The sequence below is a fragment of the Myotis myotis genome, unplaced genomic scaffold (assembly GCF_014108235.1).
Source record: "Myotis myotis isolate mMyoMyo1 unplaced genomic scaffold, mMyoMyo1.p scaffold_m19_p_7, whole genome shotgun sequence".
Lineage (NCBI taxonomy): Eukaryota > Metazoa > Chordata > Mammalia > Chiroptera > Vespertilionidae > Myotis > Myotis myotis.
In genome coordinates, this window is record NW_023416379.1 from 78,275,276 (window position 1) to 78,347,364 (window position 72,089).

Consider the following 72,089-nt stretch of genomic DNA (forward strand, 5'->3'; position numbering starts at 1 on the left):
TGCATGTTCCAATGTAGGTTAGCAGGGAGGCTCAGCTCACTGTACCCACTCAGGGATCCAGATTCTCTTACTATGCCATCATTTCCCCCAATGTTACCATAAATCCGAGGCAGGGGAGGAGAAGTCACGGAGAATGACAAATTAGATCGTTCTGCCTAGAAGTGAAATACTTCACTTCCACTCACATTTCTTTGGCCAAAGCAAATCCCATAGCGAGGAGGCAAAGAAGTGTCATCTTCAGTAGAGAAGCACAGTGATTTTTGTGATCATTGTTCCTACCATAGTCTACCCTTCTGTTCACCAAATACTTGGTTTACTCTCCTTGCCTACACAGTATCTTCACCCCCTCACTAAGGGAGAGCACCCCAAAGTCCCATCCTATCAGAGGTATAGCTCAACATCTTGATTTTGCAAATGGTATACTATAGTTCATTACATAAGGTCTGAATGTGTAGAATAGAGCAGGAAACTAGCAATATATACTTCCATTTAGAAAAAGAAAGAATGGTTTAGCCCAGTAGTTTGGTCTGTGGCAACTTGAAATCCTGCTTGGCTGATTATGGGGATGTCTTAGCCGGGGCATATGGAATGTTCTTTGATCAGACCCAGATTCTGCTTTTCAAAAGGTGCCCAACTCCTGGGGACTTTTTGTGGTCCCTGGCTCCAACCCCTGGCAGGAAATTTCCCTCCAGTAATCTCTTTGCCATGTCTGAAATGGTGTCGGCAAATAGACCTTCCTTGGTGCCTTAGTTCCTGCTCTGAAGAAACTAAGAGGAATGAGGGTTGGTTCATGATTAATTTCAAGAGCTCTCTCAAAAATTAGGAAACTTCTCACTTAAATTGGTTCTTATGGTGGCACAATTCCCAGAATATCTCTATTTCTAGCTTTTCATTTCCATGATATTCTCTCTCTCTCTCTCTCTCTCTCTCTCTCTCTCTCTCTCTCTCTCTCTCTCTCTCCTTGATGGTTGTTTACTAGAACTATACATTTACACTTTTTAAAAATATATGTATTTTATATAGAGGAAGGGAGAGGGATAGAGAGTTAGAAACACTGATGAGAGAGAAAAATTGATCAGCTGCCTCCTGCACACGCCATACTGGGGATGTGCCTGCAACCAAGGTACATGCCCTTGACCGGAATCAAACCTGGGACCCTTCAGTCCCCAGGCTGATGCTCTATCCAGTGAGCCAAACCGGGTAGGGCACATTTACACTTTTTATTCTGGGTCTTTTTATTCAATTAAAAAGGATGTACCAGCTGCTTCATTGTGATTTTTGCCCATAGGAAATGTATTTGGTTGAAAGATTTTACTGGGCATTTCTCCCTCAAAGGTTTTTTTAAATTTATCTTTCACTTTTGGGGGATATAAATTGTTGTTGTTTTAATCTTGCAAGCTCTGAATTTCTGGACTCTCTGCATTCTCTCCTTTTTGTTTGCAAACTTGCCAAATCTTTCCTGAGCTCAAGGTAATACAAGAAAGAGTATTATCTTGCCAAATCCAGACAATTGCATCCAGCACACACAGCTATCATTCTGTTTTCCAGTCTTTTCCTGTTGAGTTTCTGTACTGCTAGGTGCTATATCTACCTCTTAAGTTATTGCAGGCAATAATTTTACCAAATGTTTTGCTATTGCATAGTGTGGGTCATCATTTATCTAGTCTATAATTTCATTGTCATACACAGCCTGCCATATGACCTCTGTTGACAATGCTACTCTTTTAGCCTTTTGATATGGTAGCAACTCACTTCTAGTCATCAATTTCTGTATCTACATATACACTGTTAGGTTATGGCAGCATATCTTAATTAGATTCACCTTTTTTTAAGTGAACATAAAAATTCTTTTTATAAATTTATTTTTCAATTATAGTTTACATTTAATAGTATTTTGTATTAGTTTCAAGTGTACAACTTAGTGATTAGACACTCATATACTTTACAAAGTGATCCCTCTGATATTTCCAGTACCCATATGGTTTCATACATAGTCATCACAATATTATTGGCTATATTACCTATGCTGTGCTTTACTTCCCCATGACTATTTTGTAAGTACCAATTAGTACTTCTTAAAAAAAGAAAGAAAGAAAGAAAAATGTTTGCTGACCTGAAGTTAACTGAGATAAATTAACTTTCCACAGGTTATTTAAAATTACACACCACAGTAATCCATTTTGGTTAAAAAAAAAATCATCCTCAATCAGAGATAGCCAAGATAGTGGTTGTTTATATGTTGTATGAATAATGATTATTAAGTATCAGTAAGGGTTAAAATAGAATAAATTCAGGTTACCACAAAACTACCTGGGGATGTAATTTCAGAATCTCTCACTAATGTCACTCATTTCTTTGGTTTTATTTTCCCATTCATAAAATGGAACACAAGAGAGGCCTGCCATTTAATACCAGAGCTCCTCTGAGGGTGACTTATCTCCCACTTAAATCATGGTTCATATTGCATGACTGGAAAATAGAACATACGATGTGTGTCAACAATCCTTAGCTGTTAGTGGAAGACCATAGAAAGATCATGACAGCAGATTGCAACTTCGCTTGTCTATGTAGCAACTTAGTTAAGAATTTTGCTGTGATTTGAGGTAAATGGGGGTAGAAGAAAAGGAAGGTTTGGTCCTTTTTTCGTCATCCCTTTTGAGGATCCCCCTTTGATTCCCCTTCAGGAAGTGGAATAGGAAAAAAAACCCTACATTCGTCAGTCACTCTGGGGCAACCACGTCTTAAGATGGTAAGCGGGTCAACCTGATTGCTATAAAATCGACAGGTACTCTCATTGACACACACAGGCACACACAGGGCGTGCACAGAAGGAGCTTACTGCACAAAGCAGGCAACCAGAGCAAAAGGACAATGACCACCCGACATCCCGCAGCCATGGTGAGTAATAATAATGACTTTTGTTTAGGTAGAGTCATTCCCTAGGAATTCAGAAAAGCAGATGTCTCAGGAAGTAGGCTCAATTGGGGTTATTTCTTTTAAAAACAGAGCTGACTTTAATTCTGACCCACGTCTGGTGGAGAAAAAGAAAAAATAACTAGAAGTTATTATGGGGTGTAAGCTAGCTCTTCACCTGATGGTTTTTGTGTAGTTGGTGTTAGCTTGCCTAGCTCTTGGTCATGAACTACATTATCTTGCCTGTAGTCACCACTGTAGAGTTAAACTGGCTTAAAAATCTAATTTCATGCGGGAGCTTATCCAGCCCTTTAGCATCTATATGTTCTATATATCTTTTTTTTTATAGTGTTCATATTTTCTTTCTTTTTTTATTGCTTAAAGTATTACAAAGGGTATTACATATGTGTCCTTTTTTTCCCCCCCCCGCCCTTGACAATCCCCTGGCCTCCCCTACCTATATATCTTTATTAACCGAGGAAGTTGGCGTCCCAAGAGCTTAATGATCTCCCCAAGACTACAGGTAGAGAAGGAGTGCCCTGGATGGAGGAAGTGAACAACCCAGGGATGAACTTTGGACAGCTCCTAGAGGAGGGACATTTGCCATGTCTCTGATGGCTGATTATTTTTTGCATCTTCTCATTCCTCTTTGAGGAGAGAGAGATGTTAGTGTGATGGAAATTTACCTCCCCTGGGTCTAGACTCTTGCCTGGCAGCAGTCAGGTAAGACCTGGGGAAAGCATGAAAATAGGTCTTGGGAAATCATTCACCATGTTATTGGCTTAAATCATCTCTTTTGTTCTTTGTGTATAAGCCATGCAACTTAAAAAAGCTTGGGTTTCATAAAAACGGCATGGCATATGGTGATGATAATACTATAATATACTTACATGTTGGTTTAGAGATGACAAGAAATGCAGCAAAGTGCAGCATTGGGGGGTAGGCTCTGGAGTCAGACCGGGCTCCATCGGTTACTCAATGTGGGATTTGGGGTAAGTTTTTAATCACTTGTGCATTATTATTCTCTTTTCAGTATAGGGCAATAATAATGGCATCTTCCTCGTGGGATTTTTGGGGGGATTAATTGATATCATTGCAAATGACTAAAGCTATACTCTGAAATATCATATCTATGTATGCGTAGTTTTTTTTGTTTGTTTTTTTGTTGTTGTTGTTGTTTTTTAAAGATGCTGGGGAACATCAGGGATATAGCTTCTTTTTTTTAAAAAAAAATATATTTTATTGATTTTTTTACAGAAAGGAAGGGAGAGGGATAGAGAGTTAGAAACATTGATGAGAGAGAAACATCGACCAGCTGCCTCCTGCAGACCCCCTACTGGGGATGTGCCCACAACCAAGGTACATGCCCTTGACCGGAATCAAACCTGGGACCTTTCAGTCCGCAGGCCGATGCTCTATCCACTGAGACAAGCCGGTTAGGGCTGTATGCGTAATTTTTAGTTAACCTGGCCATTTTAAATGTAACAATCAATAAAGATAGAGAAAGCATTAAATAAGTGTTAATATTAATAATATTGCTTTTATCTCTGAGACTCTCATCGACCCAATGAAGTAAGTGGGGAACCACTTTTCCCGTTATACACGTGAACAATGGCTCAAGTTAAGTGATTTAACATCATGGAGTAATATACACACAAGAACTGGGACATGGATCTGGGTTTAATGGCTCCAAGTACACTATTCTTCTCTTTGAATGGTTCAGATGCAAGATTTTGAACCTCCTAAAGAAGTGTTGTAGACATCGTTTTTAAGAACCAGCAAGAGCCTGGTCAGAGCTCCTGCTCTTAACTGCATAACCACTAAAATATACAGTTTCAGAACCACAGCTTTGTGGAGCAAACTAGAGGGATTTGCAGACAGCATCTGATTTTCTGATAAAGGGCCACGTAACTTATAAATCTCATGTATTCCCGACACAGCTGTCACAGTGCTTAAACTGCTTGGCTACTTGGGTGGGACAAAGCTAAGATGAGATATGGTGAGTGGCTACGTGTTGGTGACAGTAATAAGGATCTTCAATAACAATAGCACGGGCCACTGACAGCTAGGGTTGAGTCCCCAGACTGGCATTGACAGGTGAACCTAACCAAGTTTATTTGTTGCTTCTCAGACACAACTCCTTCACCTGTCTAATGAGGATAATTAATACTAGCTCTACCGACCCCATAAGAAAGTTGTGAGAATCCAATGTTTAAAGAGATATAATAGTGTTTTCTAAAATACTCAAAGAATATAAGCAAATATAATAATGACTTATTAGAAGCATGGCAATTTTTGCTAAATCATATCACCTCAAGGAACAGTTATTTTAAAGCCCTGATAATTAGATGTAAAGGTGATTTAGTAAGTATGCTACAGAAGAAAAAACATAAAGGAGGAATTTATGTAATAAATCTAAGGAAGTTACTGATGGGCCTGAGAAGCAATCGAAGCGGGCATCCTTTTACTTTTTAAAATGTCATAATGTTACATTTAGAGGGAAGATGCGTGAGGACAAATTTCACATCTTTCCTGTCTACTGTGTATCATCAGCACAATGTCGACTTAACAATAGTCACCTGTGCTGAATATTTACATGTGCTGGCCGTGGTCGTCATGCCTTATATGGGCCATATCATTTAATCTTCACATTTTGTGGTGGAGGAAATTGAGTCATAGCTAGTAAGTGTCTAGGAACTGAGTTATGGGCCCAGGACATCTGATTCCAGAGCCCATGTCCTAAATCACCACACAATAGAGACAAAAAAAGTTGGCGAATGAATGAATGATTGTGGGAGATGAAAGTAAATGGCTGCTGGTTATCTGAAGGCAAATCAACCTCATTCGGGCTTATCTAGGTCAATCTCGCTTTCAACTTCTTCTTAGTATCAGTTACCTTGGTACAGCACGTTGGCACCATAACCTCTTTGTTTACTCTTATAATTTCTTGCCTCCACTACCTGCAAAATATAAAACGGAGGTCCTTCTAACTAACATGTCTGGTTGCCTTACCTACCTTAATTCATGGGAAGTGTGAGCCTGACAACACTGAACCCAGAGAATGAAAGCAACTGAACCTCAGCTCTTGTTCTACATCATGTTGAGAGTCAGTGATGGGCTTTGTCCATCCCCAGTAAGGGTCAGTGGTGATGGTGAGGTGAACAAAGCACGTTTGTGACAAAGGGAAGCTGGAGAGATTTTTAGTTCTTTTTTTAGTTAGGTCTTCACAGAGCACCCTCTTTCTTTGTACATTCCTGCAACACCAGATAAACCAATATTTCAATATAAAGGTTAAAAAGAAATAGTTTCCATAACTCTGTTGTTGGGCATCATTAGTGTCCCTGCTTCTTTCAAGTAGCATGGATACTTGAAACTTTGCTTTAGCATTTTTCTTATTTCATTGATTGTGGGAAATTAACTATATTGTTAACTTAACTGTATTCTTTTGTTTATCCATTCACTCACCCACTTTTTGTCCATCCAGAAAGTATTTATGGAACACCTGTTCTATGTATGACACGTTCTCCTGCAGGAATTTATAGTCTAACAGGCATAGATCTGACATGAACACAAACAGTACATTTTCATTCAGTAAAGAAATGCTGCTTGAGTGGTGTATGGTAAAAACTTCATGATTTAAGGATAATTAACATACTCCTAATTGAACTACTTCAGGGACAGTTTCTGGAGGAGACCATGCCCAAGTGAGGTCTTGATGAAAGGATAGGAATTGGAAAGATCGAGGTGGGCAATGTATTCTAGATGAAGGAATGGCTGGGAGGAAGGATGTTGTGGAAGGTTTATGGAAAGAAAAACTAGAGCTATCATTTAGTAAGCCTCTGTTTTTGTTAGATGGACAGGAGCTTTACATAGAACATTTCATTTAATCTTGTGAATACTATTATAAAGCCAGTGTTATAATCCAGTTGGAAAGGAGAGAAATCAGAGGCTCAATCAGAGGCTCAGGAGGAGACTGGGTCAAGATTTACACCCAGTCCCAAATCCTGTTGTCTCTCTGTCTCACACCGTGGAGGCTCAGTCACCAGGCTACCAAGTTTAGTTCTCAGTTGGTACCCTGATGTCTTCATGTATGACTGTTCCTATTTCTAGGTGAGGCTCTGAGGTTCAGAGAGAAGTCCTGATCTCATAGATCCGTGGTCGGCAAACCGTGGCTCTTTGAGTGTGGGACTTCCACAAAATACCGCCACACTCAAGGGGCCAAAAAGCCGCATGTGGCTCACGAGCTGCGGTTTGCCGAGCCGCAAGTTTGCCAACCACTATTAGATGATCATGAATGCTGAGTTCAGGTAAAGCATGGTATGTCTCTTGCTAGCAAGTGACACCACAGTCCCTAACCAACTGCAACCTCCTCTATTTTCCAGGTCAAGTGTCTGCTGCTGTTGATGTTGGGGCTCACTCTCCTGAGGGAGGGGGCAGCTCAGAAAAACCCCCAAACAGAGGATACTGCCCTTTGTCCTCCTCTGGAGGACAACAGTGTGAGGGTTGACATTCGCATCCTCAGTCAAAACCGGGCTGTTTCCATCTCACATGGCCTGCAGAACCGCTCGAGCTCCCCCTGGGATTACAAGTAAGTGCAAAGGAAATGGATCTTCACATGCTTTGGAACTATATGTGCATTTATTCTAATCAGAAAGTAGAAAATTTAGAAAAACTAAAGCCCTCACATATACTCTTAAAAAAACAGAAATCCCACTTTACCTGGGAGCACACAGTTTACTTGCTGTTTTGGTCTACTCTAAGTGATCCAAAGTCTTACAATTTTGTTTCCAACTTTTCATTGATTCTGCCCTTTCCTGCTTCATGGGGCCATAGATTGGACTTGACAAACTTTCTGCGTTGGAAGAGAGGTCTCTTTAAAGCAACCCACACAATGATCTCTGCATAGGAATAAGTGGGAACCAAAAAAGGTCAAGTTTCGAGAGATCCACTCAGATTAGACACTGGTTTTCAAGGAGTGGGGAAGAGAGCCCAGTGGAGGGGCAAAACCTTTTGGGAAGTGGGATCCTAGGCAGGATGTTCAGGGAAAGTCTTGTAACTTTGTCTGATGTGCAGGGCCCTACAATATCAAGCACTCCTCTATATTCTCCCATTATTAAGTATGAAAACCAGTTCCAGGGATAATGAGATGTGCGGCTGGGCTGCTTGTCTTGCTTCCACGTGAGGGAATGTACACAACTGGCAAGTTGGCTGCATTGGCTTGGCTGCCTTTATCTTCTTGTCTGAGGGGGCTGTTGAGGGAGAAATTGAGAGAAGCCATTGGGTTTACAAACCTCAGTGGCTTTGGTTTTCTTTTCCAAGCAGTAGGCTTTGTAGACCATATAGTGGGAGACCTACTGGTGGTTTTAGTCTCTAAGCAAAGGATGAATAATAATTATTATAATCACACTGTAAAGAAAAATAAACTAAAAGATCTAACATGTAGTGAATGCCAACATTTACAGTGTGCCATTTCCTATGCATTTGTATCACTGAATGTTCTCAACAATTCCATGAGAGAGAGATATGAGAATCCCCATTTCAAAGCTGAGGAAACTGAGGCTTTGGGAGTTAAGCACCTGCCAGAGGGCTGTGTATGAGTCCAGACTGTCTGACCCACAGCCTGTGCTGCAGCACAGAGTTACCCAGAACCACCTCCCTGCAGGTGCATGCAGGGCTGCAGGGCTCGCATCCTTTGTCCATGTCCCCTCCCTGTCTCACCACCTGCATCTGCCTGCTCCTCCTGCAGCATCACCAGAGACCCTCACCGGTTCCCCTCCGAGATTGCAGAGGCCCAGTGCAGGCACTCGGGCTGCATCAATGCCGAGGGGAAGGAAGACAGCTCTCTGAACTCCGTTCCCATCCAGCAAGAGGTCCTGGTCCTCCGGAGGGAGCCCCAGGGTTGCACTCATTCCTTCCGGCTGGAGAAGATGAGGGTGACTGTTGGCTGCACATGTGTCACCCCCATCGTCCGCCATGCACGTGGCCTGAGAGTTGCCCCTCAACTTAGCTGAAGAATCTGTAGAAGTGCCGCTCCTCCTCCTGCATCAAGTCCTGAGTGGTCCCCGATTCTCTCTTAGTGTGGTTTGCATGGAATTCTCAAAGCTTTGTATTAGATATAGTGTTAATTTTCTGCGATGCTTCCGAATGCTAATATTATCCTGAGATGTTCCAATGTCCCAAACCCCTGAAAATGAATGGCGAACGAAGGAGCCCTTGGTCCACTCTGTTCATGTGCTGGGATGACTACCACACAATCATGTGTGGTGACCAGCCATGCAGTTGCTGGGATGTGGCGCCATTCCCTGGGAGCTTTGTTGGTAAAATGGACCTCTGTTCCATGTGGATGAAAACGCAGAAAATATAGCTACAACATGAGAGTGTGGGAGGAGCTGTGCAGGCTGGGGTGGGTGGAAAGGATGGGGGTAAGGATCTAAGTTATGTATATTGAGCATTTGCTAAATATAGATGAGGTTGGCCTGATATTTATATTTGCAAGGAAATTGTTCATGTATTTATGATGTATTGATTATATAAACTTTTAGGAGAAAAATTAATATATCAAGTACTAATATAATAAAATATTAATGGTTTAAAAATACTTTTGGTGTTCATTTCACATTGTACTCATAGACCTTGTAGCCCTAAAAATGTTGAAATTCTATATACCTGTCATTTGTTTTTCATATTTTCTCATCAGAGCACTAGTGTTAGAATTATTTTATTATTATTATTTTGTGTGTGGAAGCTTGGTGATATTAGTTTTTTCAGCTTTATGGAGATATAATTGATAAATAACAGGATATAAGTTTGATGTGTACAATGTGATGATTTGATACACAAATATACTAGCATATGAAATGATTACCACAATAAGGTTAGTTAACACCTCCATTCCATCATAGAGTTACCTTTTTATCTGTAATAAGAACATTAAAGGTGAACTCTTAGCAAATTTCAAATCTACAATACAGCACTATGCTATACATTACATCCCAGAACTCATTCACCTTATAACTGATACCTTTTGTCCAACATCTCCCCACTTCCCCCTCCCCAGCTCCTGGTAACCACCAATCTGCTCTTTGTCTCTATGAGTTGGAGAGTTATTTTATTATTAATGGATCATGAAGTATATATGGAGAAATAGGGAAAATGGTACAGTTACCATCTTCCCTGGTAACTCTTTACTGGTCCATCTTCCTAGCTACATTATTTTACAAAGTGAGCATTTATTGGCTACTGTGCTAGCCACCAGAGATACAAAGAAAAGTAAGGAATGCGTAGGGAAGGGCCACAGTATTGCATTTGCCTTGTTCTGACTTCTTTGGGGTCACTGGTTGTCTTTCATCCATCTCTAATGCTTCTTGGGGATACTGGAGCTTCCATATTCTGGTCTCCATGACATTCAGAAGGTTCTCCTATCCCTCTCTTGCCCAGATATGGCACACCACATTTTCTCCTTTACTGCTGCCATACCACTGGCTCAGAGCACATCTGCATTGCTGCTGTCTTCCACGTTCCAGAGAGGCAGTAGGGCATAACTTCTCACCCCACCTGCAACTTTGCTTGAGGATAGGCAAGTGGCAGGAGCCTGGCCCCACTTTTAATTCTTTAGTGTGGAGAACTTTTATCTATTGGTGAGGGTGGGTATGGAGTAGTTTGGTAGGCTGGCTCTTCATCTCTTTGCTTCAGAATCTTTTGCTTATGGGATGAACATTGGTATTTATACGTAAAATGTTCAGGCTCTTGAAATCTAAAAAATGTTTTCTCTCATAGCTGTCAGCTTCATGCTTGCCGTGAATCTCCCAAGTTCATTTAGATGCTCGAGACTATGCGATGTGTCTTCCTTTCTCTGTTCATTTTGGCAGTAATAGCCCTGGCCGGAGGGTAGTACATATGAAAAGCCCCTGTCTGAGTAGCAGAAGTATACAGATGAAGGAAATTGCAGAGGAAAAAAATTACACCTCTGAGTGTATCAAGATATTGTCTTGTTACACATGTACATGTGTAATTTCAAAACAATGTGCTAAGTACTATAGTCAAGGTCTGAAATGTTGAGAAGATATAGAGGATGATAGCTCACTGGGAGATTTCAGAAAGGAGATGACATTTGCAGTGAGAGGAATATGAGTTGCTTTAGAGAAAAATGGGGGAAAGGCATTTCTAGCAAAGGGAATAGTATAAGCAAAAGCAACAGAGGCCCAAAAAAGCTTGGTGTGTTAGGGGAGCAGCCAGTCATTCCATGTGCCTGGGATAATGTGGACATGAATACAGTGAGGGATACATAAGAAATATTTCTTGCCCAACCAGCATAGCACAGTGGTTGAGCGTTGATTGAGCATTGACCTATGAACCAGGAGGTCACCGTTGGGTTCCCGGTTAGGGGACATGCCTGGGTTGCAGGCTCAATCCCCAATGTGGGGCGTGCAGGAAGCAGCCAATCAATGATTCTCTCTCATCACTGATGTTTCTATCTCTCTCTCTTCCTCTTCCTTCCTCTCTGAAATCAATAAAAGAATATTTTTAAAAAGTAATATTTCTTGAAATGATGATTGAATTAACATGTCAGGAGGCAAATGGCTCACTTGTGGATGGTATTGTATGCACTATTGCAGATGTGATAAGAACACAGCTGTAGTTCATAAGATACTTTTGGTGGTGATATGCAAAAGGGGTTGAAAATCTGAAGGCCAGTTAGAAGATAAGAGAGAAGGCAACTTCTCCCCTATGATCACACATTGTTACAGCTGAATAGGCCCCTGTCAATCACCCGGTCAATCTTGCTCATTGGCAGATGAGGGCCAGAGGAATAAGGTGACTTGCTCAAGGTCACTTGGGTAGTTAGTGGTTGAAATAGGTTCACTGACTTCAAGTGCATGACTTTTTATATATATATTGACTTTATTTTCAATAGAGATCCATTTTAGTCACTGCTCTATGTGGCTTAGGGCTGGCCCTGGGAGCAGGGGCAGCGTACCATAGATCCCACATTTCCAAATGCATTGTACATGGTTCCCCCAGAGTCTGGGGCCCTGAGTTATGGCTTCCTTCCCCAGCTTGAGCTGAGGGCTGGCTGTTATTCAGGAATTGCAGACTCTCCCCTTCACAAGGTGATACACGGTGCCCACTTGTTCCTGTAAGGTTACAAATAGTTCCCTTATGGGGACTCTATCTTCTTCAGCAGCCACTTCAGACTCGGCTGCGGCTGAATGAGCAAGCTGTTTTCAGGGACTCAGCAGTTCCTTGCTTTGCCTATAGGAGAAATGGTCTAAGTTGTGTGGTTCACACGTTCAGATATTACACCACCTTCATAACGTGTGGACAGAGGAACTTCTCTTTCCACACGGAAACTTGAAAGCACATAGCCTTCTCTTCTGATATCTGTTCTTATTTATGAAGGCTTGGCTGTGGGGAAAATCATATTCTTACTCTCTCTCCCACCCTCCCTACCCTAGTCCTCTCTTTCCACATCTCATGAGAGAATTTTCACTTGTAATTTACAGTGAGAAAAATGGGTATTAGATAGGTTTGCTTTTTTTTTGTTTCTAATAAGAGAGGTAGAAAATGCAGTTTTTAATTTACCTATTGTTAAAAGTATTACTGATGTCCCCTTTGTGTGTTTTTTCCCATTGACCCTGCACCCGCCCCTCCCAGGCCTTCACCACACTATTGTCTGTGTCCATGGGCTATGTATATATGCATATTAGTTCCCCAGTTAATCTCTCCCCAACCACACTCCCCCCACCTCCCCTTGCAAAAAGGCATTTAATATTTAGACAGCTCTTGGCTTTGAACTCTGGTTCTACCATTTTATGGTTTTATGAATTTAGGCAATTTAGTCCCTCTGAGTGAAACGTGACTTCCTTGTATGTAAATGGGGGATAATATCTATTTTAAAAGAGTAGTGTGTAATTGAAATAAAAATGTGAAAGACTTAATGCAGTAGCCAGGAAATGACATTCACTTTGTGGCTGGTAGTCATTGTCCCAAGAGGCACAGATCTCAAGGGTCCGGTTTTGCTTAGCCCCAGGAAACTCACCACCAAGTTTTATGCTTAAACACTAGAGCTGTAATATTCCTCATGGTTATGAAATTTACACTCACCATTTACTCTCTGCATACAAATGTATATACTCTCTCGCCCCCTTATATGTGGGTTTGCTTTTCATCTTTTCAGTTACCTGGGGTCAACTGCAGTCCAAAAATATTAAAAGGGAAAATTCCATAAGAAAACAACTCATAAGTTTTAAATTGCGCGCCACTGAAGAGCGTGATGAAATCTCGCGCGCGGTCCCTCGCGAGAGGTGCGTCATCCCTTTGCGGAGCGTCCCCACGCTTAGCCGCTCTGGCCCCGCAGGCACTTGGTAGCCCTCCGCGTTCCTAGGTCAGCATCAAGGTACCGAAGGGCTTGTGTTCAAGTAACTCTTATTTTACTTAATAATGGCCCCAAAGTGCAAGAGTCGTGGTGCTGGCGATGCGGATATGCCGAAGAGAAGCTGCAAGGTGCTTCCTTCAAGTGAAAAGGTGAGGACAGTACAACACAATATGTTGAGAGAGCAGAGGTCACATTCACGTCACTTTGATTAGAGCAGTGGTTCTCAACCTTCCTAATGCCGCGACCCTTTAATACAGTTCCTCATGTTGTGGTGACCCCCAATTCCATTGTTACAAATCGAACATAATTAAAGCATAGTGATTAATCACAAAACAATATGTAGTTATATATGTGTTTTCCGATGGGCTTAGGCGACCCTTTGTGAAAGGGTCGTTTGGCCCCCAAAGGGGTCGCGACCCACAGGTTGAGAACCTCTGCATTAGAGCATATTGTTGTAAGTGTTCTATTTTTAAACTAGTTTGTTGTTAATCTCTTACTGTGCCTAATTTATACATTAAACTTTATTATAAGTATGTGTGTATAGGAAAAAAAACATAGCACACCTAGGATTTGGTACGATCCACAGTGTCAGGCACCTGCTGGGGGTCTTGGACCATATCCCCCATGATAAGGTGTGTGTGTGTGTGTGTCGGGGGGGACTATTGGAATTTAAGGCAGTTTAAATAAATGATCTATATATTGTCGATATGTTATTATTATGTAGATATTTTGCTTAAATCACTTTAAATTAATTTGAAAAGAGTGAAGGAAACTATAGCTTTCATACATTAAAAAAAATTCCCTCTGGGGCCCCAAACAGTATAGCCTATTTCACTGCTGTAAATGGAAAGGAAATAATTTTAAGTTCAGTAACTCATAGAGGTGGTACATGTTCAGTTGGACTCCCCTTGGGTAAAAAGGAACACAAACGTTTTTTCAAGCACTGAGATATATTTTTTGGCAACCTGTTTGGTGCCAAGGAAAAAAATCATTGGATAAAAGATAGCTTCCGAAGCAGATGAGCTCTAAACCTTGCTTATGCATGTCCAATATCAAAAAAAGACTATAAAAAAACATTCTTTTTTTTTTTTTATAAGGGTACCCAGGAAAACAGAATTTCTTTGGGCAGTGAGTGAGATCAAGTGTGGGAGGGTGGAAGAAACCTTTATGTATGGAAGGTTTTTCCTTCATATGTTTCTTATATTTGTGATTCTGATAATCAGGGAGGTTATGACTTCCCAAGTAATAATTCTGCATCTTCTTATATTTGCCATAGAATTAAATTGCATTTGCAGCAGAACCTTGGAGTATTAATGTGACCCAAGGATCTAAACTAAATAACAACTCCACTGAGGGTTGAATAATAGAAATGATAACAGTAGTAATAGAAGCTCATATACATTGAGTGTTGGCTATGTGTGTCAGGCACTGTGCTACTTTTATGTGCATCTTAGTTCTCATAACAATGCCATGAGTTTGAAAAGATTATTATCCCCATACTAGGGGCCCAGTGCAAGAATTAGTGCACCTTGAAAGGAACTGTGGGCCATGTGGCTGCGGTGGGCACAGGGGTGGGTCTTAGCCCATCCTCTGCTCCCCTGCCCGATCCCTCCTGCTGTGGCCCCCCAGTCCCCTCTCTGCCAGCAGCCCTGCTCCTGCTTCCGCAGCTCCCACGTGCTGATGGCGCCAGCTCTGCTTGCACCCGCAGCCGGCACCAGAACCATGGCTTGCACCCGCTGCAGAAGCTCCTGAGGGATGATTGGGGCCATCAGCCGCCATTCTCACCCACTGCCAGCACCGAGCAATCGGAATGGCACTGGGTGCTGGCAGTGGTGCAAATGCCAGGTGGGACTGCGGAGCGCAGGAGCAAAGACTTTTTAGTAACCACCAGAGGCTTGCCTCAATAACAGCGACTGGCATCCTGCCATGGTCTGGTGCTCCCTCTCACCTGCTCCACCATCCCGCCGTGACTGATGCCCACCATGTTCCATGCACGCCCCCTGGTGGTCAGCGCATGTCATGGTGACTGGTTGTTCGTTGTTCCGTCTATTTGCATATTAGCCTTTTACTATATAGGATTACAGACGAGGGAAATAAGGATTTATCACTTGCCCAAAGTTACAAGAGCTAGTAAATATTAGCCTTAAGGTTTAAATTCTGGTCTCGTGGATGGCAGACCCCCTGTTGCTTGATTATCTAATGAGTACATTTGCACGGAGTTGGAGAGGTATCTAATATTTCTTCACCAGACTATTTTCCTGCCTGAAAATGAAGAATGATTAAAATGTTTCTTACATAAGTCACTGGAGGTTCTCAGGATTAACTCTTGCTCTACAAAGAGCACTGGAAACCCACCACTCACTACCCTTCCGGAAACACTCTCTATTTACTAGTACCAGGTGCTTGGTCTTGTAATTTTATAATAGGGGTTATGTCAAGTGTGTGCTTTAGAAATTGTGATCTCCTACTGCTGGCTCACTAGTGGACATGATTTTGAGAATTTTGCTCAGTAGTGGAGAGTAAATAGTTTGAAACTAAGGTAAAAAAAAAAAAGTGACTTAGATTTGAGTATGAAGATGTTCTTGCCTACAAAATGGTTATCTCTTCTCTTAAACTGTACAAACACCATAGCATTATCAGAGATCACTACGCATGTGGCTGAGGGAGCCAGGCGCCAAGGTAAAATGCCAGCTCTGGCACTTACTAACTGCACCCGTTACTAATGATCACAAGCAAGTCACCTAACCTCCCTTTTCTCTGTGGTTAAATGGGGAGGACAAGAGTTCCTACTTCACAGAGTTTTTGATAGGCTAGAATAAGATAATGTATCTAAGGTGCTTAGAATAGCACCCGACATGGTGAGTGTATAGTTTAGTGCATTAAAAAACAGGAAAGTCATCCACTATCCCCTTACAATATCCTATAACTTCTTATTATTTTTCTTTCTCTTCTGCTCATCTGTCTCGTAGATACATGCTTTATATGGCTGCAGTCGTAGCATACATGCAATCTGTATTTGGTAATTTTTTTAACTTAACATTATATTTAATGTAATGGTCTGTGTTTCCACATACTGTTCACAATAATTTTTAGTGACTAGATACTATCCTTTCAAGTTGATGAACCAGCATTTATTTAGTTATTCCTTTATATTTGGACATTTAATTATCTCTACTTATAAAACGTAGATAATTCTTATAGAGGTTTTGATTACTTTATTGTGAACTATATAATGTAAATAAGAGGTTATCTCTATATATGTACAGTTGCCTTCCATGTTAATCTTCTCTGTCTGTGTGTTTTCATACCTATAGTCTATCTTGGATAAGGTACTTAGTATTTCTGACCCTCAGTTTCTTCAACTACCCTCATAGGGTTGTGGTGCGGATTAAAAGAAATAATGAATGTCAGGCATTAGAACAGTGCCAAGTTCTGCCCAGTTGTTACTCACTAGTTTCATAGGCCACCTCAAGTGGGGCCTATGGACAAATGCTTCCACCTTCTAATTCTTGTTTTCAAAGTCATGTAAATCAATGCATCAGACAAATATGGATTAATGAGTTGTTCTGGGGTTGGGGCTATCACAAAAACTTGAAGACTTCCTACTCCCCTGGCTTACCTCTGTGGTTTCCTTACATGCTGTCTGTAGTGAACTATCACAGCCCTTTGCATGGCCTACAGGCAAGGACCAACCTTGTTTATGGTGGTGACAACAGCAGAAGCCATGTAACCATTTCCCACAACCACAGTCTCATGAATGACAGAAACCAGACCTGGGAGGCCCCGCTCTGGATAGGCTGCATGGGCTGAATGCTGGAGTGGGATCTGAGTGTGACTGGCCTCCCCAGATGGGACACGGTGCTCACAGAAAAATCTTAAAAATACTAGTCCATCGGGCAAGAGTTTCCTGGTGTCCTTGGCATCTGCTGATTCCACACTCCTTGGCTTTTCAACACCTAAGAGAAAAACCCCAGCTCTCCCACAGACCACTTGTCAAATGCCTGATTTCCTTCTGCGGTCATCTCAAACCTCAAGTGAGATTCCATTAAGAAAACAAGGTTTGACCTTAGCCGGTTTGGCTTAGTGGATAGAGCTTCAATTCAGCCTGCGGACTAAAGGGTCCCAGGTTCGACTCCGGTCAAGGGCATATGCCCAGTTTGTGGGCTCAGTCCCCTACGTGTGTATGGGATGCCAGACTTCTGGTTAGTGTATTTGAAAACACACATAGACAATGCAATTTAGTATAAAAGAAACATATATTTTGGAACTATGTTGCTTAGCTTTTGAAATCTGCTAAGTATTATGATTTGGGTTTAAGAGTTTAGTTGAATTGAAGTTCTTGTCATATGTGCTTACGAGGGAAAGAAATTATTTAATTACTCCTATTGTACAGAAGGTGAATACCAAGGGATTTCCTATTATTTTCATTAAGGCTGGAACCCTTTGTAATGAAAGCCAGTACTTGTTTAATGGTTACAACACAGTAGACAGTCTTCTGACTTGCATGCATTCAGTCACTCAGTTGTCATATATCTCTGTGATTTAGGATCTGCTAATTCATGTCATGGTATGGGTGAAACTGAGTTTGTACTTTTCTTGAGGTTACAATAGTCATCTGGTGGTAGAAACCTGCCTTTCATCACCGAGCCACATGGCCTCTCTGTGGAGATCGGTCAGGAGTCACTTGCCTGGACTAGAATCTCTGAACCATGGAATTTTCTCTAAGGATCAGTCTCTCTGTGAGTGGTCAGAGAGAGCACATTAACTTTGATATTTGCATAATTCTACAATTATAATTTTAAGTTTTATGAAAAGCTCATTGGAAATGTAACCAATAGGTCCTTGACTTCACCACTTCCATAAACACCGCAGATTGTAATGGCCTTCACCTTGCCTTGTGTATAGAAGCCCAGTCCTTTACCAGACTCTGTTACCCACAGGTTTCTGGAAATCTCTGAGCACCATACTCAATTTCCCTCCAATTTTTCCTAAGGTTGCTCACTACCTTGGTTGACTGTCTGTGTTTTTGTTTGTTTGTTTGTTTTTGAATCCTCATCCGAGAATATTTTTCCATTGATTTTCAGAGAGAGTGGAAGAGAAAGGGAAAGACAGAGAGAACTATCTATTTGAAAGAAGCACATCGATTGGTTGCCTCCTGCATGAGCTCTGACCAGGGCCCCAGGGCCATGGAGGAGCCTGCAACTGAGGTACATGCCCTTAACCAGAATCGAACCCGCGACCCTTTAGTTCACAGGCCGATGCTCTATTCACTGAGCCAAACCGGTGGTCAGTGCGTTCTATTCACTGAGCAATTGTCTGGTTTTGAACAACCAATCCCTGCTCCATTTAGCCACCTGCAGGTGGAGGCCTGCTAATTTCTGTCCGGCTCTATGATTTTCAAGGCTAGGTTACAAAAGGTTATGCAGCTTCCACCTGGTTCACTGGGGTGCTCTTAGGGGAAGCCAACTGCCCTGCTGGGAAGGCCATATGTAGATGCTCTCCTTGGGAGTTCTCAGTGAGCTCCCCGTCGACCGCCAAGTGAGGAAAACATTCTGCACACTCAGCCTAGTAGGGACTTCAGTTGAATGTAGCCCTAACCTATATCTGAATGCAACCTCAAGAGCAAGATTGGCTACATAATTTGTGGGACCTTGTGAAAAAGTGTGTAATTTCTTGTCAAAAGTTATTAAGAATGTCAAGCATAGGACCCATTTAAGCACAGGGCCCTATGAGACTGCCCAGGTTGTACACCCATGAAGCCAGCCCACTCAAGAGAGCCCATGAGAGAACTGCTCAGCTGAGCCTTTCCCCATTTTTTGTGATAAAAATAAAATGGTTGTTTTACTTTTTTCAAGTTTTATTGAGATGTTATTAACATATACAATTGTATAGGTGTAAAGTGTACAACATAGTGATTTGATATATGTATATTGTGAAGTGACTACCACAATAAGTTTAGTTAACTCCCATCACCTCATAAAGTGACGTTTTTTTCTTGTCATAAGAATTTTTAAGATTTACTATCTTAGCAACTTTCAAATATATAATACGGTGTTGTTAACTGTAGTCACCATGTTGTACATTAGATCCCCAGAACTTATCTATCTGTATAACTAGAGGTTGGTACCTTTTTAAAAAATTGAGGTATAACTGACGTATAACACTGTATTAGTTACTAAATCATCAACATAATGATTTGGTATTTAAAAATATTGCAAAGTGATCATCATAGTAATTTTATTTACCCTCTATCACCATGCATAGCTACAATATTTTTTTTATGATGAGAACTTCTAAGATTTACTCTCCTAGCTACTTTCAAATATGCAGTACAGAATTATTAACAACTAGAGTCCTGGTGCAAGAAAGTTGTGCACTCGGGGGGTGGGGTAGTCCCTCAGCCCAGCCTGCACCCTCTTGCAGTCCTAGAGCCCTCGAGGGATGTCTGACTGATGGCTTAGGCCTGTGGGGAGCAGGCCTAAGTCGTCAGTTGGACATCCTTAGCGCTGCCACGGAGGCGGGAGAGGCTCCCACCACTGCCGCTGCACTCGCCAGCCGTGAACCTGGCTTCTGGCTGAGCAGCACTCCCTCAGTGGGAGAGCACTGACCACAAGGGGGCAGCTCCTGCGTTGAGCATCTGTCCCCTGGTGGTCAGTGCGCATCATAGCAACTGGTCGTTCGGTCGATTTTTTGCATATTACCCTTTTATTATATAGGATAGTCACCATGACATATTACATCCCCATAGTTTATTTATTTTATCACTGGAAGTTTGTACTTTTGCCCCTCCCCCCATACGTCACCCTGGCATCCACCAATCTGTTCTCTGCTTTTATGAGTTTGAGTTTTTAATTAAAAAAAATTTTTTTATGTTTCACATGTGAGATCAGATGGTATTTTCATTTTTCTGTGATTGATTTCATTTAGCAGAATGCCCTTAAGATTAATCCATCTTGTCACTAATGGCAGGGTTTCCTTCTTTTCTTATGGATGAATAATATTCCATTATATATGTACCATAGTTTCTGCATCTATTCATCTGTCAATGAACAATTAGATTGCTTCTGTGTCTCGGCTATTGTAAATAATGCACAATAAACATGGGTGTACAGGTATCTCTTCTAGGTAGTAATTTCATTTCCTTCAGATATACCCAGAAGTGGAATTGCTGGATCATATGGTAGTTCTATGTTTAATATTTTGAGAGGCCTCTATATCCTTGAGAGTTAGAAAGGCATCTATCTATCTCTATCTCTATCTCTATCTATCTATCTATCTATCTATCTATCTATCTATCTATCTATCTATGAAATGTGACTGGAGCGATGGAATGACCAGAACGACCGGAATGACCAATGGTTGTGACGCGCACTGCGGCAGCCAACCAGCCTGATCCAGGCCCGATTGGCCCCCAACACCTTGATTGGGGGTGGGGCCAGCTGGCCAACCACCTGTGGCCCCTCCCCTGAGCTGGCCCTGTCCCCACTCGCCCCCCTCCAATCAGGGGCGGGCCAGCTGGCCAACTGCCTGTGGCCCCTCCCTACTGCCAGCCCAGCTCGATGGGCCCCCCTTGGGCTGGCCGGCCAGACCCCACCCATGCACAAAATTGTGCATCAGGCTTCTAGTTTTTCTATGAAGACATTGTCTGCAGAGATGCAACTCTGCCTGCAGTATAAATGACCATTAAAATCACCTTTTACAAAGCAATTTAATCCTCAGGAACTGCAGCTTCCCAGATTGCTCCACTCTATACAGGGGTGGGCAAAAGTAATTTAATAATAATAATACAATAATAAATAATACAAAAATAAACTCTGATTCACATACACACAATTGTAAACCTACTTTTGCCAACCCCTATATTTATATAATTATAGGGCCCAACTGTGTGCATTTCTCAGAAAAAAAAAGTAGGAAATTTTAAGATATATAATGCAAGGCAAGAAAAATGCTTCTTGGAAATGTACATTTTAAAATTCTACTATTAAGTTTCAAAGATTACTGGGCACTCTTACTGAATGAAAATGATCTCATGCCTTGTAATTATTCTGAAGCCGAATAGAGCTGAATCTCTGGTTTCACTTATTTGCCCGAGCTCTTGTTCATAAGCACTCTGTGCTACTAGAAAACAGCGATGACCTCATGTTCAAAATGAGAACAATCTCAGAAATTCTTTTCTCAGTAATCAAGAGACTATAACATCCCATTGTTTTTAGAGTGCTATAGAGTCTGTCTGATTGTTTTCTTCTTTAAAAATCTTTCTTGTGGGGGGTAGTCGGCTGAATAATGACCCTTAATGATATTTAGGCCCTAATTCCTGGAACCTGTGAGTGTTACCTTAAATGGCAAAGAGCCATTGTCCATATGATTAAATAAAGGCTATGGGGATGGGACATTATCCTGGACTATTATGGTAGACCCTAAATGTAGTCACACGTGTCTTTATAAGAGGGAGGCAGAGGAAGCTTTGATGACAGAAGAGGATAGCATGATGTGAGGACTGAAAGCGGAGGTTGGAGTAATCTGCCCCGGAGATAGAAGTCACCAATTTGTGGTAGTCTGTTATAGCTGTGTTAGGGAAAAAATCAAGTGCTGTGTGTATCTGATTGTTTTTGAAAATCTGGCATGGGTAACTCCTCATCAGCTTGGATATTGGATCAGCCTGAGCATTGTACTCCTGGGAAGAGCATCCACTCTAGGAATTATCAGGCATGATCTGCTCATTTCTAATCTCTGGGCCACTGTCCCTGCTGCAGAACAGTAATTTCGGTCTATTTTCAGGCCCCCTTTCTATCCTTCAGGACAATTTGCTTTATCTGGTGACCAGCCCAGTGGAAGAACATCTCTGGTGACAGCAGGAGTGCGGGCTGGGAAATGCTCTGACTCACCCCTCTGGTGGGTCTGACAGGAGCAGAAGGATGCTGTTTCAGTTTGACTGTGGTGTGCCCTGTGTGGGAGACATACAGAGAGTATTGTGGGACCCAAAGCTGGCTTCTCATCATCTGACCAAAACAGGCAACTTCTTACAGTAACCTCAGGGGAAGGAAGTCAGTGTTGGTGGAGTGCTCCTTCCACGAACTTAAACCAGATGTCTGACCTACATTTTCAGCCTCCAAAATGACCTTTATTTACTCCCAGCAGCTCAAGGTTAAATGCATAAAAGTAAACATTGCACGGCAGTCCTATTTGAGGTAAAGAGTGTTTGAAATCCTTTGTCTTTACCAAATTCTTTGAATTTGATATATTAAAGGCAATAAGGCAAAAAAGTTGAGTAGGTAATTGCTTTTCTTCCTGGCATGCTGTTTTCTAGGAAAAGCTGCCTCCTTCACTTCTGGGGCCTTTCACTCTTTGTGGCCATCCTCACTTGGGATTCTTCCAGGAAGTCAGCTATGGCTGGGCCTCAAGCTCAGCAAAACAGACCATTTTCTATGTGATAGGGTTTGCAGGGCACTGGGAAGGAACTCTGCCCCTGAGGTATATCTTTGTACTTTGCTGAAATCTTCTCTTTGAAATGTCACTTTTCAGGGCTTTTGGGGAAAATGCACAGCTCCAGGAGGTTGACACAATTGAGCTGGTGAAGTGGATTCAATTTTCCAGAGATTCTCCGAAAACACTCTTTATAAGGTTCTAGCACTGTGTCAGCAGGGGAATCAAAGATCAATAAGGTGCCGTTCTCTCTACTGTGATGTTCATGAACTAGAAGGGGAGACAGAAAAAAGCCAGCCAATATTACTCTTGTCAGCCCGGGTCTTTGTCTATGGAAATTTAGTAGGTAAAGTGCCCTATAAATCCTATTTTAAGTTTACATTGTTTAGATACTATGTTTGGTTTAATTTAGATGCTATAAAAACAACATACAATCATTTGCACTTGTCCATTAAAAAATCACTCTGTAAGATGAGGCATGAGATTTGCCCTTTATATTTGACTAGTGCCCCAGTGCACAGATTCGTGCACATTGAAAGGAAATTAATTAGAAGGTGGCCGGTGGGGTGCAACTGGGCGAGATGGGCCAGACATGCCCTGGAGCCAACCTCCCACTGTCCCTCCCTGGTGGGCCGCACCTGGGGCAGCGCCGTGGCTTGAAGGGTGTCTGTGAAGTGAGTGGGGTCCCTCTGGCGGCGGGGGGGCGGTGGTCCCTCGGCCTGGCCTGCAGGGATTGAGCCCAAACTGGCTCTCCGACATCTCCCTAGGGCATTGGTCGGCAAACTGCGGCTCACAAGCCACTTGCGGGTCTTTGGCCCCTTGAGTGTGGCCACGAAGTTTCTATCGCACTGTACGTGTGCGCCCGCACGTGGTATTTTGTGGAAGAGCCACACTCAAGGGGCCGCAGTTTGCCAACCACTGCCCTCGGGGTCCTGGATTGTGAGAGGGCAGTTCTCAGGTGACACACCACAGAATTGGGCTCCCTCCTTTCTGGTTCCAGGGTGTGTCATCTGAGAACCACCACTGCCAAGTCACCTCAGCTCTGCAGCTCCTACGTTGAGTGTCTGCCCCCTGGTGGTCAGTGTGCGTCATAGCTACTGGTCAGAGCGTCTGCCCTCTGGTGGTCATTGTGCATCATAGCTACCAGTTGGACGGTCAGACAGTTGCTTAGCCATTTATATATAGAGATTACTACTGATCTGAATAGAAATGAGAGTGGAAGGACGTTGTGGCCAAGTCACACTCACACTTATGATGGATGCACCCAGATTTCTAAATATGTGCTATTGAGGTAAACATGGATGCTTGAACTCATTAATTCTTTTATTCACATCTGAGTATTCAGCAGGAGTAACTCAAAATGACCATTTAGAAATATCATGTTTGCTGAGCAGCAGTTTCTCCATAGAATTCTTTTTCTTTCTCTCTTCTCTCCCTCCCTTCTCTCCTTTCCCCTTCCTTCCCTCTCTCCCTTCCTCCCCCCTCTCCTCATTCCCCTCCCTCCCTCCCTTCTTTCTTTCTCTCTCTTTCTTTCTTTCCCTCTCTCCCTCCTCCCCTCCCATCCCCTCCCCTGTCCTCCCCTCTCTCCCCTCCTCCCTCCCTTCCTTTCTTCCCTCCTTCCTTCCTTCTTACAACTTATTTGGACTTGCTGATCTGTCAGGGTTTGAACAAATTTAGGAAAATTACAACCACAGCAACAACTCAGGAGCATTTCAGTTTGAGCCATGACCACCTTGAATATTTTACTCTTTCTGTAAATAGAGAAATGTTTGCTCTGCTTAATGTTTCTTTAGTCCTGATCTTGAAGCTGATGCTGAGGGCCCACAGAGGGCCTTAGAAGGAAGGGGAAGAATCTCCAAAGAGAGATTGAAGTAGCTCTCTTTCTACTTGTACTGAATTCACTCATTTTATTATTCAAAGCAGAATTTCTCCTTCATTGAAATGAAAAGCACATTAGTTCTTTTCTTCCTTTTTTCTCTCTGGATCTGAGAGACAGGGTTATTACATTTTTGCTGTAAGCATCACCATGGTGAGCCATCAACTAGTTGAGAGGCTGCAGACAGTCTGGTTAACCACATGGCTTGCTTAGAGTCTAGAGCAGCCGTGGGCAAACTACGGCCCACAGGCCGGATCCGGCCCGTTTGAAATGAATAAAACTAAAAAAAAAAAGACCGTACCCTTTTATGTAATGATGTTTACTTTGAATTTATATTAGTTCACACAAACACTCCATCCATGCTTTTGTTCCGGCCCTCCGGTCCAGTTTAAGAACCCATTGTGGCCCTCGAGTCAAAAAGTTTGCCCACCCCTGGTCTAGAGAGGAGAGGGTTTGTGGAAGCTAAGTTGGATGTGACACAGAGATAGAGGCTAGGCTATCCGGGACAGTGATGAGCTTCATGAATACTTTACTCAACAACAACAACATCTATTCAAGAGCAAAAGTTAAAATAAGCTACTGTATTATGTGCTCCTCTGTCATTTCAAAATCTTTGGCAAATAACCTGAAATCCCTCATTAAAGAAATATTAAACAAATGCTTATACCCAAGTTGCAAATACGCAACCTCCTGATAGAAACATATAAACATAGGCTATACTAAAATTAATTGTAGCCTTCCACTACATTTGTTCTTTTTTCTGGAACTTTCCCTTGGGCAAAATTATTTGCTCATCACACTGATATCATGACATGGTAGAATGAATGTATTGTTTTCAATTATAAATATAATTTCTTATAACAAAGGTTTTGCTAAATTTGAGCAGCAGGAGTTGTACTTCTGGGTATTTATCCAAAGAAAGCCCAAACACCAAATTATTATGCATTAATATGTTCATTGCAACATTATGTACAACTAGAGGCCCGGTGCACAAAAATTTGTGCACTCGTGGGGGGGGGCGGAGGGTGTCCCTCAGCCTGACCTATGCCCTCTTGCAATCTGTGACCCCTCAGAGGATGTTCACCTGCTGGCTTAGGCCTGCTCCCTGAGGGATCGGGCCCAAGCTAGCAGTCAGACATCCCTCTGTCAACATGGCAGCCCTCGGGGGATGTCCACTTGCCAGCGGGGAGCAGGCCTAAGCTGCAGTCAGACATCCTTAGCGCTGCTGAGGAGGCGGGAGAGGCTCCCACTGCTGTACTGGCAGCCATTAGCCTGGCTTGTGGCTGAGCAGAGCTCCCCCTGTAGGAGCGCACTGACCACCAGGGGGCAGCTCCTGTATTGAGCGTCTGCCCCCTGGTGGTCAGTGTGTGTCATAGTGACCAGTCACTCCCAGTCGTTCTGCTGTTAGGGTCAGTTTGCTTATTACCCTTTTATTATATAGGATAGAGGCCTGGTGCATGGGTGGGGGCTGGCTGGTTTGCCCTGAAGGGTGTCCCTGGTCAGGGTGAGGGTCCTGCTGGGGTGCCTGGCCAGCCTGGGTGAGGGGCTGATGGCTGTTTTCAGCTGGTCACATCACCTTCAGGGTGGGGGTCCCCACTGGGGTACCTGGCCAGTCTGGGTGAGGGGCTGATGGCTGTTTGCAGGCTGGTCAAGCACCACCCCCCAGTGGGGACCCTCACCCCATGGAGGTTTAGCCAGCCTGGATAAGGGGCTGATGGCTGTTTTCAGGCTGGCCACCCCCCCTTTAGGGTGGGGGGTCCCCACTGGGGTGTCTGGCCAATCTGAGTGAGGGACTGAGGGCCGTTTTCAGGCTGGCCAAGCCCCCTGGCGACAGAAGCTTCCACCCTCTCCTTGTTTTCTTTTTCTTTTTTATCCTGGGGTTTATTTACCTTCTATAATTGAAACTTTGTTGGAGTGGAGCTCAGAGCTGCCATGGCAGCTGGGAAGCTTGGCTTCCTCTATCATTGGGGCAACCAAGACTCCTGCTCGCTCCAACTCCGTGGCTGCCGACCGCCATCTTGGTTGGGTTAATTTGCATATAGTCGCTCTGATTGGCTGGTGGGCATGGCTTAAGGCGTAGTGAAGGTACTGTCCGTTTACATGTTTGTCTTTTATTAGTGTAGATGGCCAAGATATGGAAGTAACATAAGTGTCTATCAATAGATGAATGGATAAAGAAGATGTGGTGCATATATACAATGGTGCATATATGACTTAACCATAAAACAGAATGAAATCTGGACATTTGCAACAACATGGATGGATCTGGAGCAGGGGTGGGCAAACTTTTTGACTCGAGGGCCACAATGGGTTCTTAAACTGGACCGGAGGGCCGGAACAAAAGCATGGATGGAGTGTTTGTGTGAACTAATGTAAATTCAAAGTAAACATCATTACATAAAAGGGTACGGTCTTTTTTTTTTTTAGTTTTATTCATTTCAAACGGGCCGGATCTGGCCTGTGGGCCGTAGTTTGCCCACAGCTGATCTAGAGGGTATTATGCTGAGTGAAATAAGTCAGACAGAGAAAGACAAATGCCAGATTATTTCACTTATATGTGGAATCTAAAAACAAACAAGCAGAACGGAAACAGACTCATAGAAACAGAGAACATTTTAATGGTTTCCAGGAGGGAGGGTAGTTGGGAGGGAGGGTGAGTGAAAGGTGAAGGGATTAAGAAGTAGAAATTGGTAGTTACATAATACTCATGGGGACGTAAAGTACAGCATGGGGAATATAGCCAATAATCCTATCTAATAAAAGAGAAACATGGTAATTGCCGTACATCCGCTACCCTTCCCATGGGCTAATCAGAGCAATATGCAAATTAACTGCCAGCCAAGATGGCGGCCGGCAGCCAGGCAGCTTGAAGTGAACATGAGGCTTGCTTGCTTCAGTGACAGAGGACTCCAACATTCCCCGGCTGCCGCTGCCAGCCTCTGAGCTTGCAGTTTGAAACATTCTTACAAATATAGAAGCTAAACAAAACCCCAGAAACCTGCTTTCAGCCAGCCGGGATCTCAGAGCTGGAGTTGAAACAGTGTTTCGATTATAGAACCCAAACAAACCAGATACCTGCTTTCAGCAGCGGAGGCCTAAGAGCTGGAGCCAAGCCTCAGAGCTAAAGCTGGCCCAGAATAAAAAGAAAAAAGAAAAAAGGAGCAGTTGGGAGCTTCAGTCACCCGCCAGCCTGAAAAGAGCCCTCAGCCCCTCACCCAGACTGGCCAGGCACCCCAGTGGGGACCCCCACCCTGAAGGATGTGTGGCCAGCTGCAAACAGCCATCATCCTCTCATCCAGGTTGGCCAAGCACCCCAGTGGGGACCTCCACCCTGATCCAGGACACCCTTCAGGGCAAACCAGCCGGCCCCCACCCGTGCACCAGGCCTCTATCCTATATAGTAAAAGGGTAATATGCCTCCCAGCACCAGGATCAGCGGAGCTGCGAGGCCTCCCAGCACCGGGATCAGCGTGACGGGGCAGCGCCCAAACCCCCTGATCACCCTGTGGCTCTGTGTGTGACAGGGGGCAGGGCCACAACCTCCCTATCAGCCCTGCTCTGTTCATGACGGGGAAAGGCGCCCCAACCTCCTGATCAGCCCTGCTCTGTGCCTGATATGGGGGAGCTCCCCAACCCCCTGATCAATCTGCGGCTCTGTGTGTGACAGGGTGCGGCGCCCCAACCCTCTGATCAGCCCTGCTCTGTGTGTGACAGGGTGCGGCGCCCCAACCCCCTGATCAGCCCTGCTCTGTGTGTGACAGGGTGCAGCGCCCCAACCCCCGCTCCCCACGGGCCCTGCTCTGTGTGTGATGGCGTAGAGCCATAACTTCCCCATCGGCCCTGCCCTGAGTGTGACAGGGTGCGGTGCCCCAACCCCCTGATCCGCCCTGCTCTGTGTGTGACAGCAGGGAGCTTCTCAACCCCCTGATCGGCCCTGCTCTGTGCGTGACAGGGGGGAGCTCCCCAACCCCCTGATGGGCCCTGCTCTGCATGACAGCGGGGAGCTCCCCAACCCCCTGATGGGCCCTGCTCTGTGCATGACAAGGGGGAGCTCCCCAACCCCCTGATCGACCCTGCTCTGTGCGTGACAGGGTACGGAGCCCCAACCCCCCTGATGGGTCCTGCTCTGTGAGTGACAGGGGGCAGCGCCCCAAACCCCTGATTGGCCCTGCTCTGTGCATGACGGGGTGGCACCGCAACCTCCCCATTGACCCTGCCTTGAGTGTGACAGGGGGCGGTGTTCTAACCCCCCAATCGGCCCTACCCTGAGCGTGACTGAGGGTGGCATCTCAACCTCCCGATCCGCCCTGTTCTGTGCATGACAGGGGGCGGCGCCCCAACTCCCCAATTGGCCCTGCTCTGAGCCCGACCAGGGTTCTGCACCTAGGGATTGGGCCTGCCCTCTGCCACCCGGGAGCAGGCCTAAGCCAGCAGGGCGTTATCTCCCGAGGGGTCCCAGACTGCGAGAGGGCACAGGCCGGGCTGAGGGACACCCCCCCTCCCGAGTGCACAAATTTTTGTGCACCGGGCCTCTAGTTTTATATACTAAAAGCCTAATATGCTAAGTGTCCGGTCATCCAATCATCCCTTCAACCAATCAAAGCATAATATGCTAATGATATGCTGAGGCCTCTTATCTGCTCGCTATGATGTGCACTGACCACCAGCGGGCATATAGTTGACAGGTCCACTGGTCACTATGATGTGCACTGACCACCAGGGGGCAGATGCTCCAACCCGTGGTTAGTTTGCTGCTGGAGTCCAACCGATCAGGACTGAGCGAGATGGGCTGGACATGCCCTGGAGTCCTCCCGCATCCCTCCCTGGCCCCAATTGTGCACTGATGGGGTCCCTTGGCCTGGCCTGCACCCTCTTGCAAACGGGAACCCTTGGGGGATGTTGGAGAGCCATTTCCACTGGATCTCACAGGCCAGGCTGAGGGACTGGTGCTTGAATTCATGCACTGGGCCTCTAGTATTATAATAACTATGTATGGTGTCAGAGGGGTCCTAGATTTATTGGGGTGATCATTTCATAAGTTATATAAATGTCTAATCACTGGGTTGTACAAGGAAACTAATATAATATTGTATATAAACTATAATTAAAATATTTTAAAAAGTTACAATTCTTTTTTGAAAATGATAGGTTTGACTGAAAAGGGGCATGAGGAAGTGTTTAAGGATGCTAAAAATGTTTTATATCTTGGTCTGTGGGTTGGTTACATAAAAATTGTTCAATTTCTAAGTTTCCTTTTGAGTAGCAGGTAGTTTGAGGTTATATTTTCTAGCAATTGGCTTCTTTCATGTTAGGATAATGCTTTTAAGATTCACTCATGTTGTTGGGTGTCAGTGGTCTGTTCCTTTTTATTGTTAAACTAGAGGCCCAGTGCACAAAATTTGTGCATGGGTAGGATTCCTAGCATCTCCCGGCTGACAGCCAGGGCTCCCTTCCTCCAGCTGCGTGCTGGTGCCGCTGGCCAGGGCCTCCTTTCCTGCAGTTGGCCAGCTGGCCCTAGTCCCTCATCGAACTCCCAGTTGAGGGGAAAATTTGCATATTAGGTTTTTATTATATAGGATAGTTGTACAGATATGCCTAAAATTTATTTATTCCTATACCAGTTTATGGGCATTTGAATTCTTTGCAGTTTTGGGCTATTGTGACTAGAAATTTATGTATAGGTTTTTGTGTGGATATATGTTTTTGTTTCTCTTGGGTAAAAACCTAGGGCAGAATGGTGTGGGCTTATAATAAGTGTACATTTAACTGCCCAACTATTTTCCAAAGTGAGCATGTCATTTTGCATTCCCATCAGAGACATATGGGAATTCTAGTTGCTCTCACATCTTTGCTAGCTCTTGGTATTGCCTGTTTTTAAATTTTAGTCACTCTAGTGCAGCGGTTCTCAACCTGTGGGTCGCGACCGCTTTGGGGGTCGAACGACTCTTTCACAGGGGTTGTCTGAATACATCCTGCATATCAGATATTTACATTACGATTCATAACAGTAGCAAAATTACAGTTATGAAGTAGCAATGAAAATAATTTTATGTTTGGGGATCACTACAACATGGGGAACTGTATTAAAGGGTCGCGGCATTAGGACGGTTGAGAACCACTGCTCTAGTGGGTGAAGAAAAGTATCTTAATGTGCTTTTTAAAAAATTTATTTATTTTTATTTTATTATAATTTTTAAAATATATTTTTATTGATTTCAGAGAGGAAGAGAGAGGGAGAGAGAGGTCGAAACATCAATGATGAGAATCATTGATTAGCTGTCTCCTGCACGTCCCCCACCAGAAATTGAGCCCGCAACCCAGGCATGTGCCCTTGTCTAGAATTGAACCAGGGACCCTTCAGTCTGCAGGCTGATACTCTATCCACTAAGCCAAACCAGCTATGGCTAAAAAATTTATTTTTATTGTTGAGAGTATTACAGATCTCCCACCTTCCCCCCTTTGCCTACTTCCACCTGGCTCCCATCCCATCTCATCTCATCCCAGGCCTTCACCTCACTGTTATCTGTGTCCATGAGTTGTGCATATCTATAATAATAAAAGTGTAATATGCTAATTAGATTGGACAGCTGAAAAACCTTTCGGACATCCTTCCAGACGACCTTCCAGATGAAGCTGGTACTGTGAGGGCTGAGGCAAGCTGTTGCGGCTGTGAGGGCCAAGTCAAGCTGCCGCAGCTGTGACCAACCATTGGGCTGCGGCAGAGGGAAGCCCGGGTCCTGAATGTCTGCTAGGGGCCAGAGGGAAGCCCGGGTCCCAGGTGCCAGAGGGAAGCCAGTGCCGGCAGCCAGGGGAAGGAAGGCCTACTCTTGCACAAATTTCGTGCATCGGGCCTCTAGTATGCATATAACTTCTTTCCTTAATCTCTTCCTGCCTCCCTTTCCCTCTTCCCTCTCAGATCTGTCAGTCTGTTCTATGCTTTCATCTCTCTGCACCTATTTTGTTTGTCAGTTTATTTTGTTCATTAGATTCCACATATAAGTGAGATCATGTGATATTTGTCTTTCTCTGACTAGCTTATTTTGCTTAGCATAATAATTTTCAGGTCTATCCATGCTGTCTCAAAAGGTAAGAGATCCTTCATTCTTATAGCTGCATAGTATTCCATGGTGTAAATGTACTACAATTTCTTTATCCACTCATCTACTGCTGGTCACTTGGGCTATTTCCAGATCTTAGCTGTTGTAAATAATGCTGCTATAAACATAGGGATATATATATTGGATTTTTGGGCTTCTTAGGATATATTCCCAGAAGTGGAATCACTGGTCTCAGTGTGCTTTTAATTTGCATGTCCTATTATATTGATTTAAACATTTGTGAATCAAAGAGCTCTGTCCCTTTGTTTAGTTGTTACTATTTGAAGTCTGCATGTTCAAGTGGCCAGTCCCATGGATCAGCGATGCTTTATCTGAAAAGTTGATTTTCACCTGTCTTTTTATGCCAACTTGTCCTGATCTTGTGGGGGTTCCTTTGAGCCTCTCTTCACAGAATATGTGGTATCTTGTCATGTGTCCTTTAATGAGTAATCTGGTTCCAGTTATCTTTCATTTGTATGAGTCCACATTTTACCTTTCTTCATCTCCTGGTAGATTGACATGCATCTCTATTCTTTTTTTTTTCTTAAATATATTTTTATTAATTTTAGAGAGGAAGGGAGAGGGAGAGAGAGACAGAAATATCAATGATGAGAGAGAATCATTGATCGGCTGCCTCCTGCATGGCCTCCACAGGGGATTGAGCCTGCAACCTGGGCATATGCCCTTGACTGGAATCGAACCTGGGACCTTTCAGTCCACAGGCAGATGCTCTAACCACTGAGAAAACCAGCTAGGGCTCATCTGTATTTTGAACTCATGCCAGGTGATACTGGGTTTTGTTGGCTTTCATGTTTGTGCCACAGTCACTCCACTATAGTCATTTATTGAAAACTTTGGTCATTTATCACTGATTCCCCTTACTTATTTGGTGCTACACACAATAATGCCCAGTGATTCTGATTAACCTGCTCCATTTTAAACAAATATCTTAGGATGGAGGCCTGAACAACAGAGTCCTGGACAACTGAAATCATATCACAGGGATCCTATCTAATAATAGACAAACATGGTAATTGACCATACCTTCACTACACCACCCATTGGCTAATCAGTGTGATATGCAAATTAACCACCAACAAAGATGGTGGCTAATTTGCATACTGCAGGCAGGGCAGGACAGCGCCAACCGCCAGCGTGCCCCAAAAAGCCCGTGCAGCCAGCTGTGCCTTGCCGCCTGAGATGGGCAGGTCCTGGGGCGGCAAGGCATGCCCGCCACAGAAAGCCCCAGCAGCTGCCCGTGCCTTGCCGCCCCGGGACCCGAGATGGGCGGGTCCTGGGGCGGCAAGGCACGCCTGCCCCAGAAAGCCCCAGCAGCCACCTGATATGGTAGTAACTCTATCAGTAAGCACTCTGAAAGTCAGTGGCATAAATGAACCAATTAAAAGACAGATTATGAGGGTGAATCAAAAACAAAACCCACTTTAAATATAAAGACACATATAGATTAAAAGTAAATGAATTAAGCTGCAGCCTGTTTTGCTCAGTGGCTAGAGCATTAGCCCGTGGACTGAAGGGTCCCAGGTTTGATTCCAGTCAAGGGCATGTACCTCAGTTGCTGGCTTGATCCCCAGTTCCTATCAAAGCATGTGCAGGAGGCAACCAATCAATGTGTCTCTCCCTTTCCCTTCACTCTCTCTAAAATTCAATGGAAAAATATCCTTGGGTGAAGATTAACAAAAACAAAGTAAATGGATTAAGTAACATTAAAGAGATTATAAGAAAAATATATTCCAAATTTTGTTAGTTGTATAATGATTATGTTTAAATTATTAACACCTAAGAAATTGGGTGAAGGCTACATATAATATGCTGTAGTATTTTATAGTTTTTTTTACATGTATGAGATTATTTCAAATTAAAATATTAAAAAATTAAAAATTAATAAAATATTAATAGAAATGTGTCTGCATTACATGAAAAACCTCCTATTTGCTTCTAACATAATTTATTAAATTGTGCTAGAATTTACAAGGGTTCAATTAAAAAATATCTTAATTCTAAATGATATAATAGAAAATATATAATAGTGCAGTTATAAGCACTTATCTGAAAATAAAAATTTAAAGAAGTGAATTTAAAGAAGGGATTAGCCAAAGAAAATATATGCACAACCCATGGACACAGACAACAGTATGGTGATGGCCAGAGAGAAGTGGGGGCAAGAGCTGGGTAGAGGGGGCAGAAGGGGGGAAATAGGGACATCCCATATCCTATCTAATAAAAGAGAACCATGGTAATTAGCTGTACGACCACTACCCTTCCCATTGGCTAATCAGCAAGATATGCAAATTAATCGACAGCCAAGATGGCGGTTAATTTGCATGTGTCAGCCCCAAGCCTTGGACTGAGGCTTTAGGCTGGGGCCTGGGCGGAGCCAGCCAGCGATCGGCCCGGGGGGAGCTGGGGGTGCCCCGGCCCAGGCCTAATGCCTCGGCCAGAGGCTTTAGGCTTGGGCCAGAGAGGAGCCAGGCAGCAATCATTGATGGCGGCAGCAGCAGGGAACCGGGCCGAGCCAGCCAGCTATGCTTGATGGCGGCAGCGGCAGGGAGCTGGGGGTGCCCCGGCCCAGGCCTAACACCTTAGCCGGAGGCTTTAGGCTTGGGCCGGGGAGGAGCCAGCCAGCGATCATGAGCCAGCGATCGTTGATGCGGAGGTGGCTGCAGGGAGCTGGGGGTGCCCCAGCCCAGGCCTAAACCCTCAGCCTGTTGTTGATTGGATAAACAAAAAGCAGTTAGCAGGTGATAGCATTTTGGAGGCAGTGATACATCAAAAATTAGTGTAAGGCTAGTGCAGGGTGGTTTGATAAATTTAAGAAAAGAGGTGTTTATTTATAGATTAAACAGTACATTAGACATATACCATATATAAGAAAGGTTAAAACAGGGAATCATTGGGGAGGGGTCTGGAACGGATTAATTCAATTTACATTATTTCTAATGGGAAAAAATGATTCAGTTTTCAAACAAATTGCTTCGTAAATAGTTTTCCAGAACGAATTAGGTATGAGAACCAAGAGTCCACTGGATTTTTCTTTTTTCCATTTCTTACCATACTGAAGGACATTGCCATCTATCCTATTAACCAAGTCTGAAATATGGAAGCCATCCTGGCTTTTCTTCACTTGTTTTCTTCCCCCATTACTTCCCCATCAAGTCTTAATGATTTTATCCTTAATATTTCTCAAATTTACCCCCCTCTCACCATTTCTACTGCCATTACTTATTCTCTCTCTCAGGAAAAGTATATCTTCCTTCATGCTGAGAATGCCATTCATTTATCCATCTGAATCCAAGCAGAAGGAGCGGAGAGGCCTTTGCAGCAAAAGAGGAAAGCCCTCCCCAGTAACAAGACCAAATGTAGGCGGCCCATGATGACTCGGCTCTCTCTTAGTTTGGTCCTCTCTCTGCTCCTACTCCATCCACCATGATGTTAGTGGTAGCTTAGTAGTGACTCAGGATTTCCTCTTGGCCATGTTTATACGTAGTATAGCCAGTTGCCTAGCAGATAAAAAACAACAAGCACAATTACAAACACAAGTTTATTGAAGCTTTCCTACACGCAGGCACTATCGCCATGCTAATAGCATAGTAAGCACGATCTCATTTAACACTCGGAACAAGCATGCAGGTTGTTTCCGTTATTATGCTCATTTCCCAGATGTAAAATCAAGGTGTAGGGACATCCAAAAAATTGATTGAAGGGACAAAATTACTGAAGCTGAGGTCAGGTGCCGAGCAGAGCTGTCAAAAGCAAGTCCATGCTTGTAATCGGATGCTCTGCTGCCTCTGGATTTTGGTGAGTGAGAAAGGCTGCTTTGCTGCACTTGCTGCGCAGCCTGAGTCCCACCATTTGCGCAATCCTTTTGCGTTAACAGGGAGATGAGATAAAGCGCGCATGGAGTGTCCACACAATGTGTATCACTCATATTTCAGTATGGGTTAGAAACTCCTCTTAGAAGGCTGCTCAGAAAAGGATAGAGAAAAAATAGATTTGTTGAGAGGGAAACAAGGGGATACTTTTGAACATAGAAAGAGCCTCCATTTTTCTCAGTTTGAATTTTAAATATTCTTCCCATTGCTCCCCAAATCATGAAATCTATCCTGAAAATGTCAACACATTGAAGTTTACACTTCTTCATCCCAAATTCTTCTTCCACACAGAAGTGGCACACAGATCCATTTTGAGACCTCATGTCTTGATGTATTTTCCCTTTGGAAATGCAGTCATAGTCCGCACAGGGAACTGCAGTTGGGGCCTTTTCTAAAGCAGCTGGAGAAACGGATCATGAACAGACCGAGGGGAAACCAGATTTCATCTCATTCACAGTTTTGTCCAGGGCAGGCCAGCTGTGGGCCTACAAACAGGGCTTCTTGGTAGACACTTGGAGCACCTTTCAGAGCCCAAGATAACTGACAACAGACACTCCAGGCATGCAGGTGTTCCTTCCAACAGGAGGTCCAGCCCAGTGCCTCGGGTTAACAGGTGAGATTATGAGCCACCTCCGCATTTAAGGTAGGGTGGAGTGCAGGAAAGCTTCTAAGACACAGGAATGTGGGGTGTATGAATTTTCCTAGATTTGTGGGACTAGGTTCAAAGTGGGAGCTTTGCTTTCCTCCTGAGAAATTAGCTCAGACTTGACTAGCACCATAAGGAGCTCAACAGTGCAGCCTAACGTGGAAGTCTGAGGGCAAGGTTGGCTAGGTCCGTAACTCAAGTATCCACAGCAAAGATGAATTTCTTGACATTGAAGATGGAGGAAGGGCAGTTGTGAGAACTAAATGTACGAACTCAAGGAGCAACCTTGGCACTTGCCTGGCACATAGAAGGGGCATATGTATGTGGAACTGTGTTATTTTATCTTTCCACGTGTCCTTCATGTTGTAGTCATAGTGCTTTTACACCTGAAGAAAACTTACTTGCAGGAAGGTCAGCCTGGAATGGGAGCTGGAGAAAAAGACACAGGAGGAGAAAATGTTCATATGTAGCAAATGTTGCTGATAGGAGGACTAAGATGAAGACTGAGAAATACCATTGGAACTTGGCAACAGTGTTGGTGACAGGAAATGTTTTGGGTTGGGGGAGAGCCTTGATAAGAGTGTGTAATATTTTTCCCAAAGCAATCTATAAATTCAACGCACTTCCCATTAAAATACCAATGGCATACTTCAGAGATCTAGAACGAACTCTCCAAAAATTCATCTGGAATAAAAAAAGACCCCGAATAGCTGCAGCAATCCTGAAAAAGACCAAAGTAGGTGGGATCTCAATACCAGATATCAAGTTGTATTACAAAGCCACTGTTCTCAAAACTGCCTGGTACTGGCACAAGAATAGGCATATAGATCAATGGAATAGAATAGAGAGCCCAGAAATCAGCCCGAACCAATATGCTCAATTAATATTTGACAAAGGAGGCAAGAACATACAATGGAGCCAAGATAGTCTCTTCAATAAATGGTGTTGGGAAAATTGGACAGATATATGCAAGAAAATGCAACTAGACCACCAACTTACACCATACACAAAAATAAACTCAAAATGGATAAAGGACTTAAATGTACGACAGGAAACCATAAAAATTCTAGAAGAATCCAAAGGCAACAAAATCTCAGACATATGCCGAAGCAATTTCTTCACTGATACAGCTCCTAGGGCACTTGAAACTAAAGAGAAAATGAACAAATGGGACTTCATCAAAATAAAAAGCTTCTGCACAGCAAAAGAAACCATCAACAAAACAACGAGAAAACCCACTGTGTGGGAAAACATATTTGCCAATGTCATATCTGATAAGGGCCTAATCTCCAAAATTTATAGGGAACTCATACAACTTAACAAAAGGAAGATAAACAATCCAATCAAAAAATGGGCAAAGGACCTAAATAGACACCTTTCAAAAGAGGACATTCAGAAAGCCAAGAGACTTATGAAAACATGCTCAAAGTCACTAATCATCCGAGAGATGCAAATCAAAACAACAATGAGGTACCATCTCACACCTGTCAGACTGGCTATCATCAACAAATCAACAAACGACAAGTGCTGGAGAGGATGTGGAGAAAAAGGAACACTCGTGCACTGCTGGTGGGAATGCAGACTGGTGCAGCCACTATGGAAGACAGTATGGAGTTTCCTTAAAAAACTGAAAATGGAACTCCCATTTGACCCTGTGATCCCACTTCTAGGAATATATCCCAAGAAACCAGAAACACCAATCAGAAAGGATATATGCACCCCTATGTTCATAGCAGCACAATTCACCATAGCTAAGATCTGGAAACAGCCTAAGTGCCCATCAGTAGATGAATGGATTAGAAAACTGTGGTACATCTACACGATGGAATACTATGCTGCTCTAAAAAGGAAGGAACTCTTACCATTTGCAACGTCATGGATGGAACTGGAGAGCATTATGCTAAGTGAAATAAGCCAGTCAATGAAGGAAAAATACCACATGATCTCACTCATTCATGGATAATAGAGACCATTATAAACTTTTGAACAATAATAGATACAGAGGCAGAGCTGCCTCAAACAGATTGTCAAACTGCAGCGGGAAGGCCGGGGAGGGTTGGGGGGCAGGAGGTAGGGGGGTAAGAGATCAACTAAAGGACTTGTATGCATGCATATAAGCATAACCAATGGACATAAGACACTGGGGGATAGGGGAGGCTAGGGGACTGTCTAGGGCGGGGGGATAAAATGGACACATATGTAATACCCTTTGTAATACTTTAAGCAATAAATTAAAAAAAAATCTATAAAAAAAAAAGAGTGTGTAATATTTTAAAGTATTTCCCAATGTGAGAGGTGGAAAACTATTATTACTATCTTAGCATTTCAATTTGTGACATTTTGATATTTGAAAGCTTCTGAAACCAGTCTTCTCCTGTTTCTCTACCTCTGCCTAAATGGCCATCATCACTTGTTTTTAATCTGTTGAATTTATTTTTTATCAGAGATGCCATGGATGGAGATGTGGCAGTGATGACCTGACTTGATCAAGATAAACAGTGCATTGGGATAATTTATGCCCCAAAGTAGGCTAATTGAGCCCCCTTTATCTCGAATGGCGCCTGTGCTGATATAGACACAATATATGGCTGCAGGTCTTAATCCTAGGGTACTGATACAATATAAGGATGAACGCATGTTTATTTCAGTATTTCTTTTTGTGGGTGAGATATTTTTTCTGATGGTTTGAATTTGAAGCTTTTAGAGTGAATTATTTGCTGGATTTTGTAGTTTTCCCAGCTTGAGTGGATTCTTACCTTACTGTTTCTCTGCTTGTACATGCTGCCACAAGAGGGTGCCCTAACCACCGTGGCCTGAACTTTTCTTTTAGCTTCAGGTTCCGGGTTTTCAGATATTGACTCTTTCTTAGAGCCATTTTCATTTAATCTCATATTATCCATTCATTACATACTTCATTAAAAATGTAAATAGCCCGGTCAGCATGCTCAGTGGTTGAGCATTGACCTATGAACCTGGAGGGCATGGTTCAATTCCAGGTCAGGGCACATGCCAGGGTTGTGAGCTGATCCCCAGTCGGGGGCATGCAGGAGGCAGCTGATCAATGATTCTCTCTTATCATTCATGTTTCTGTTTCTCTGTCCCTCTCCCTTCCTCTCTGAAATCAGTAAAAAAAAAAAAAAAAAAAAAAAAAAAAAAAATATATATATATATATATATATATATATATATGGCTTTTTCAAATTAGCAAACAACCATTTGTGTTTGTGTTTTTTTCAATAATTTTTAATTTTAATATTACAGTTGATATATAATATTGTATTAGTTTCAGGTATACAACCTAGTGATTGGACATTTATATCACTTAAGAAGTAATCACCCCGATAAATCTAGTACCTATCTGACACCATGTGTAGTTCTTATAATATTATTGACTGTATTTCCTATGCTGTACTCTATATCCCCATTACTATTCTATAACTACCAATTTATACTTCTTAATCCCTTCACCTTTCTGAAACAGCTCCCCAAACTCCCTCCTATCTGGCACTGCAAACAACCATTATTTTTAAAGCTGCCAATTTTCAGATCATAAAGGCACCCACTGAAAATGAAATAGATGTTCATTTACAATCAGAAATTATAAAGAAAACATTAAAATTATCTACTCCCATGACCCAAAGTAATTCCTGTTACTATTTTTATGTACTTTTTTCCTATTTGCAAATGCCTTATTTCAAAAAGTTTAATTGTTTTATCTTCCTCATCTGATTTTTACCTAAGTATTTCTGCTACATTTTAAGCATTTAAAAAGGTTTCATAATCCTATATAATAAAGCGGTAATATGCAAATTGACGCTCACTCCGCCATGCTGTCACAAGATGGCTGTGCCCACAGTGGAGGCAGGGTTCCTGTAACACAATATGGCTGTGCCCACAGTGGAGATGGGGTTCCCATAATGAGCCTTAACGAGCAATCAGTAGGGACCTGAGGCTACGTGGCGCTGGGCCGGGCCGGGGGACCTGAGGCTGCACCCCCTGCCTGATGGGGCTTCACAGGGGACCTCAGGCTGCGCCCCCTGCCCGGTGGGGCTTGATGGGGGACCTCAGGCCATACCCCTGCCCTGGCGCCAGGCCAGGGAAGCTCAGGTTGCACCCCCTGCCCCAGTGCCAGGCTGGGGGGCCTCAGGCGGCACCCCCCCAACCCCAGCGCTGGGCTGGGGGACCTGAGGCCATGCCCCTTGCCCCGGCGCCGGGGTGGGGGACCTCAGCCTGCCCTCCCCGCCCTGGTGCCAGGCTGGGGGACCTGAGGGTGCGCCAGGGGACCTGAAGCTGCACCTCCTACACGGCAGGGCTTGATGGGGGACCTGAGGCTGCGCCCCCTGCCTGGCATTGGGCTGGAGGACCTGAGGCTGCATCCCCCGCCTGGTGGGGCTTGATGAGGGTGTGGCCGGCCGTGTCTGGATCTAGCCCAATGAGGGTGGGCCTGGCCGGGTCTGGATCTCGTGCAATATCAAGGTGCACGCGGGTGGGCTGGGACTTGACTCTGGGTCCCATGGCGTGCTCCAGACTCTGACAGGAGGAAGATTTTCATACACATTTTACTAATTTTTTTTTTCATCTCTGACACTTCTATTATAAAGGGCAAATAGCAATATTAAAATATTTCCTCTAATTAATTCCCTTTTAATGTGCACGCATTTCATGCACCGGGCCACTAGTATTTTATGATAAGCTATAATAGTTTTGTACACAGAGTTTAGTTTATATACTTTTGCATTATTTGGCTCTGATAACTTTCTGAAAGTGCAGTTACTAGTCCAAAGAACATGAATGTTTTTAAGATTCTTGAATTAAATTATAAAATTGTCAGAATATTGTGCCTATTTACATTTATTAGCAGTGAATAATTTCTCATTTTAGCACATTCTTTCCAACACTTTCTATTATAGTTAAAAAAGCAAACTTCTAATTTGATAGGCCAAATGTAGATAATTATTTAATATGAATTTATTAGTATAGTAAATATTTTTGCATGTGTTTCAAAGACATTTTGATGTCTTATTACACTGTTAGTTTATATTTTCTGTCCTTTGAGCAGATGTTCTTAATGCTTGTCTTATCATTTAACATCAGCCTTTCATATTCATTCAGTCAACAAATGTCTATTAAGCACCTACAAGGTGCCAGACATTGTTCTAGGCACTGGGGATAGAGCAATGAACAACACAGACCAATTCCTATGCAGAAGAAGCTTTCGTTCTAGTGAGGATATATAGACAAAGCAGAGTAAGTAAGTGAAATAGTAAATGAGAAGGGGATGAATGCCAGGGAGTAAAATAAATCAAGGAAGTTGAAGAGGGAGTACCAGGGTGGTCAGAGAAGCCTTCAGTGAGGAGATGACATTTTCCCAAAGACTCAAATAAGGGAGGGAAGTTCCTGAGGCTATCTACTGTGGAAGAGTGTAGCAGGTGGACGGAACAGTAAGGGCAAAGGCCCAGAGGTGGGACTGTGTCTAGTATTCAGGTTAATAATCTAGGTATTAGACTCTTCCAGTATTTGTGACACATATTTTCTCAGTTGTTTGCCTTTTGGTTGAATATTTTAACATATAGAGGATTTACAATTTTCTGTAGGTGAATCTATCACTTTTTTCTTTTGTGTTTTTCCCCCTGTATCTTTTAAAAACTTTTAATTGTGAAATGTATCATATGTGCAAAAGAATGAACAAAATGTATGCGTACAATTTAAAGAATGAAATTAAAACAAAGTCCAAACACCCCAAACCAGGCTACCAAGTTAAGAAGTGAAACACTGCTGGGACTCTAAGCCTGGTGCTCCTCCCTCCCCTCTAGAAGGGACCACTATCCTGACTTCAGTGTTCATCCTTCTCTTGCTTTTCTCTATAGTTGTATCACACTTACATTTGTACCCTTAAATGGTATATTACTTAGTTTTGAGAAACCAAGTGGTAAACACAAACCTCGATGATAAGGAGGAACAACACTCCAATTGCTTGGGGTGGCCCCAGGAGCCCAGTTGAATCCTTTATTTCTGTTGCAGTCTGCCTTCAGCTTCCCTGAGAGTTTGCAAGTGCACCTGGGGAGGGCAGGAGTGAGACCTGGGAAACCTGAGAGGTGTGCGGTGAGGCTGGCTGCCCCTAGAATCTGGTGCAGATCTGTATTTGCAATGCATCTACTCATCCAGAGATCTCATTTCCCAGCACCCCTTACATATATGAGTTGAAAAGGGGACTAGTTTCCTGAATCTCCACATAGAGGAGACATTCCCACTGACCAGGAACACCTTATTTGAAATGTTTTGTGATGTTTTAGTCTGGGCTGTTATAATAGAACTAGAGGCTTGGTGCATGAATTTGTGCATTGGTAGGGTCCCTCAGCTTGGCTGACAATTGGGGCCAATCGGGGCTGCAGGAGGTTGGCTGGGGGGAGGGGCCACAGGAGGTTGGCCAGCTGGCCCTATCGGGCTGATTGGGGCCAGCCAGCTGGAGAGACTGTGGGAGGTTGACCGGCAGCAGGAGGTTGGCTGTGGGAGCACACTGATCACCAGGGGGCAGCTCCTGCATTGAGCGTCTGCACCTCATAGTGACTGGTCATTCGGTCGTTCAGTTGTTCGGTCACTTAAGCTTTTATATATATAGATACCAGAGACTAGGTGGCTTATAAACAACAGAAGTTTATTTCTTACAACTCTGGAGCTTGGGCAGACCAAGGTCAAGGTGTGGCAGAGGACTAGTTCCTGGTTCATAGGCAGTTACCTTCTTGCAGTGTCCTCACATGGCAGAAAGGGTACGTGAACTCTCTGGGGCCTCTTTTACAAGGGCGTTAATCCCACGAGAGCTCCCCTCATGACCTTAACACCTCCCAAAGTTTCCACTTCCAAATATTATCACACTAGGAATTAGGTTTAAATTTTCTTTCCTTCATTTAAATTTTTGTTTCATTCAGTCTGTAGCATGTGAGTGAAAAATAAACTTCTGTTCTGCCATTATACATTTTGGACCTATTCTTCAGCTGTTTAGCCTACCTTAACTGATACTGCAAGTTCTTGATATCCTGCAGAAATACAGTCAAGGTGAACAAGCTGCTCTGTATTTTTTGTTTCTCAGTCTGGTATGTCCAATTTCCAGTTTTCAAAGGCAGGCCAAAACAGTCACTCTGGAAATGGGTTTCTTAAATGAATTCAGGAAGCAGGGCAAGGAGATGAGAAAATTCATTAGCTCATAGCCAAGAGAAGCCAAATACAAGTAAGAATCTGCCTTGATTATTAAAAGAGAGCTCAGTGGTAGTGGACATGTTTCTGATAGCCATCTTCAATGTGTCTGTCTCTTGAATCATATGGCTCCAACCTAGACTAGGTGCACCCTCTATCCCTGGTGCACAGCCGTCATCCTGGGATCTCCTTTCACATCCTGCCAGGAATGTGTCTTTCCTATATGACTCCTTCTTTTCTGTACTCCGTATCTTCCTGTGTCTTGGTATACTCTCTTTTTTTGATGGAGCACACCTTTAAATAGTTTCTTGAGAAAGGTTGCATGGGAGGCATATTATTTGAGGTCTTGCATATCTGGTAATGTCTTTTTTTCTTCCTTCATAACACACCTTCACGCTGAAATTTTGTGTCAGAAATTATTTTCCTTCAGAATTTTTAAAATTATTTTAGACTAATTGCCAATAGATGGGACTTCTATTTTTTAAATATGTATTGTGTAGCTAGCCAGTTTCTGAGCATTCTTATTACAGCTAATGGGTTTCCTATTGATTTGGTGTTTTTTTTTCTTGGTATGTAATTTACCCTCTACAAATAAGGATTTTGTGTTTTCTTCTCCAACATTTGTTTTATTGCTGCACAGACAATATTAAATAATAATATTAAAAAAAACCACATGTCTCAGCATGTGTTTTTTTCTGATAATTTCCTATTTCTCTTGCTTTTAAATTTTGCTTTTGAATCAGTAGTCTTTTTTATTTTATTTTTTAATTACAATTGATATTTTATATTATTTAATATCAGTTTCAGGTGTATAGCATAATGGTTGGACATTTATATAATTTATGAAGTGATCCCCTTGATAGTTCTAGTTCCCACCTGGCAAGATACATAGTTATTATAATATTATTGACTATTTTCCCTGGCTTTACTTTACATTGCCATGACTATTTTGTAACTACCAATTTTTACTTCTTAATCTCTTTACCTTTTTCACACAGCATCCCCCCATCCCCTCTATCTGGTGATCAGCCTGTTGTCTGTATCTGTGATTCTATTTCTGTTTTGTTTGTTCATTTATTTTGTTCTTAGGATTCCACATATAAGCAAAATCATATGCTATCTGCCTTTCTCTGACTTATTTCACTTAGCATAATACTCTCTAGGTCCATCCATGTTGTCCCAAATGCTAAGATTTCATTCTCTTTTATGGCCAAGTAACATTCCATTGTATATATTTAACACATCTTTGTCCCATAATCCATTGATGAGCACATAGTTTGTTTCATATCTTGGCAATCCTATATAATTAAAGGGTAATATTGCAAATCAACCGAGTGGCAGAACAACTGGTCGCTAGGATGCACACTGACCACCAGGGGACAGCTACACCAGGGGAGTGCTGCTCAGCCAGAAGCCGGCCTCAGGGCTTACGGCTGGCCAGTGCAGTGGTGGTGGTGGGAGCCTCTCCCACCTCCACAGCAGCGCTAAGGATGTCCGACTGATGGCTTAGCCCCGCTCCCTGAGGGCTCCTGGACTGTGAGAGGGCGCAGGCCAGGCTGAGAACCCAGTCAAGTGCACAAATCTCGTGCACCAAGCCTCTCGTGCATTGAGTTATAAATAATGCTGGTTCCATGCATACTTGAAAACAATATATATCCTGCTGCTTTAGAATGAAATGTTCCAAAAATATGAAATAAATTTATCTGGTCTGATGTATCATTTAAGGCTACTGTTTCCTTGCTGATTTTCTGTCTGGAAGATCTATCCATTGATATCAATAAGGTGTTAAAGTCTCCTTTTATGACTGCATTACTGTCAATCTCTCCCTTTAGGTCCACCAATATTTGCTTTATGTGTTTAGGTGCCTCTATGTTGGGTCCATAAATGTTTACAAGGATTATATATTCTTGTTGGATTGATCCTTTTATCATTATGAAATATTGCTTGTCTCTTATAGTCTTTGTTTTAGAGGTTGTTTTTTTTTTGTCTGATATAAGTATTGCTACCCCATCATTTTTCTCCATTTGCATAAAATATATTTTTCCATCTCTTTACTTTCAGTCTGTGTGCGTCTTTTGAACTGAAGTGTACAGCCTATGTACGAGTCTTACTTTCTTATCCATTTTCTTTTTATTGGAGTGTTGAATCCATTTACATTTAAGGTGATTATTGAAAGGTAAGTAGTTATTGCCACTTTATTATTCATACTTAGGTTATTTCCCCCCTTATACTTCTTAAAGAAGTCCCTTTAAAATTTCTTATAATACTGATTTGTGGTGATGAATTCCTTTAACATTTTCTTATCTTTATCTTTATCTGTCCTGAATTCTAAATGACAGCCTTGCTGGGTAGAGTAATGTTGGTTGTAGGTCCTTACTTTTCATCACTTTAAATATTTCGTGTCATTTCCTTCTGGCCTGTAAAGTTACTATTGAGAAATCAGCTGACAGTTTTATGGGAGCTCCCTTGTAGGTAACTAACTACCTTTCTCTTGCTCTTTTAAGAGTCTCCCTTTGTCTTTTTGTTTTTTTTACTACCTTTCTTGATTTTATTATTAATTTTTTATACATGCACACATATGCATACACATAAGCATACAGATGTCTGTCTCAGGTTACTCTGTTAGGTTTCATTTATTTTTCATTCTTGTGGAAGTATCACACTGTTGAATTATGGCCATTTGCAAATAAATTTTAATACCTAGCAAAGCAACTTCCTCTCAATTCTCTTCAAAATTACTTTAGTCCTTCTTACACATTTGTTCTCTTCTAGTTATATTTTAAATTAACTTTGCCAGGTTTAAAAGAAAAAAACACACCTTTTACTGAAATTATTACTGTAATTACATTAATGCTCTGCGCTCCTTAGGAACAGTTGATATTTTTATATTTTCACTTTTCTTTTTTATTGGCTATTTTGTCATTTTTATATAGATTTTACATGTTAATTTTGGAGTTATTCAGTGACTTATATTATTTTAAATTGTTTGTGGCCTTTTCATTATATTTTCAAGCTCATTGCTGGATGTTCAGGAAAACTAAAATGTTATCTTGAATTCAACTACTCTCCTGTCCTCTTATAGAAATTCCAATAATATTTTAGATGAATCTCTTGGGTTTTCTAGTTATATGATGCTCATGTATGAATATTAAGGATAATATTGTTACCTCTGTTTAAATGATTACTTTTATTTTCATAAATCATGTATTTTTGCCTTGGCTTCTACTTTTAAAGTTGCATTTTGTGAATAACCTGATCTCTCCTTTGCCCACTCCCTTTTTCATCTTTAACTTTTGCCATTTTTACTGTGATATGTCTTGGTGTGAGCCTCTTTGGGTTCATCTTGTTTGGGACTCTCTGCTGCTTCCCGTGACTGTCCTTTACTACCTGGTAAGAGCTACAAAGTGATTGGCGATTGGTAGTTGCTGTGCTAGGTCTGGAAGAGTGTGGAGAAGCCACACCATGAACCCGAGGCCACTGCCACCCGCATTTGGCCAGGGACTGTTCAGCAAGAGGCCATCCAGAGGCCTGCCACTGCCTGCTCGGTACCCATAAGTCGTAGCCACTACAAGAGCCTTGGGCAATATGTGAGTTGGCTGCAGGGAGGTCTCAGGGATTTGCCAGGGTGGGGCTACTGGTGTAGTGGTGTTCACCAGGCTAATGCTGATTCAGATTTGGCTGTGTGGAGGGAGGCCTCAACCCAGCGAAGAGGGTGCCTGCCTGCCTGCTTTGTTGGGGGTGAGGGGTTCTCGACCCAGAGACAATGGCAGCTGTTTCTCTGGCCCTTACCCTGAAGTCACACAACTCAGTTACTCCCTGCATGTCTCTGGTGCTCCAAAAACTGCTGTCCTGCTGGAGCCCAGGGTGAATGCCTGTGAGGTAGTGAGCCTGTGTGTGGGCCCTTTAAGAGGGTGCCTGGATTTCCAGACGCCTTCAATTTCACCCAGATACACTGAATCCCTGCTGATTTTCATAGCCAGATGTTGTGGTGGCTCTTCTTCCTGGCACTGGTGCTCTGTGGTGGGGAGCCTGGTGTGGGGCTGAGACCCCGTCACTCTCCTGGAGGTCCTACACAGCTGAGATATCCCTTTGGATTCTCAACCACCACATGTGGGTGTGGGGCCAGCCTGTTTCACGTCTCTACCCCTCCTCCAGTCTTGTGGTGGTTCCTTCTTTATATACCTATTTATAGGACTTCTGTTCAGGTACTCTTCAAATGGTTCTCCAGGTTGATTGTTTTTTAATTTAGTCATAATTTTGGGGTGGTCATGGGAGTAGGACAGCGCTTTGTACCTACTCCTTTTATCTTAACCTCAACTGGTTTGTCTTTTATCTTTTGCAGAGTCTTAAAAGGCTTATATTTTGTTTTACATCTATTGATATTTAACTTTAAATTTTAGCCTGTTTACCAAATTAGGTGACCCTTAAATTATCTACTTATCAAAGCCAAGAATAGAGTGACAACTTTGACTTTACTTTAATAAAGCTGAGGAATTTTGTGTCTTTCTACTTGGCTTATTGAATCTTAGATTGCATGTATACATAATGATGATTAGCTAGATCATCTAATTTTGGATGCTCATTCTCTCAATGCTGATTATTGTATTATTGGCTCATTTTTTGATATCTCCCTTTTTTCACAATTTCTTTTAGTTTTTTCATTTCCTTATTTCTTTATTTTTTTTATTAATCATCACCTGAGGATATTTTTTTCCATTGATTTTTAGAGAGTGGAAGGGAGGGGGGTGAGAGAGAAACATCAGTGTGAGAGAGACGCATCGATTGGTTCCTGAACCTGCAACTGAGGAACGTGCCTTTGACCAGGAATTAAACCCGAGACCCTTTAGTTCTCAGACCGATGCTGTATCCACTGAGCCAAACCAGCTAGAGCAGTTTTTGCGTTTATTTAAAAGGCATTTATAGCCATTATTTAAACATAGTTCCATGTATAACAAGTTTCAATTCTCACAGAAGTTCCAGGAAATAAGGTGTATAAGGAATAAGGTGCGCAGTATTGAATTCTCAGCTTTGATTCATCTCTCAGTCAGCTAAAGTATATCTGTGAATATTGTTTTTACAAAGAAGGGTGCCCACATAGCATTTTCTCCTTTCTCACATGCCTGGGAAAGTCTTTCTGTTGACTTTACAGAATGTTAAGGGACAGGGAATTTTTGGTGAATCATTTATTGTTTCATTCAACAAATATTGAGAACCTACATGTGTTAAACATTGCTATTTTCTCTTAAGCAAAATTTTTGTTGAGCCATTACATACATACAAGGAAATGTGCAACCCCTAAGCGCACAACTCAATGCAACTTAACAAATGTCAAATTGTTGGTCAAGATGATTTGCTTGAGCAGGTGGTGTCTGACCTGTACTTTCTCTTCAGTGCCTTTTTTTTTTTTTTTAACTTTCTGGTGGAAAAGTCTTACATCAATATAATTTTGGCTCCTGATTTAGTGTCTTATGTTTTCCTTCTGGGAGTCTTATATTTTCTTTATTGTTAAAAAAGGGTCAATATATTTAAATATGGTCTTTTAAAATTAGTTTGGTCTAAACCTAGTTTTCACATTCACTTACAAAATATAATTTCCCCAAACCAGGAATCTTTTTTCCTATTACAACTTTATTGTATCCCTTGAATGTATTCAGGTTTCTTATTTGAATTTTCTGTCTTCCACATATTTCATCTCTGCTACCTATCTTTTATATCTACTATCAGCTTATACTTACCATCCATTTATTTCTTTGCTACTTTTCATCTGCATTCCAGAGAACATCTCAAGTTAGTCCTCTCCAAGAGCTCTGTCTGTGATTGTCAGACAGAATGCACCACAGTCACCCCCTGAGCTTGTTACTGCTCTCCAGGGGTATTTACACTCATTAAGGAAAATGAGAAATGGAAATTCCAGGTAAACAAGAAGCATAGGCCAAGTCCCTAATGTGGTTTGGAGCTTTGTGGGAGGTTTAATCTATAAACAAGCATTTCTTTTCTTAAATTTACTGACCCACTCTCCACTAGCCTTAAATGAATCACTTTTAGCACTTGTTTCAGGAGAAGTTTTTCAGGAGGTCAGTATGCAGCATCTTTGCTTTTTCATAACATCATTGCCTCCAAAATGCTGTCCCTGGCTAACTGCTTTTCATTCATCCAAATCAACAACGGTTATTCTACTTCTTCATACACCCTTAGCAACATCAGCACTCTTGATGGCCTCTTTATATTTTAAAATTGTGCTAATTGTTCATTTTACCAGCAACAAAAATAAACCCCCCCAAAAACCTGAAAATATTCACAGCAGGATTTCCTGAGATGTATATGATGCGAGGTTTAGCGGTAAACTGACTTGCATTTTCTCCTTTGTGGCCTGAGAGACACCTCTTGTCAAGCTGAAAGGGTTGTCAGGTAAAGAACTGACATTTTGTTTGAAAACAGAGACATTTTTTCTGGGAACAACTTGGTCAAGAACCGAGGTTTCACTATAAAAAGTCCTGGGGATGCAAGGTACAGCATGGCGATGATAGTTAACAATTGAATATTTGAAAGTTGCTAAGAGAGTCTATCTTAAAAGTTCTCATTGTAAGAAAAGAAAGTTATAACTATGTGTGGTAATGGATGTTAATGAAATTTATTGTGCTAATCATTTTATAATATATTAGAGGCCCGATGCACAAAATTCGTGCAAGAGTAGGCCTGCCTTCCCTTTGGCCACTGGCACTCAGGACCCCGGCTTTCCTCGCAGAGGAAGGCCCCGCCCACCTGCCGCAGCCCACTGGACAGTGGCCTCGGTCTCCCTCTGCAGGGCGATCATGGGGCGATGGCCGGGCCCCCAACCAATCGCATCCCACCCGCCTTGTCTGGCCTGGTGCCAGTGGGTGTTATAGCATGGTCCCAGATGGTTGTCCGGATGATTGTCCTGCTGTTCAGCTGTTTGGTCAATTTGCATATTACACTTTTATTATATAGGATACATATATAAAATCATGTTATATGCCTAAAACTAATATAATGTATATGTCAATTATATCTCATTTTTTTTTAAAACATGAAAATATCTAAATCCCCAGAACTTAAGGAGCCAGAATTGAAAACAAGCATTTCAGTGTTTCACTGCTCCAACTTTCTCAAAATATTTAGAATATTTTTTCACAATCTCCCTACTCTCTTATATCCTGCCTGTCTCTAATAGATTGTTCATGCTCTGTACCTAGGTAAAATGCATGTTAAGTGTACTACTGGTAGCACCCTGTCGCTGTAACTGAGTAGAGAAATGAGAAAAGATGAAGTCCCAAACTTGGACAGGGAGGGGGTTAATTTGAGAACTTTCAGAGAGTGAAAATTAATGAGTTTGGGGATGTATAGGTGTTAGGAGTGAGGAAGAGAAAGAGAAGAGTCAGGGATGCCTCAGAGATATCTAGCATAGATGACTGGTGGATAATGGTGCTGACTAGGGAAAATAAAGATAGAACAAAAGCCGTGCATATAAAAGGAGGGGAGACATGGAAGGCAACTGCCTCTTCCCACCACAGAATTCCCAGATATACAATTTAGTGGGAAGTAATGATTCAGAACTATGGATATATATGCCCTCTTTTGCCCTCCATCTCAAAACAAAACCCAATTTTTATTTTCACCACCACCACTCAGGGAAAATTGGGAACTGAGTGGCAGGATTTTAGTGAGAGGTTTTGAAGCATGGAGGCTGTGAGAAACTGCCTATGAAAATCTTGTTGAAAGACTGTGACAGGAGATTATCATGAGAATCAGGATGAAAGCACACAAATGACAATGAAAGCAGAGCGGCTGGAGAAGTGGACCCCGGGTTTGGAATTGGAGAAGAAGCAGAGAAAAGTCATAGCCTCTGAGTGATGCAGGAGAATGAACATGTGCAGAAAGTGGTTACTCAAAGAATCAGGGAGCCTGTGGAACCAGCCTGAGGACTTCCAGGGGCCTGAGAAGTAGGGCAAGACAGCATGTTGGGCCACAGCATGGAAAAAATGGTTGACTCGAAACTTGAAACTAGTCTGGAATTGAATGTGATTCAGTTTTTATTTTACTTGGACTGAACTTTTCTCATACTTCAAGTTCGTTTTGCCTCAGTGGCTCTTCTCTGTGTCCTGGGATGCATTGGAACAGAGGCCCAGAAAAGGAGCGGTCATCCTAGGGATGTGGTCAGAGGAAGAGAAGAATGTTTCTAGATCTCTGGTTGGCATTTATCTTCAAAAGAAGCCTGAGTTTGAGGAGAGACTGACTATTCTAGTCTGAATACTATGTCTTCTCCCAGAACTTTCCCCTTCCTGTCAAACCTCAGGGCCCATTTTGGGGAGGGTTCCTCCTTTTTCCTGTATGATTTTTAATAACAACATGCCATTTTCCCAGGGCCATCATTTTATTTGCTTAATTCATTTTTGGAATGCTTGTGTTCGCAGCATTGGTTAATACTATGAGAAGCTGGTCCCTTAATGTCTCGAAGGCATGTAAAACTGAGAACTTAGACTTGTTTGGGTCCAGGGTATTGTTACTCAAAGGCATACTTTGTTTTGCTCTCAAATTTGCATTCTTTTTCAAATATGCAAGAGCTGGCCAAAGTACTTTTAATGAGAAAGAATAAGAAAACAAATTTTCTTCCCAAACTTTATTATTATAAATTGTTTTTATTATAAGGGTTTAACAGAGCAGAGAATTAGACTTGCTGTCTCTTGTGAAACCTCAACAATTTAAAAAATTAAATTAATAAATATGAAATTAGGTATAATCTTTTTTCCCCCAGCCATGTTATGCACTCCTAAGAAACAAAGAGGAGAAAATCCTGTATCTATATGTAGTACAAACTCAGAAATTTTCACCTGCCATTTATTTCTATCTAGGATTTTCTAGGCAGAACAATCACACTATTTCACCTTTCTCTAAAGACTTAACAAACATAAATAGATCCATAAATAGCCATATAAATATAGGTTTTACCTTTTAAATAATAAAATTTCCAAGTTTGGAATACTGTCTTCTTAAAAAAAATAAAATAAAATGAGGCCTGTAACTCATTAAAATGGAATCTTACACCCCAAAATTGTCTCAGGGCCTTTTAAATACATAAATAACTTAAAGCCCTTAGAAAAGCAAGTAAGAAGCAAAATTGTACTCAGTTTAAACCTTCCTTCTTGGGGAGATGGAAAGATGATTCAAAGTCAATCTCTGAACCCAAGTGTTATCTATGAAATTTCAGTTGAATGAACTCATTTAAGAACCCTAGTGAGTTGGTCAGAAATGGGGCTAGGTCTACTCCCCAGAAAGCCTAACAGATTCAGAGAGCTGGGATCAGACTGGAAACTCTTAAGCCACGTGGTGGACAATGGGGGTGACACAGGTGCAGCCCACAGTGATGAGTATCTTCTCCAGCCGGAAGGAGTGGGGGCAGTGCCGAGGCTCCCTACGCAAGACCAGGATCTCCTGCTGGATGGGGACGGAGTTCAGGTGGTGGTCCATCTTCCCTTCAGGATTGACACAGAACAAGTGGCGGCACTTTGCCTCCCAGATCACAGAGGGATATCTCTCAGGGTCCTCATTGCGGCTACAGGGAGAGACAAAAGCCAGGAAGAAAGTGAATTCCTGGTAAAGCAGGAAGGAAATCAAACAGGAATAATTGAAGGAAGACAAATTCAGAGGATGACAAACTATAGTCATTGCATATTCTCTAAGGGCTGTTAGTCTGAAAAAGAAGTAGTTTCAGGAAAACCAGGGGTGGATTTTTAAGCACATGAAATATTATGGAGAAAAGGCAATGATCTTCAAATCTCTTTGAAAACTGAACAAAGATGACTGAGACTATAGAAGGGATTTAAGTTTGACATGAGGATACTTTTATTAGGGTACATTCGATAGATGGATAAAGACCAAGGGAATCATCTAGGAATAAAATAGTTGTTAATCTGACTTAATGAAGTTTGAACATGGAATGCATCAAAATTTTATCTGACAACACATTCCTGGAACAGAGCCCAGAGCTGATTAGAAGGGCTAGAAACAAAAGTTTAAGCCACTCTATAACCCTTAATTTCCTCTCTCCTCCAGCTGAGTCGATGACTTCCTCTGATATTTTTTAAATTTATTTTTTAAAATAGGTTTTTATTGATTTTAGAGATAGAGAAGGGAGAGAGATAAAGAGATAAAAACATTAATGAGAAAGAAACATCAATTGGCTGCCTCCTACACACCCCCTACTGGGGATCGAGCCTGAAACCCCTACATGTGCCCTGACAAGGAATCAAATCATTGACCTCTTAGTTCATCGTCCACCCTGAACAACTAAGCCATACCAAGCTGGCTGCTTTGAATTTTAATTGATGTACTTAAACTATTCTTAGTAATTGGAAGAGGAGAAAAAACTCCACAGTCAGGTGAATCTGTAGGTGCCACATAATTGAGGCTTATTTGCATAAAATCAAATTAAATATATTTTTAAATTTAATTCTTCATGGGGGTCTAAATACTAGATGTATTAAGGACACATCAAATATAGATCTGTTGGGATGTAGACCAAGGCTATCTAACCTAAAAAGGGGTGGCAATACCCAAGATGATACTTCTTCCTCCACTGAGATTCAAGCTATATTTTCCAAGTTCTAATAAGACAAAAAAAGTGCATAAAAATACCCATTAATTACTAGTAATTTACAAGAAATCTTCTCAATGGAGACCCTTGTAAAGAAAGAGAATTCAAGCATTAATCCCTAAGATTAAATAAAAAATAGACTTGGGGTATCATAAATATTAAAATGTAGACAACACAAATTGGGGTGAGTTTTTGGTGTCAGTGACAACGAAATCTAATAGGATGGGTATTGGGGGTGGGGCCTCTTGTGCTCTAGCAAATAAGTTTGTAGCATGAAAGTTTGAGAACCATTGTTTTGCACAATGGCCCTTCCAGGTTGCACTGATGATTCTGAGTGAGTAAAATTTTCCCTCCAAGTGATTTAACTGGCAGTCTGATGCATAAAATGTAGAAGAAAACAGGTTTTATCTAAGGCCCTTACGTACTGGAGATTCCAAGGTGAGGTGGACCGGTTGTAGTAATCTGAGGGCCTTCTAGAATTTGCATTCGAATTATGGATATTTAGGTTGACTCTCACGCTCTGAGGGAAGTTCTTGTCCTCAGTATTTGGGCATTTTGGATTTCGTGGAATTACTCTTGCTGCCTTCACTATAGCCACCAGACTCAGCAGCAGTAGCAGTGACTGGAACTGAATGGGAAAGGAGAAAGAGAGGTGGGAGATTGGATTAGTAAATGGTTTTTGTTAACAAATTGTGATAACAATGTATTGCTAATCATAGACAACATACTATATTCCAGGACAATCTATTCTAAATTTTCAGATCAGTTAAATAAAAACCTGGTTAGGTGACTAAAATAATAAGACCACAGAGTTTTTACCAGTTCTAAACATTCATCTTTTGAATTAGGAAAGGCACATTATTTATTGGCTGGCGCTAATTTTAGTAAAAATGACAAGTCATCATACTGTCAGTACATCCATCACTGCCAGGTCATTGGGATAATATTGACCTTGATTTTTAGGAGGAAATGTCTTCCTGTGCCTTGGTGCTCTGTCTTGTCATTGTGTGAAACCCTATGTGAAGGCAAATGTGCCCTTAAGAAACGGCCATAGAAAATCCAGGTGGTATCAGTATTTGTATTAGAAATGCTATTAGTACCATTGGCAAACATCCAACCAAAAACTGGATTTTCCTTATGTTTTCTTAGGTATATTTTACAGTTTTCTAAATTTACATATATTGATTCTGCGGGCGCCCGGCTAGCTCAGTCGGTAGAGCATGAGACTCCTAAATTTACATATATTGATTCTATAATCAAATTACATTTCAAAAGAGATATTTTAAGAATATAAAAACCATTTACTCTAAACCACAGTTATACTGTATCTGATGATAATAAATGGTTTGGTGAACCAAGACTGTAGTATAATAATAGGATAATGGAAAGAAAAGTTATTGCCACAAGTAATTAAATCCTCAAGGATTATGATCCATTTTATTTTGGATTAAAGAAAAATGCTGTGGGAGAATTATATTAAATCACTTGTACTCAGAAGAGTAGATTTTCAATAAACATTCTTTCTTACTGCACGGCATTATATGACACTTCTTTGCATGATTTAGCCCCAATATAGCTATCTTTCAGTTTTAATCTCATCTTTCAAACTGATGAGTACCAGTTCTTGAACATGCTATACAATGACAAGTATCTACCAAAGCTTTCATTTCCTATTCTACATGATCTCCATAGTCAGAATCCAGAATTTCATGCCCAAGGTCCAGAAGTATCATCTGGTCCAAATCAATAAGAGCATTGCACGTTAGTGCAGGACTCACCATGGAGGAAGTTCTCACAGAAGCCATTGTAGTTTCTCTTGATTCACTGGAGATGGATGAGCTTGTGCCTGCTGTGAGATGGATGAAGTGTTACACTATCTTCTCTCTTTTTATAGGACTTTGATCCTTCTGTGGTCACTTGCGTTGGCGTGTCGGGGTGACACCATTTTGGTTAAAAGTTCCATCCTCAAATGAGGTCAGAGAAGAACCTCCTCTTCATAGAGAATAATACCTGCTTCATATCATGAAGGAAAATTGGAAGGACAGAAATTTATGTTTCTAAAGACTATTTCCTCTCTTCATTCTTCAAGGAACTATTAGTCAGCAAAGCTGAGTAAAGGTGCTCTACTTATGAGCTGATATTAATTCATTTACGGCCATACATGAAGCTGCTATAAGAGCTATGCTTTATTTTAATGGCTCATAGGAAAATACAAGTTTGACACAATGTTCAAGTTTTCTAGTGTCATGCAACTTGATTTCCCATTTGATAATTCCTTTCCTTATCATATTCCTTAACTGATGTTATAAAGGCCATTTTAGAAACTACTCAGAATCTCACCATATAAACAAACAAAAAATAAATTGTTTAATGATGTAGAATATATCATTTTATTGAATTGACACCTGCTTTGTTGAATGTTTATTCTGTTAAGGAACTAATACCTAGCTTCAAGAGACATGAGATTTAGGATTAAAAATATGTCTAACAAGCAACTTGTTAACTCATGCAGTTCCTCAGGAGGAATGAGTTGGAGGTGGAGGGAGGAGATGTAGACAGGCAATGGAAGGATTTGGAAATGTAGAGATTGGAGAAATGTGATGGAGGTAGAGCAGAAGAGGGTAATGAATAGAAGAGAATGACAAATATAAGAAGGAAGAGAAGGAATGAAAGAGATAAGCAGCTAAGAGAGAAGGATATGGTTTTCTCTTTCCTTTTCTGTCCATTGTTTAAGTGAGATGAACTTTGATTTCAGGTCTTTGAGAATAGTTCCACCTTAGGAACTCTGAGGACCAGCTCAAGGATGATAAAGATGATGGGTGAGTGGATATAGATGTGGTTGGCCACTTATTACCTTCTCTCTGTCCCTTCTCCTCAGTGAGGTGAACATGGCTCCCATGTCCTCTCAGCTGGTATCTAATATTATTTATAAGGATAATATCTCATATAATTCAGGAGTCTAACTAGCAGTTCTACCTCGACAATTAGGATATATAAGAAGTTGGCTAAATCTTGGGTGTGTTCGTCCTGAGATGCATTCCTCCTTGTCCTGATCTACTCTATCTCAGAAAACTGACCCTTCAAGCTGCTTTCTCAGACTCCCTGGTCAGCTGGCTTTTAGCTGTGTTCAGCCAGAAGGATATTTAATCAGAGGGAAGGAGAGTGGGAGTGGCGAGAAGGAAGGGGATGGATATAAGGGGCTTCCTCACTATCTCCTAGAGCACTGCTAACTCCTTTTGTGGGATGGTAGTAGCCTCTTGCTGATGCCAATCTCAATCAGTTCCTTGCATTAAATTTCCTCTATTGCAAATGCCTAAAGTGACTTCTGCTTTACTGGCTAGACTGTGTCTTGACTGATTAGTGAGGAAGGCCATGAGCAGCTGACTCTCAGGGGTGATGGTAGATGATCTTGATGGCAAAGCAGATTCTGATGGAAAAGAAAGTAAAATGCAGCCTCTCATGATTCCCCTAGTTCTGGTGTTGACATCACTCTCTATCCTTGAAGACATGGAGTCACTATGAGCTCTCCTGTCCCTCCTCTCCTTGATCAGGTAACAATCTTAGAAGCTGCCGTGTCTCTCATATCTGTTATCTATTCCCAGACTTACTACCATTCCCTAACTTACACTGTTATCCACTTGGACTGTTTTAATAGCCACCTTTGCTCTTCCCAATTGCTGCCTTCCACCCACCTTCAACATTTCTGCAATAATGATTCTCAACGCATGGCTTTGAATTGTGCCTTCATGTCCCATTAGTTTGTTTACAGTACAAAATGCAAAACCCTTAGCATTTGAATTGGTATTTGAGTTACCATTTGAGATCTGCAACCTTTCTAGCTTCACCTCCTATCATGATCCATGACCTGGGATCATGGGTCCTGATTACCCTCCTTCTAATGCCCATACAGCTTTTGTTAAGGTACTGTCTCTGAAATGCCCTTCCCCATCCTCAGTTTATCAAAATGCTACTTGGCCTTCCAGGTCCTGTTCAAATGTCTTTTATATCTGGAAGTCTCCTGATTATTTTAGTTGGAATGAGCAGCTCCCATAACATGTAGCTTATATCTCCCTCCCTAGTACTTTTGCTTCATTTATTTAGTAGGAAAAAGTATGTTTAAGATATACGTCTATTTCCATTTTTAGATTTTACTGTAATCCTTCAAGGCCAGTGTGTTGTTCATCTTTGTAACTCCCGAGGTGCCTAATGTCAAGCTTCATGCAACAAAGGTCTTCACAGATTGCTTTCATGTTGTTGATTTCTCTCTGATATCCAGCTGTTTGTGCATATTTCTAGTGTATTGCATGGTATTTGTTTACATATCTGATTTTATTTTATTTTTTGCTAGACTGTGAGCTACCTAGAGAGAGGTAGCCATCTTATTAGTCTTTGTATCACCTCACATAATGTCTAATAAATAGTAACTGCTCAATATTTTTTACTGATTGATAGTATGAATAATGTTATTTGGGTAGTTCAGAATCTTGAATATTCTTTTTGGAATCCAGTTGCATTCCAGTGACTATATTGAGTATTGTAATGTCTTGACTCTCTATCCTGGCTGCTTTAAAAGTAGTGTGACAAAGTTTTAGTCTATTTTGGACCATCTGGAGCGGAGAAAAGAGTTCCTTGTTGTTGCTTTCTGACAAGGATGAGGTGGAAGAGAATGTGTTTGCTACCAGTTCTTTTGATTGATGGCTAAGGAGGAAAAGCTGACTCTAGCTGATCTGCCTGTGCTTGCCTTCCATGCCAATGAAATCTAGCCTGTGTTCCATACTTTGAAATATCAAACCTTGCTTTAAAATAAGAATGGAGAAACAAGGCGGGTTTTCACAAAAGTGTAAAAATGATAATATTGAAGTGGTGGTCAAAGCTGGCTGTGTTCTCTCTTGAGTAGGACTAGTTTCCCAGATGCACACTTGAGCTGGACACCTGTTCCTTCTGGAGGAATAGTCAGAAACAGAAAGAGGGTGTGGGGCTCTTCCTCTGAGTCTGTCTACAGAGACAGCTGGCTCAAGTTTGGGTCCCAGTATGCTAAGAAAGAAGGAATGCTGGATTAAAAATTAGGGTGTCTAGAACACTGGATGAGAGGGCACTTTTGTTTTCATTGTAGATCTGCCATTAACTACTCATGACCTTGGGTACTTCATGTTTTTGAGGCTCAGTTTCCCTCTTTATAAAATGAGTTTTTGAATTTTGAGTGTTTTAGTCAAGATGGTGAAGTAGGTGGCAGCTGTACTTACCTCCTCCCATGACCACATCAAAATTACAACTAAATTATAGAAAAATCAACCTGGAGAATTATATGAAGACTAGCTTAACAGAAGTCTTATCACAGAATATAAAAAAGAAGCCACATGGAGACTGGCAGAAGATGCTTATCTGGCTGGCCCTGCACCCATGTGTGGTGGTTGAGAATCAGAAGGAAATATCTCAACTATAGAGGTCTCCCCTGAGTAGTGAGGGGACTCAGTCCAATACCAGGCTCCACACCATGAAGCACCAGTGTTAGAAAGAGGGCCCTCACAACATCTGGCTGATAAATCAGCAAAGATTCTGTCTATCTGTATAAGATGGCTGTTGGAAACCCAAGGGTCCCCTTAATGGGCTCATGCACAGATTTACTTGCTCACAGTTATTCACCTTGGGCTCCATTGAAGGGATAACAGCTAGGGGGTGTGCCAGAGACACACAGGGAGAAACTGAGTTGTATAGCTTCAGGGCAAGGGCTGGATGAACAGCTGCCATTATCTGACCCCCCCCCCCCCACCCCAGCCAAACCTGAATCTGCATTAGCCTAGTGACCACCACTTGAGTGTTGCCTAAGGCTTTTTTAGCAGGCTGAGCCTTATGGAAAACCAGCAGGTGGTGGCAGGCCTCAGGGATCCTTTTTTTTGTTTTGTTTTGGTTAATCCTCACCTAAGGAAACTTTTTCATTGATTTTTAGAGAGAGAAGAAGGGAGAGTGAGAGACAGAGAGAGAAACATCAATGTGAGAGAGACACATCGATTGGTTGCCTCCATATGTGGCCCAACCAGATTGGGGATCCAGCCTGCAACCGAAGTACATGCCCTTGACTCGAATCAAACCTGGGACCGACCCTTCATCCCATGGGCTGATGCTCTATCCACTGAGCAAACCAGCTAGGACTCAGGGATCCCTTTTGCTGAGCAGTCCCAGGACTGATATTGGTGGCAGCTGGCACATTGGTTCACAGTGTTACCTTTCCCGTATGCCTCCAGGCCTATCACAGGAAACAACCAATTGCATTCACTTTGTAGCTCTTACCAGGTAGCGCCAGGCAGCAACTAACCTTGGCCTGAACTGAAACTTCTCCCAAGAGGCCCCAGAACCAATACATCTGGTGGCGAGCTTCAAACCATAACAGAGCACCAGCTAATTAGCTCCATAAGCAGCCCACTCAAAGGGAGGTCTCAGCAGGCACCAGAACCTGCTGGGCAAATTCCATTCTGTGGGGTCAACCCCTACTCAGCAGCTCATATGCTGTGGTCATGGAAAATTCTCACAGCTAGCCTGAGGGACAAACCTAACCACTGATGTGCCAGTAGCAATCAAGGCTCAGCTACAACAGGAGAGCGCACACAGCCCACACAAAAGACACTGCTGGAGCACTTAAGTCAGTGGATCAGAGAGGCTAAACCAGAGAGCCGCCAGGACACATACTACATAAGGCTACCCTGCTAAGACTGGGAGATATAACAAATCTACCTAATGCATAGAAATAAACACAATGAAGTAGCAAGAATAGGGAGACAAACAAGCCCAAGTGAAAGAACAGAACAAAAATTCAGAAAAAGATCTAAATGAAGTGGAGGTGTTACTGATTGGGTTATTGGCTGAGACTTCAGTTCTTTTTGTCGACTCAGAATAGATTTTAAGGTCAATGAAAATGAAAGTAAAGCAAATTAGGATTATTGAAGATACACTCCAAATGAGGAGCAGGCCAGTCAAGAGAGAGAGAGAGGGGGGGGGGGGGGGTTGGGCTGCTTTAACTTACTGGTAAGTCAGAGAACAGGTGGCCTTGCAGATGGGTTCAAGGGGCAAGCCCGGGATGAGCTGCCACTGCCCATCACTCCCCTGGTTGCAAGTCTTGTGGGGTCCCTTAGAGGTTGAGGGAAATCTTAGGGGAGCTATCAGGGAGGGTCTTAACACAATATTCATCAGCTTTTGAGGTGTGCTGTTTTGGGGTCATGGTCTCCAGGGCAGGGAGTCGTTAGTCAATGTAGCTGGTCCTGAGGCAGCTGTAGTGTCACTTGTCTGGTTTTGCTGCTTTTCTGGGCCTGGAGATGAAATACAACTGAGGCCTAGATGTTATCTTTAGGAAGGAAAAGGTCAGGGGGCTCTAAATCACCTGACCAGCAATATGAAAGATAAGGGGTCCAAACTGCATGACCAGTGATATGCTAGGGGAGGCTAGGTTACTGGTTGGTTCCGAACCTGCCCACTGGCGGTCTGCTGGCTGCTGGACCTCCCATATAGAGACAGTCTTAAGGCAGTGTTGATCCAACCCCTGTTTAGGACCCCAGTCCAGGCCCCACCTCAGCCACTCATGTCTAGCTTCCTACCTAATATAGGCTAGCAATCTACCAAATAGAGAGTTTAAAACATTGGTTATAAGCATGGTCAAGGGACATAGGAAAAGAATAGATGAACTCAGTGAGAGTGAGAACTTCAAAAAAGAGATAGTAAATATAAAAAAAGGACATAGAAATCATAAAAACAAACCTGTCAGAAATGAAGAATACAATAATTTAAATGGAGAATATACTAGAAAGAATCAACAGCAGATTACTAGTAGATGAAGCAGATGATTGAAACAGCGATTTGGAAGGCAAGGTAGCAGAAAACATTCAATCAAAACAACAAAAAGAAAAAAGAATTTTTAAAAATGAGAATAGTTTGCCCTAACCATTTTGACTCAGTGGGTAGAGTGTCGGCCTGCGGACTAAAGGGTCCCAGGTTCGATTCTTGTCAAAGGCATGTACCTTGGTTGCGGGCACATCCCCAGTAGGGGATGTTCAGGAGGCAGCTGATCGATGTTTCTCTCTCATCGATGTTTCTAACTCTCTATCCCTCTCCCTTCTCTCTGTAAAAAATCAATAATATATATATATATATATATATATAAAAATGAGAATAGTTTAAGGGACCTTTGTGACAATATCAAGTATAACAACATTCTCATCACAGGGCTACTAGAAGTAGAAGAGAGAGAAAGGAATTGAAAACCTATTTGCAGAAATATGACTGAAAACTTCTCTAACCTGGAAAAGGAAAAGGACATACAAATCCAAGAAGCACAGAGAGTCCCAAACAAGATGAATCCAAAGAGGCCCACACCAGGACACATCACAATTAAAATGGCAAAGGTTAAAGACAAAGAAAGAATGTAACTATAGCAAGAGAAAGGCAGTTAGTTACCTGTAAGAGAGCTCCCATAAGACTGTCAATAATCCTATATAATAAAAGTGTAGTATGCAAATTGTTCCCTCGACCAGAGTTCTTCCGGGAGTTTGACCAGGGGGTGGGCTGGCTGGAGGGAGGGAGGTCCCGACTGGCGGCGGTGGTGGTGGCAGGTCGCGGGGGGAAGGGAGTACCCAGTTGGCAGCCAGCAGCCACTAGGATCCCAGGGAGTGGGCCTAAGCCAGCAGTTGGACATCCCCCAAGGGGTCCCAGATTGCAAGAGGGCACAGGCTGGGGTGAGGGACCTCCCCCACCCAATGCACGAATGTTGTGCACCAGGCCTCTAGTATAAAATAATATTAAATGTGAACTGTAATTGAAACAAAAAATGCAAAATTAAAAATAAATGAGTTTTGACACTAGGTAATCTTTGCCATTTATGATTTTTTTTTTTTAAGAGAAAAAACAAATAGGGGCAGTAAGTTAGGGCTGATTGCTTTGCTTAGTGATTTTCCTTAGGTTTATCGATTTTTCTTCTCTGAAGGCTTTGGAAACAGATATCCACAAGTAATGAGGAACTACAGATTGGCAGTTGGGAGCTGGGTGTGAAGGAGGGATGAGCCATTCAGACTGGGAAATATTCCTAGAAGTCAACGATGCATTTCAAGGATGATTAGAAAAATGATTTTCAAGGCTTCTTGACAGTATTAGTTCACCAAACAGCATCATTCCTATTTATAGTAGAGAATAATACAAGAGATAGAAGAAAAAATGTTTTCTTTTGTATCTGGGAGAGAGCATTATGGAGTCTTTTGTTTTAATGTGGTAAAAAATTAAGATTGCTGTTAAAAAAAAAAGGAAAGAAGCCTCGCTGGTGTGGCTCAATGGTTGAGCATCAGCCCATGAACCAAGATGTCATAGGTTTGATTCCCAGTCAGGGTACAGGCCCCGGTTTCTGGCTCAATCCCCAGCAGGGGGATGCAGAAGGCAGCTGATAGATATTTCTCACTCATCGATGTTTCTACCTCTCTCTCCCTCTCCCTTCCTTTCACTCTAAAATAAATGAAAACATGAATAAAATAAATAAATAAATAATCTAATTAAAAATTTTTTTTGCTTAGGTGGTGTTATGATTTATATACTACTGTATTTTTATTTCTATTCTACAGACTTTAAGAAATACCTTTATTATTGGAAGTATTACATGTATTTCCTTTCCCCCCCTCCCATTAAGCCCCTCTAGCCTGCCCCCTCCTCTCTGTCCCAGGGGGAGGTACTGTACCATCATCAGTGATTAATTTAAAGCCAATGGCCAATTCAAAGAAGTGAATGACATTTTATTTAATGCTGTGCACATCACCAGTAAGACTCCTTTACTCTTGTTTTTGCTCTAACATAGGGCGGTAATGAGTAGCGGAGAATTCTCTTGGGGCTGACATTTTGAAAATAGGCCAGCATACAAGAAGCAATGTCAGATGCTTAAATGGAAGACATGAAATTAAGTGGGGGAGAATGTTTGCAATAGAGAGTCATGTAGAAGGCCTTGGGGAACTGATAAATCAGGATTTTACTGAGATCCAGATTTAGATCCAATTTATCAAGATCTAGATCATCTACCTCCAACTTCAAAATGTTAATGACATTATGTACCAGAGGCTCAGCCCTGCGATTCAAGCTGTTGCCTTGAAAGAATGAGGGTTGATGAAGAGCCTCTCTGAACAGCTCGTTTGAGTAACTGATTTTTTTCTTCTACTACATGTTTTTTATGCTGCCTTTACCTAATCCAGACTAAGTTATTTTTACCTGATAGGATCATATCACAAAACTGTTTGGACTTCTTTAAAAAACATAGTTAACCTATATGGTCAAAAGGATATTGAACAGCTATTACATTATGTGACATATTGGATTGAAAGGCATTTTGTTCCTGGTGACTTCCATATGGTACATAATACCTTTATCATTTGGTTAATTGAGGCTTGCTCTTACACATCTTTCCCAGACCCAAAGCACTGAGATAATGCCTGGAAGCTGTGTAAGAGAGCAAGCCATGCAAAAACGAAGACATGTCACACTGAAACTGGACAATGAATGGGTTCGGGCTGCCTGTCACTACTTGAGACAATTAAGCAGAGGCAGTGTTGAATCATATATGAGCACTTATTCCGATAATTCTGGCAGTATGGGAGAGCAGCAGGTTATCTATGAAAATCTGATTGATAAGCCAGCTGCCTATATTGGGTAGAAGGACAAAGATTACATGAGAAAATAAGAATTACAGGCATGGGGAAGTAGACAAGGTATAATGGTTACAGGTTACTGGCAATGCAGGCACCCAGGGTGGGCACATCTGGGACCAGGTTGTTTCGGTAACAAGGTTGTTAATTTTTGTATGATGATAGGCAGTTCTTGGAAAAGGAGAATGGACCGCATTCTGAGGTTAACTCCCATGTCCCAGGGCATACAACTCTCAGCCAGGTTAGAATGTGCTTTATCCAATCAGAACAGAGAAATCACGATTAACATTTCTTATAACTATTAGCTAGTCCCCACTACTCTGTTTCTTCCCCTAACATTCCCAACTGCTATTTCTATCATCTCGTATCTGTGAGATTAGTTTTAGGTGAAAAGCCTCATCCTGCTGGACTGCATTTGCTTCTGCCTTGAAAGCAATTCACAGGGATAGAATACAGTGAATGCAGGATCTAAAAAGAGAAATACATTAAGTACAGCAGCAAGCAATCAGATTACAAAAAAAACAAATAGGACACCCTAGCTGGTTTGGCTCAGTGGATAGAGCATCAGCTTGTGGACTGAAGGGTCCCAGGTTTGATTCCAGTCAAGGGCACATGCCCGGGTTGTGGGCTTGATCCCCAGCAGGGGGCATGCAGGAGGCAGCCAATCAATGCTTCTTTCTCATCATTGATCTTTCTTTCTCTCTCTCCCTCTCCCTTCCTCTCTGAAATCAATAAAAATATATTTTAAAAAGAAATAAATAGGATAAAAATTTAAAAGAATTCCCGCAACCTAGACAGGCTGGGTAGCCAAGAAGTTAACTTGGATAAGTAAAAATCCAAAAAAAATCCTTCTCATTGTATTAGCTTGGAGATGGTTTCTCTAATTTGTTGAATGTTGTTTTCTATCAATTGAGAATTGTCAGAAAGATTAAAGCAGTACATTCCTTTGAATTCTTCACTTCTGTGATCATGCTTCAATAGCAAATAAACCACTGCTGCATGATTCTTTAAAAGTGTGCCTCCCTGTTCTGGCTCAAGTCTTGATTTATCCCATGTTTAGCCCTGGAAGTGGCATTCAGGCTTTCCCATACTATAGGCTAGGTGGGTCACTTCTACATTAAGGGAGCCTACCATTATTGGCATGACAAAAATGGTAAAGCAATATATTCAGCAGGGCTCCACAGGTGAATATTGTTGCAGTCCGGTGCCATGGCTGTGAGAAGAAATGTATTGCCATTACATTACTCATTAAGAATTGCCAAGTTCTGGAGGGACAAGGTAGGGAGAAAACATATAATTTTGATCAGGTAGGGAGAAAAAGATATAATTCACCAAATTGCTTGAAGAAAATAAGTAAGTTTCGTTATGTATGAAAACAAAATGTTTAAAAATAAGCAATTCTTTCAACAAAAAATTACAAAAACTATAATTATTTTCAGTTCATTCACCCAATAATCAATTTTTGTTTCTCCTGATTTTTCTTGCCAGTACTTCTATAAATCCAGATACTCTATTGAGTTATAATAATTTTCATCCAGTTTGAAGGGGATGATCTGAAAATGTATTCTCAGAAATATGTGATTTAAAATGTCAGAGTTCTTTCCATAGGTCCCTCAGAAGATGTAAGCATTTTTGCAAATGCATTATAATAAAACAGTGACTGTCTCTAAATGACAAAAAGAAATTTGAAATGACGTGGTTATGGATTTGATTATAATGCAGTTGACATGGAATCCTTTTCTTTCTGCAAAATACAATATTGCAGAATAACAAGTAGAGTTATAAATGAAAGTATATCAGAATTTATAGTCTCCTAGAGATTTTTATGTAATCTCCAGAACATCTATTTTAATAATATGCATATGTAAATAGAATATAGTTGTTATTTATTTGACAAAGTCTCTCATTATCTTAAGTATAAAATTTTCCTTCATAAGAAGAGAAAACAAATCCTTGAGGCATTCCAGGGCCTATTGAAATGATCAAAAGCCAACTTTAGGTCAAGAAAAAGTTTCTTAAAATTCAAACTCTGGGAAGGTTGTCAGACTTGTTTGACCAAAAGATTGTATGTCATTATTATTACTATTATTATGAAACAGTATTAGACTATCCTATTTCTTCCCCTAATAACATCATGTCATCTTTCATAAAACAACCGCAGTCCATCAGTGTTTTCCCCATCCCTACATTAAAATCCACCATCACATGAGTATGTCAGTTTCTCCTTTGAGTAATAACTACTAACCTCATGGAAACCAAGCCTTTTTCTTAGTTGGGTTTCTCACTAGCCTTTTTACTGAAACACTGATTTAAAGTGGGTCAGAAAACTTTCCATTTTTTCAAACAAATAAGTTTAGAATTTTATACCTATACGTTAGCAGGCACATGCAAATTTGTTTTACGGGTGGCCTTCTCTTTGATAATGCTGACCTCATCTAATACCCTGAGAATTAAGGTCAACAAATGACTGACGTTTCAAGTCTGAACGGATGTCACTGAAAAGTAAGGTCTAAAATTAAACAAGCAAACCAAACCACACACTAAGTTTGGGCTATCATGTTATCAGCTTTATCTTCTTTTCAGCGATTTTGAGTTAATATAGTCTACTAGAGACAACCACAGAACGTAATTAAAAGGAGCAATAATAGCATATGAACCTGGAACAAATTGCTAATTGGTTTTTCTTCTCTAGTCAATATAGAGGATGCTATGGTTAGGTGGCTGCTTTGTGAATTAGAAATATAGTAAAATTAATACATAATAATGCTATATTCCTTTATTCCAAAATAAAGATTTTATTCTAAAATTTGAGATGATTTTTACCAAAAAGTAGATGTAAAAATATAAATCAGGCCTAGAGAACATAGAAGCAAAAGTTAAGACCAATATAGTTGCTGTAGTTGAGGTTTACATTTGTCTCTGAACTTCCTGGTAGCCAAAGAAAAAAATAGGTATGCTCAGTTACGTAGTTCTTGTTATCAGAAATGAAGAAGCTAACTAATGCCAGTAGAGGAGATGGAGTTTTTCCTATCACTACAGTTTGAAGTAAGGACTTATAAAGAGCTCCTGTTTAGTATATTGATTACGGACCAATTTTTGGCATCAGACATTCCCATAATCACATCTCAGCTCTACTTTAGCTGCTGTGTGCCCTTGGGTAAATTATATCACCGATGTCTCAGTTTCCGCGTCTACAAAATGGAAAGTAGAGAATGTGACTCACCGATAATTGTGAGGAGTAAATTAAGTAATACATGTGGCTTGGCATGTATTGCATGCTTAATTAATGTTGATAAATTAACTTTTATGGGTATGCCAGGGCATGAGAATTTGTCAGAGTTTGTCAGTCTTTTTTAGAAGAGACCTAGGATTGAGGAATACTAGTGATTTTTCACTTTGTGTCTACTCTCTGACGAAGTAAGGAGATTACTTCAGGCTTCCACATGGCCTGGATGAAATAACCATTCATTCAACAACTGACGTTTGTTGTTGCACCTGTTATGTACCAGGCACTGTGGTAAGCTCTGGGGGTATGGAAGGTACAAGACAAGGCCCTACTTCCAAGGAGCTGAGATTCAGTGTAATCCAGGCTCTTCATTCCTATTCTGTGTTTACCAAACTGCTGATAATGAACTAGGCTTCTTAGATTCTTAGATAATCTATAAACCGGTGACCTGGAGAGTAAACAGACATTCTGATTAGTGGAAAGGGTAGTCCCAAATTACTGATTATTATAAGGATAGTTACAAATTATTAATTTGTCCTTCTGGTTTATATATTATTATTACACTGAAAATGAAGATATTTCAAGGTTTTCCATATATTGTATTGAATTTAACTCAGAACTACCACTCACATATGTGTCTGTATATATTTCATATATCTCTGTCTGCACACATATATGTGCACACACACACAAAAATAGATTTATTCTGTTTACCATGGAAGTGATACATGCTGCTCATTTGTTATACAAAATAATGGGGTATAAGGTGGGTGAGAAAAGCAAAAGACCAAAATTAATCCAAATACTGGTACTTAGAAATAAGCTTTTGGATTATACTGCTGTTATTTTACAAAATTGGGATCATTTTAAGTGTTGTTCTAGGTCTTAAAAATACATTAAAAAACTATAACTAGCCCTAACCGGTTTGGCTCAGTGGATAGAGCGTTGGCCTGTGGACTGAAGGGTCCCAGGTTCGATTCCGGTCAAGGGCATGTACCTTGGTTGCCGGCACATCCCCAGTAGGGGGTGTGCAGGAGGCAGCTGATCGATGTTTCTCTCTCATTGATGTTTCTAACTCTCTAACCCTCTCCCTTGCTCTCCGTAAAAAATCAATAAAAATATATTTAACAACCAATCAAACAAACAAAAAACTATAACTATTTTATTTTATTTATTATTATTATTATTATTTTTATATTTTATTGATTTTTTACAGAGAAGAAGGGAGAGGGATAGAGAGTTAGAAACATCGATGAGAGAGATAGATCAGCTGCCTCCTGCACACCCCCCACTGGGGATGTGCCCGCAACCAGGGTACATGCCCTTGACCGGAATCGAACCCAGGACCCTTGAGTCCGCAGGCCGATGCTCTATCCACTGAGCCAAACCGGTTCGGCTATTATTATTATTTTTTTAAATCTTCACCTGAGGATATTTTTTCCACTGATTTCTAGAGAGAGTGGGAGGGAGAAACAAGGGAGAGAAAGAGAAACATTGACGTGAGAGAGACACATCCATTGATTGCCTCCCACATGCACCCCTACTGGGGCTGGGGAACCTGCAACTGAGGAAAGTGCCCTTGACCAGGAATTAAACCCATGACCCTTCAGTCTGCAGGGGGATGCTCTAACCCAGAGGTGGGCAAACTTTTTGACTCGAGGGCCACAATGGGTTCTTAAACTGGACCGGAGGGCCGGAACAAAAGCATGGATGGAGTGTTTGTGTGAACTAATATAAATTCAAAGTAAACATCATTACATAAAAGGGTACGGTCTTTTTTTTTTTTTAGTTTTATTCATTTCAAATGGGCCGGATCCGGCCCGCGGGCCGTAGTTTGCCCACAGCTGTCTAACCACTGAGAAAACGGGCCAGGACAGTATTTTATTGTATAAGATTGGACCATATTATAATACTGTTTTGCAACCTGTTTTTTTACCTTATAATATATTCTAAACACTTTACTTTTTGAAAACTTTTTGTTTGTGTGTGTTTTTGTGTTCAGGGTGGGGCAAAAGTAGACTTACAGTTGTGAGTATGCAAAACAGTTTATTTTTGTATTATTATTTATTAATTATTGTATTATTTTCCATACAAACAACTGTAAATCTACTTTTGCCCCACCCTGTATGTTTAAAACAGATTGTCTACCTAACATCTTGAGAAATAGATGAACAGCAGACCATTTAACCAATTGCCTATGGTTAAATATTTTGATTGCTTTCAAGTTTTCAAGATCTTTTTTGATTTCTCTATGCCATGCTCCCATAGCAGTAACAATTCTAATACATGGGTGCTCAGCAGAATTATTGAAGAGTTCTACATTTGCAAAGTGACTGAATTTGGCTGAAGAGCAGTATGTCAAGACATGAAAGCAAAGGAAGAGGAAGATTGGTGGAGTTATATATGCCTCGTTGTATAAGTTCATAACAATGGAAGTTATAACTATTTTTCATGATGGCTTGACTCAGAAGGAAGCAACTCCAACTCAAGAGTTAAAAAAAAAAAAGAAACACATAAAAAGTTAGAAAGAAGGCCCAACAGAATGGTTTAGGACAGTGGTCGGCAAACTGTGGCTCGCGAGCCACATGCGGCTCTTTGGCCCCTTAAGTGTGGCTCTTCCACAAAATACCATGTGCGGGCACGCACATACAGTGCAATTGAAGCTTCGTGGCCCATGCACAGAAGTTGGTATTTTGTGGAAGAGCCGCATGTAGCTTGCGAGCCGCAGTTTGCTGACCACTGCCATAGTACATAGAAGTAAATATTATGGTTCAAATACTTCCCTACCAATTTTTGCTTGGTAAGAATAAATAGAAATTGTGATGATGTCAATAGCTTTATTAAGGAAAATATGCTATCTCATCCACAAGATCATAAATATAATGTACTGTAACCTATTCACAGATGCATGACAATCAAATATAATAATAAAAATAATGCTTTAGATAAATTGAGAGTCTGGCTAGTGTGGCTCAGTGGTTGAGCATTGACCTATGAACCAGGAGGTCTCGGTTCGATTCCTGGTCAGGGCACATACCCAAATTGTGGGCTCGATCCTCAGTGTGGGGCATGCAGGAGACAGGTGATCAGTGGTTCTCTCATCATTAATGTTTCTATCTCTCCCTTTCCCTTCCTCTCTGAAATAAATTTTACAATATATAAAAAAATAAAAAATTGACAGAGACCTTTGAAGCTTTTTAATAATTCTAGTTAGTGTTATTACAAGGGCAAGTGACATTAAAGACATCGACAAAAATATTTACAACAGCCCTAGCCAGTTTGACTTAGTGGATAGAGCATCAGTCTGCAGATTTAAGGGTTCCAGGTTTGATTCTGGTCAAGGGCATGTACCATGGTTGCTCGATCCCCAGTCCCACCAGCCAGGGTGTGTGCAGGAGGCAACCAATCACTGTGTCTCTCTCAAATGGATGTTCCTCTCTCTGTGTCTCTCCCTCTCCCTTACACTCTCTCTGAAAAATCAATAGAAAAATATCCTCAGGTGAGGATTAACAACAACAAAAAATGTACAACAGAAAGGTCTATGAAGGTATAAAAAATGTTCTACCATATGGTAGGTGTCAAATGTGAATGATATACATTTTGTAGTGTCAGTGAGCAAGACTTGTTTTGTATTTATCCATTCATTTATTTTGTTTGATCTCTATAATAATCCTACAGGTTATATTTATCAAAATTTACAGAAAAGAAAACTAAGGTTTGGCAGGTTGCAGTAACTTGTCCAAGGTCATTTAGTTGACTGGTGGTAGCCTTGAGATGGATTGCAGATATATCTGATTCTCAAGTCTATGGTCTTTTCACTGTGACAAACACTGATATTGAAAATACTTTAAAAACTTATTTTGCAGTTGAGTTTCCAACTTTCTAAAGTTGACTTTCTGATATTTTTGGTGGTCAGTGTACATCATAGCTACTGGCCGGTCATCTGGTCATAACGGTCGTAATGGTCACTTAGGCTTTTATCCTATATAATAAAAGAGAAACATGGTAATTGGCGTACGACCGCTACCCATCCCATTGGCTAATCAGCGAGATATGCAAATTAACTGTCAGTCAAGATGGCGGCCGGCAGCCAGGCAGCTTGAAACTAACATGAGGCTTGCTTGCCTCAGTGACGGAGGAAACCAATGTTCCCCGCCTGCCACTGCAGGCCTCTGA

General features: G+C 41.7%; 2 protein-coding genes across 3 annotated transcripts; one reads left to right on the top strand and one right to left on the bottom strand.

Annotated features, from left to right (window-relative positions):
• Positions 1-2,871: 2,871 nt before the first annotated feature.
• IL17F (interleukin 17F) lies at positions 2,872-9,291 on the top strand. Its single transcript, XM_036318423.1, has 3 exons — positions 2,872-2,898; positions 7,296-7,501; positions 8,660-9,291. The coding sequence occupies exons 1-3, from the start codon at positions 2,872-2,874 to the stop codon at positions 8,922-8,924; spliced, it is 498 nt and encodes a 165-aa protein (XP_036174316.1). The 3' UTR covers positions 8,925-9,291.
• A 43,456-nt stretch (positions 9,292-52,747) lies between these two features.
• Positions 52,748-55,831, bottom strand: IL17A (interleukin 17A). Of its 2 annotated transcripts, none has more exons than XM_036316413.1 (3): positions 55,805-55,831; positions 54,452-54,648; positions 52,748-52,985 (listed from the first exon to the last, which is right to left on the bottom strand). In XM_036316413.1, exons 1-3 carry the CDS (start codon positions 55,829-55,831, stop codon positions 52,748-52,750), a joined length of 462 nt encoding a protein of 153 aa, XP_036172306.1. The 2 variants fall into 2 exon arrangements, with proteins under 2 accessions (XP_036172306.1, XP_036172305.1); XM_036316412.1 differs by having other exon boundaries at positions 54,452-54,654.
• Between the last annotated feature and the right edge of the window lie 16,258 nt (positions 55,832-72,089).

What these genes read in the sequence shown, in the direction of transcription:
- IL17F (XM_036318423.1), top strand. Translation starts at nt 2,872, where the DNA reads ATGACCACCCGACATCCCGCAGCCATG. An exon ending in CCCGACATCCCGCAGCCATG is followed by an intron (nt 2,899 to 7,295) that starts GTGAGTAATAAT and finishes TCTATTTTCCAG; the next exon opens with GTCAAGTGTCTGCTGCTGTT. An exon ending in AGCTCCCCCTGGGATTACAA is followed by an intron (nt 7,502 to 8,659) that starts GTAAGTGCAAAG and finishes CTCCTCCTGCAG; the next exon opens with CATCACCAGAGACCCTCACC.
- IL17A (XM_036316412.1), bottom strand. Translation starts at nt 55,831, where the DNA reads ATGGCTTCTGTGAGAACTTCCTCCATG. An exon ending in CTGTGAGAACTTCCTCCATG is followed by an intron (nt 54,655 to 55,804) that starts GTGAGTCCTGCA and finishes TTTCCCATTCAG; the next exon opens with TTCCAGTCACTGCTACTGCT. An exon ending in ACCTCACCTTGGAATCTCCA is followed by an intron (nt 52,986 to 54,451) that starts GTACGTAAGGGC and finishes CTCTCCCTGTAG; the next exon opens with CCGCAATGAGGACCCTGAGA.